At 45.5% G+C, this 72,089-nt stretch overlaps 1 protein-coding gene across 1 annotated transcript; it reads left to right on the top strand.

Annotated features, from left to right (window-relative positions):
* The first annotated feature begins 16,451 nt into the window (after positions 1–16,451).
* LOC137541210 (uncharacterized) lies at positions 16,452–70,593 on the top strand. Its single transcript, XM_068262390.1, has 4 exons — positions 16,452–16,554; positions 65,168–65,530; positions 67,720–68,082; positions 69,719–70,593. The coding sequence occupies exons 2-4, from the start codon at positions 65,206–65,208 to the stop codon at positions 70,528–70,530; spliced, it is 1,500 nt and encodes a 499-aa protein (XP_068118491.1). The 5' UTR covers positions 16,452–16,554; positions 65,168–65,205; the 3' UTR covers positions 70,531–70,593.
* The last annotated feature ends 1,496 nt before the right edge of the window (positions 70,594–72,089 follow it).

Raw genomic sequence — 72,089 nt, 5'->3', positions numbered from 1 at the left:
GATTTTTGTCAGAAACACCCGATATGCATGCTTGTTCAGGATCTATGGCTAAAAGTATTATAGGCAGAGGATCAGCAGGACAGCCAGGCAATGTGCATTTTTAAAAAAGAAATACATTTGTCAGCCTGCATATGTCTACCACTTCTGAATGTTTCCCTTTAAAAGAAACCTGTGAGGCCAAATTTAGAAACCTACGAAAGGAGTTCTGCCACCAGGCTGCTCGAATGCTGAGTTCCCCAAAGCACGGCCGCACTGAGCGGGCCCATGGTACTGCGCAGGCGTTCTGTGTATGTGTAGCTGGACCTAATGAGTACCGATTTGGGGCACTTTTTTTTCTCACAGGTACCCTTTAAAGCAGAGTCTGCTCAGGGGCGTATCTGTGTAATATAGAGCCTGTGGCAAACACTGAAATTGTGCCCACCCCCCTTACCAGTCAGAGCTCCCCTCTAAAAACAGCATCCTTTCTCATGTACATGTGTTATAGTTGTGTTTTTGGCCCAGGATATTGCTAAAGTTACTTTTTTTTGGAAATATCTCTTCTTATTTCCTCTCTGTCCTCTTTTCTAACATAAGTGTGCCCTGCATACATAAATTAAGTAGCTCATGTTCCTCAGATAACATAATTAATCAGAGAGGCATGGGGGCAGGGATGACAGCGAAGCACAGGGGCAGGCATGGGGAGCAGCACAGGTGCTGTGGCGCTCATGGCATGAGCCATGCCTGCACCCCTCCAGATACACCTCTGAGTCTGCCACACCTCCTCCTGTGCTCCTGACAGAATGATGCAGAGTTACTTCCACCGAAGGTTTTACATTACAGAGGCAGAGCTCAATTACTTCAGGAGAAATATGTTATGAGTAGGGATGAGCTTACCGCATGTAATACCCCACTTCGCCAAGTCACTCACCCCTGATGGCAGCGCTCCAGGCTGCGCTTCATCAGTCTAATACTTCCTCATTCACTTCCTACTTCATGAGGAAGTATCAGAGTGGCGGTGTGCGGTGTGGAGCACTATGGCCAAGGGGGAATTAACCTCTTCTGCTGCGGGATGCATCGGTTTCTGTTCTGACTTGGCGAAATGCTGCCTCTGCCAAACTTATCTAGCATGAGGTTCTCTGGAGTGTGTTAGACCAGGGGTCCCCAACCTTTTTGAGCCCGGGGCCCACTATCCCGACCAAAATTTTCTCCGGGGTCCCCTGGGGGCGGGGGGGGGGAGGGGTGAGTGGGCGTGGCTAGTGTCGGCGGCAGCAGCCCCCCCTTTTTTCCCAGATTCCACAGTATAGCAAGTACAGTTTCCACAGTATAGCGAGTACAGTTACCACAGTATAGCAAGTACAGTTACCACAGTATAGCAAGTACAGTTACCACAGTATAGCAAGTACAGTTACCACAGTATAGCGAGTACAGTTACCACAGTATAGCAAGTACAGTTACCACAGTATAGCAAGTACAGTTACCACAGTATAGCGAGTACAGTTACCACAGTATAGCAAGTACAGTTACCACAGTATAGCAAGTACAGTTACCACAGTATAGCAAGTACAGTTAGCCTAGTATAGCAAGTATAGTTACCCCAGTATAGCAAGTACAGTTACCACAGTATAGCCAGTATAGTTACCCCAGTATAGCAAGTACAGTTACCACAGTATAGCAAGTACAGTTAGCCTAGTATAGCAAGTACAGTTACCACAGTATAGCAAGTACAGTTACCACAGTATAGCAAGTACAGTTAGCCTAGTATAGCAAGTATAGTTACCCCAGTATAGCAAGTACAGTTACCACACTATAGCAAGTACAGTTAGCCTAGTATAGCAAGTATAGTTACCCCAGTATAGCTAGTACAGTTACCACAGTATAGCAAGTACAGTTAGCCTAGTATAGCAAGTACAGTTACCACAGTATAGCAAGTATAGTTAGCCCAGTATAGCAAGTATAGTTACCCCAGTATAGCAAGTATAGTTAGCCCAGTATAGCAAGTATAGTTATCCCAGAATAGCAAGTATAGTTACCACAGTATAGCAAGTATAGTTAGCCCAATATAGCCAGTAGTTATCCCAGTATAGCAAGTATAGTTACCACAGTATAGCAAGTATAGTTAGCCCAATATAGCAAGTATAGTTAGCCCAGTATCGCTGCCCCAGTGTCGCCAGTACAGTTAGCCCAGTGTAGCCTCTCCTCTCCTCCCCCCGCGCGGCCGCCGCTCCTGTTACCTTACGAGCGGGCGGTCGCTTCCTTGTATTCCCCATAGCTCCTCTCCTCTTGCAGCACCTCGTATTACAGCAGCGCTTCCCGCGCGGCTGCTGTAAGGAAGGGTAGGAAATTGGGCAGCGGCTTCCTGTAGCGGCGATCGCCGTTACCATGGGAACGCTGCCCCGCCCCCATTTCCTCCTTACAGCAGTCGCACAGCAAGCGCTGCTGTAATACGAGATGCGAGAGGGGCCATGGGGAATATAAGGAAGAAAGCGGCCGCCGCTCATAAGGTATCAGGAACGGCGGCCGCTGGGGGGAGAGGGAGAAAGGCCAGATCCGCCGCGGCCCCCCAGAAATCTGCCAACGGACCCCCAGGGGGCCGCGGCCCCCAGGTTGGGGACCTCTGTGTTAGACTGTCACCTTTCGCAGAAAGCATGCCGGGGTGGACACACCAACCAGAAACAGAAACAGGAATCTTCTATAAGCATTGAAAGTGGTTGCAGTTCCTAGCAACCAGCAAAACGTGAGTATAACACCTAGCCTTTACCTTATAAGGTGTTAGTCGCAGTTTGCACTATTGGCGTCTGGTTTCTTCACTTTGTCTTTTTTGGTTTCCTGGGAGTGGCTGGATAGTCTGCCTCTGACACAGGAGACCTGGGTTCCAACCTCGGCACCTCCTGTTCAGTAAGCCAGCACCTACTCAGCAAGGAATCCTCGGGCAAGACTCCCTAACACTGCTACTGCCTATAGATTGCGTCCTAGTGGCTGCAGCTCAAGTGCTTTGAGTCCGCCAGGAGAGAAGTTCGATATAAATGTTACTTGTCTTGTCTCCTGGTCAACCCACCAAGCCTTGTTAGAAGTTTGTCCTTCAAAACAAATGTAAAACAAGTTTTGCTTTTGCTACAGAAGCTCAGTAGGCAAGAAAACGTTGCACCGAAAATAGTGCATAAAACATACATCCACCCTACGGAGTGTTTATTATGACAGGCCGCTACATGGGCCTTGTAGCACGCATGAGCTGCTTGGGACGCAGTAACAGATGGCCTGTAAAATATATCGCTGTGGATACGGTCGTAACCTGCGTGAGGTTTGCACCGAGTGAAGCAATGTTTACCATAGGAATGATGATGTGGCCATTTTTCTGTGCTGCACACTTAGCAACTGACTGGACATAACAGTAACCCAGACCTCACCTTTCAACAAGCCCCCTATACATAGAACTACCAGATAAACTGCAAAGGAAACCCCATCACACTCAGTTTCCAGATGATGAAAGCATGACTGGTTTCTCGGACGTATGTTGTGCTGTCTGGCATTGTCGTTGGGTGTTGCTGGGCTGAGTAAGCGGCCTTAATGTATACATTGTGTCTGGTTTACATCAAATGTCTTTTAGCTGTACCTGCGACTTTAGGTTGGTTCACACTGTGCCAAGTGGAGCAATGTTGTTAACTCTTTAGCAGCCAATTTATTTGGAGGCTTAATAGTTCTCCAGGCCAATGTATTTTATTTCTTTATTTGTTACATTTCCTTGCTTCTAATTAGTACTGCTGTAATGTGTATTTATGGCTACTTATCACTAGGGGGCAGTAACAGAGGACTTCTGCTTTCAGTTTCTATATTTTCTGCTAGAGAGAGATCAAAGCATTCCAAGATATTTACAGCACGACGAGTTCTGTTGACCGAGGTCAAAAGCACTTATCTCAAATGTAATAACTCTATTGAAGCTTCTAATGGGTTAACATGACCATGATAAAATTGTACCCGAACTCATGCTAGTTATGTATCGCACATTACACAAATAGTGCAGCTAGTTAGCTAGTGTATGTTGTATTAAAGAGAACCAGAGATGAAGCACCCTCTTGTATTTTACCTTATAAATCAGTGGGAACATGACAGTAAACATCTAATCTGCTCTTTGTTTCATTGTTCTCTGTTTAATCTGCCTGTTATCACCTCTGATAAGAATCCCCGACTGAGCACTCAGTCTAGCTTTGCTACGGAAAGATTATAGCTGAGTCTGTCTTTTCTAGTGTCTTTTCAAGCCCAAGCCTGCCCCCTTGTGGCTCTGCTATAATGACTCAGCTATAATTATTCCCTGCAAAGCCAGACTGAATGCTCAGTCTGGGATTCTTATCACAGCTGATAACAGACACTTTTAGCAGTGAGGATGAAACAGAGAGCATGGTAAGTGTTTTCTCTAATGTTCTTACTGATATATATGGTAAAATACACAAGGGTGCTTCCTCTCTGGTTCCCTTTAAATGATTTTTTTTCACAATGTTAATTTACAATTTATTTAGTCAGTGTTTGCCTATTGTAAAATCTTTCCTCACCCTGACTGAAATTCTGAAATGTATCACAGGTGGTGGTGACAGCTTTAGTCCTGTCAGAGGCAGCTCTGCGGAATATCTGTATACTTAGTGTTACAAAGCCAGTGAAAATAACACCTGGTTTCCTAGAATGCCCATGGTAGGAGAATTCTACGTAGCTAAATAGCGTAGGTTGTGACATCACTGGGGGGGGGGGGGGGGGGCTACGTTATAACTCGAGTTGTTGTTAAGCAGGGTGCTGCCTGTGTTCTGTGTTTCGTGTTGGAGCAGGGACTGTAGGTTATCTTTACTTGTGGTCGTGCACACAGGAGCAGTTCTTCCACGCATATCACGGTCCCCGAGGCCTGGGTGTCAGGACTGGAATGGCTGTAGCACAGCTTGACTTGAGGGTTGTTTGCCCAGCGAGGGCAGGAGTTGACCTGGTCACAGCTGGATTTCAGGATGCAGCTCCCCCCTGCACAATATGCCTGTGCGCTTTGCTGCTAATTTATTTTAAGTCCCCTTTAATTATCCTTACTCAACATGCAACCGCGTTAATTAAAACCAAATCGGCAACCCTGACAATCTGTGACAAGCCGAACAGGCCGAAGGCTCCGTAACTCACCACGAGAAGACATCTTGCAAATCTCCTTCTCCCCTGGCGGCTGCGGAGTCTGCCCTGTGTTTCTTGGAAGGCCTGGTAGCTCGTGTTGAATATTTACCCGATTTGAAAGATATAGAGCAGCGGGGCTGCGGGCCGAGGCTGATGGAAATAGTCTGTCAACTTTGCACACATATTTGTGCCCTCGGCGCCCTGTTTGTGTTTAAATGTTGCTGGAACATTTGAGGTGAGAAATGGCAGAGCCGCAATGTTTTTCCAGTTGTATATTGTCCTTACGCAGCTCCTGCTGGGAACCGTTCCACCCTGCAGACAACCGGTAGGTGTCAACACCGAAGGCTGCCCAGCGTCAGTGCCATGAGTTGTCTATTTCCACATCTTTGTCGTGCGCGATCAGCGGAGCGCACAATGCATGACCGCCGTATCAGGTCCTCTGCAGGAACAACGCCGCTGAGTTCTGAAAACGCAACATCCAGATATATAAATTATATTTGATATAATTTGCTTTTCGCCAATCAAAATCGTTTATTTCTCTTATCTTAAATCTCAGGTGAATTTAGAAAAATAAAATGTATATTCAGTGACAAATTCAAATTGGAAAATGTTATATTCTTTTTGGACAGTAAAGACTACGAAGTTGCTGGACTCTGCGTACGCTGTGTGGTGCGTAGTGCCTGGTATGGGCGTGGCCATTTCTGCAATGCTATAGTCTGTGGCCGACGGCCGTGTACCGGTAATTTGGATGCTGGCAATAGCCCAAACCCCCCATTACATACCCCCCTGAGTTGCTATGGCTCAGAGAGGAAATAGTATTTAACACTGCTGGGAATATTGGTGGCAGCAGGGTGAGCCATCATTTGGCTCGCCCTGCGCCCAACTGCCCAGTGGCAATATAATTGTTAATATGTACTCGTGAAGATTAGATTATATTTCTAGATTTTTTTAAGCTGCTTTCACAGTGAGACGTTACAAGCGCAGGTTAGAGCAGCCTGTAACGCACCCCACCGCACAGCAATGAAAAATCAATGGGCTGTTTACAGTGCCCACGTTGCGTTACACGGTAACGCTGCATGTTCGTTTGAAGTGCAGCATACTGTGCGTTCTAGCAGCTTAAGCCACGTTAGACTGTTTGCACATGCTCAGTATGGGTGTTTTATTTTTATTTTGTGGGCGGAGAGGAGGCGGGGAGAGGCTGCTATGTAGCCAGGCACATGGCTACTTATTATTCACTGCACTTGCAGTGTTTACTTCTAGGAGCGGCCGCTGATTGGCTGGCGGGACCACGTGATGCGGAGAGCTCCGCTCACATGGTCTCCGCAGCGCATCTGACAGAGCAGGCGCACCAAGAGCTGCTTTTAACGCGGCTCTTGGTAGCGTCCTGCTCCAACACCACCAGGCGTAGCGTTAGGGGCGCGTTATGCAACCTTAACGTGTCATCATCTAACGCAACGTCTTAGTGGGAAAGAAGCCTTCATGTATTTTTTTATGTATTTTTTATTTTTTTTAGCAATTTTAAGACAGTCTGTGTCCCCATTGGAGAATTTTTTTTTCACCTACTTTGGTCATACATATGCTTTCAAACCAGAGGCATAATTAGTGGGGCATCACCTAATACAGAGAGAGCAGGGTAGGGGTTATAATGGACCCACTTTTTATGGGTGGGGACTCGGGAGTCATGGAGGTTGCACTATTATGGAGGAGTCATGGTGGCCACACTATTGCATGATCCCCTGGCAAATGGGAACTCATGGGGTCGCCATGGATGAAGGAGGTGTCACCATATGGGCATGTGCCACCAATGTTTTGCTAGAAAGCTCCATGATTTTTAGTTCTGCCCGTGGCTATGGCTAGTAATGAATAAAGTGTTACCATTTGTATTTTCTCTTGCCAGATTCAAAGTGTTTGAGAGCAGAAGCCACTACGGGCACTCAGTAGGCCACACTGGAGTATAAGAGAGTCTTGCCCAAGAACTCCCTACTGAATAGTTACTGGCTCCAGCCAGGATTCAAATCCTGGTCTCCTACATCAAAGGTGGTGCCCTCAGCCAGGGCAAAAGGGGTATAGGACTTGCCAACTTTCAGGTACACTGACCGATTTCCTAATTCAACGTCGGACAGAAAACAGGAATACCATGCTTAACTGCGCACATGTATGATAGGTCTTGAAACGCGTACATCAAAAAAGGGCGTTGGAAAAAAAGGGCGCGTGGTGTAAACGATAAGCAGTATTATCGTTTATAAAAATATTGTGTAGAATTTCATTTACAAATAGTGTTATAAGAATTTATAAATCATTAAATAATGTGTATGAAATCGGTAATTCTTAAAACGTTAATCTTCCCTGTTTCTAAACTGAAACTTATAATTACATTTGTTAAAAACCCTCCCTGTACCTATCCCTAACCCCTAGACCCCCTGCTGGTGCCTAAACCTAAGACCCCCCTGGTGGTGCCTAAACCTAAGACCCCCCTGGTGGTGCCTAAACCTAAGACCCCCCTGGTGGTGCCTAAAACTAACCACCCCAAAGCCCTCCCTGTACCTATCCCTAACCCCTAGACCCCCTGGGGGTGCCTAAACCTAAGACTCCCCTGGTGGTGCCTAAACCTAAGACCCCCCTGGTGGTGCCTAAACCTAAGACTCCCCTGGTGGTGCCTAAACCTAAGACCCCCCCTGTTGGTGCCTAAACCTAAGACCCCCCTGGAGGTGCCTAAACCTAAGACCCCCCTGGTGGTGCCTAAACCTAAGACCCCCTATGGATAATAATGTTTTACAAACATTGATAAATAAAACATTTAAATAAAAAAATGTAAATAATGTTTTGGGGTGGATAGTAATGTTTTAGAAATGTTTTATAAATAGTGATTTAGTATCTTTATAAACGTTATTCGTCACGGGCTCATTTTGTAAAGTTAAATCATCACAAGCACAGTTATAAAACCTTAAAAATCTCCGGGCGCCGTTTGTAAAACGTTAATAATCTCTGGTGCCTTTTTTTCCCTGTTCGGCGCCCATTAAACGATATTTATAATGGGAGTGAATGGGGCGCCCTTTTTGTCCACTTGTCTCATGCGCCCAAATCTCCTGCTTCCCTTGAAACATTGTAACTATTTGGGAAATTTTTGATTCAAACGTACACCTGGCATCTGTCCAGCCCACTCATGCTCCTTTCCTGCTCTATTCATGCTCCTCTCTGCCCCACTGAGCTCCACACCAAGAGTCCTGATCGAGCATCTTGACGCTGACAAATGCTGACAAAGGAGAAAGTTCCGGAGTTGGCCACATTTTCAATATGGAGGTACCGATGTTCAGAAAGGGCCGGCGGCCAAACAGGACAGCAGGGGGTGCATATTATGTGCATATGTTTATTTTATAGGGTGCTTTTAGATCAGTTGTCCATTATAGCCAATAGGGTATTGAAAAAAAATGTAAAAATTAATATGTTTGCAAAGAAAAAAAATTACGATAATCAGTCAATTGAAAAAGTGCATTCTGTGAAAAGCTCTCTATTGCTAAAAAACACCAGGGCCGGATTTACCACAAGGCACTGTAGGCACGTGCCTACAGTCGCCTGATGTTGGAAAAGCGGCTCACTCAGCTCCTCAAGGGCCTTCCTCCCTCCTTTCCTATGCAACATACAATAACAATGATAATAACATTTCTATAGCGCTTTTCTCCCATAGGACTCAAAGCACTTAGGCTCTCTCAGATTCAGTAATTGGTAGAAGGGTACCTCTGGCTACTTAAAGAGAACCAGAGACGAATAAATATCCTATTTATACATACCTGGGGCTTCCTCCAGCTCCATAAGCCTGGATCGCTCCCACGCCGCCATCCTCCGCTGCCTCTGTCCACCGGTACCGGGTCCCGTAATTTGCACCAGTCGAGCCAGTCGACGCAAGCGCAGTGCGCTCCCTCCGCACTGTGCAGGCGCAAGCGTACAAAGCCGGAGGAAGCCCCTACGCATGCGCACCACTGGTTGCGTCCGGCGGAAGTGACGGGACCCGGTACCGGCGATAGAGGCAGCGGAGGATGGCGGCGTGGGAGCGATCCAGGCTTATGGGGCTGGAGGAAGCCCCAGGTGTGTATAACATCTTTTTTCATTTTTTTACCCAGGCTTCGTCTCTGGTTCCCTTTAATACTAAGGGGCACCTGTAGCTACCTATGGTGGGCAAGGTACGTAAGGGAGAAGTGACAACTGGGACAGCCAGCAGACTTGTGGCGCAGTTCGGAGGGTGTTTGTAGGTTTATGGAGAGTGAAGTCAAGGGTGCCAGGACATCTGGGACGTAAATCCGGGCCTGGCAGTGATTAATGTAATCTGCTAATAAATATTTCATACATTTTTTTCTTAATTTGCAATTACTGTCATACCTAGTTACAGCTTGGACATTCAACTAATTTCAAGTAACCCATTTGTAATTTTGTGTAATTTTAGCATCACTTTTGCGTAATTTTGTGCTGACTTAAGAGGTTAATAGCAAAGACCCCATACATGCCATTGTCACCAAAATTGCTAAGTATTTTAAAGAAAACCTGTACTGAAAATAAAAGTCAAAATAAGCATACACAAGTCATACTTACCTTCCATGTAGTCTACTCCTCAGTGTCTTTCTCCTGTCCCGCGTCCTATTTGTTCACTATGATCAAGGGAATTTTCCGTCCTCCATTTTGAAAATAGCCATTACCCCATAACAGCTTTCTGGTCAGCACACAGTTAAACTGTAACATCGCCCACTTGAGCCATAGGGAGACATGGACATTACCTGGTACATCCGTTTTCCTCTCAGCTATAACTGACAGCAACTGATATTTTACTGACAGCAACTGATATATTTCAGATCTGACGAAATATTATCAGAATTGGAAGGGATTATTGTCAGAAGAAAATGGTGCGCTTCTGAGAGGAACTGATGGCAAGGTAACTCTGTAATGTTCACTTGAAGTTACCTCATGTGTTTATTTTAAATATTTTTACTCAGTACAGGTTCTCTTTAAGGAGAAGAGTGGGAACAAGTAAAAAAAAAGAATTCAAAGGTTAAAACACATTTTTATTTTGCATTTTTAAAATAGATTTTCTCAATAACTACAAAGTCTTTTTGAAAAAAAAGTGTAACAATTTTGGTGGCAATAGCATGTACTACCGTTTTAACCACTGCAGTTGGCACAAAATGATGCAAAAATTATGCAAAATTACCATTTCTGATTACATTGACAAACAAAATTACCCTATATTCCGGCGTATTAGACGACCCCCCAACTTTTCCAGTTAAAATATGGAGTTTGGGATATACTCGCCGTATAAGACTACCCCACTTCCAACGCACACCAAATAAAAATAAAAAAAAAACCCTTATACTGGTGTTATGTATGAACAGATACTGGTGCTGTGCTGTATGTGGTACGTAGTATATAACAGCATACTGGTGACTGACTGGTAGGATTGTTCAGCGGTAACAGGATATGACGTGTCACCCGGCATCAGAGACACCCGGCGTATAAGATGACCACTGACTTTTCAGATTTTCAGGGGTTAAAAAGTAGTCTTATACGCCAGAATATACAGTAATTATGATTTTTCTCGAAATTTCACATTAAGTTTTTGCATCGTAATTTGAAATGATGATTATGCAGAATGTGTGCTCATCAGTAGTAGGGAGATGGCTAGTGTGAGAATAGGTTAGGGTTACATGTAAATACTGGTGGATTTTACGGCAAGGGGGCTGATTAGGGTTAGGCCTACATAGAGGCTGGGCTCATGTGAGAAGAGAGTTGGTTTTTTACTAAAATATTGGTAAAATTTTACTATCGTATTAGGCAGGCACTATCAATAGTGGAACATCAGCAATTTCCTATGTTCCGCTAGTGGTGCCCCAAATATTGCGCCCCCCATTTTACACGTATGTGCAGTGGGTGCCAAACACGTCACAATGAAAATACTTGTTTTCCTGCCAAATTGATCACTGTATTAAATCGACCAGCAATCGGTAGTTTTGACATTTTTTGTCTGTATTTATACATTTAGGCCTCTTTCACACCAAGACGTTGCGTTTTAGGGGAACGCAGCGCATCCGATCGCACACCATCTGCGCCGCTGCCCGCTGCACTGCTGGCTGATCCTATCCATTGACAGTAATGGGGTCAGCTCTGCGCTTCCGGGCAAAATGCAGGCAGCAGTACGCAAGCGCTTCCCAGCGCAGCGCAGTAGATGTGAACGGTAGAAGGGCAGTCTACGCATGGTGTCAGCGTTGCGCAGCAGCACTTAAAAGCGCCCTAGATGTGAACGAGGCCTAAGGTCGCATAACGTGCCCCTAACGCAACGCATGGTGGTGTTGAAGTTGGACGTCAGATTGAGCCGCGTTATGAGGCTCTTGGTGGTATCCTGGGAAGTCCGTATCTTTTCAGTGAATCGGATGATTTGAATCGGATCATTGAAAAGAACCAGATCTTTGAACCGAATCTTTGAATCATTTTACTAGGGAAGCAGGAAGCAGGGGTGCAGCAGAGTGAGAGGTGCAGGAGAATGAGGGCACATTGAGGGTGCTAATGGGGAAGGGAGAGATGCAGCAGGAAGATTGTGCTTGTGCACAGAAGCTGCAGTTCCTGTTTCTTGCAGACATCCACTGTGAACCGAATCCTTCATTGTGATGATCCGGATGATGCGACTCACAAAAAAGATCCGAATCAAAGATCCGAATCGTTTATGATCTGGACAACACTACAGTGCAGTGAATATTAATTAGCCATGTGGCTAGAAACAATAGACTCTCCCCTTACTGAGCATGTGCAAACAGTCTAACACAGCTAAAACCGTGTATAACGCACAGCATGCTGCACTTTCTTTGAACGTCCAGCGTTACAATGTAACGCAACGTGGGCACTGTGAACAGCCCATTGATTTTCCATTACTGTGAGTTGGGCTGCGTTACAGGCTGCTGTAACCTGCGCCTGTAACGTCCCACTGTGAAAGCAGCCTTAGATAATTTCTTAAAAGAGAAATATCCAACAAGAAATATCCAAAACAATGGGAATTTTTGCTGCACTTTTGTTCAAACAGCAACATTTCAGAGGGGTTTTATTGGATGGCAATTCATTAACAGAGACCATCACATCGCATTGAATTGTATAAAAAGTTTGCTGTGTGGCCAGCATAGCAGATAATAAACATTCACTGCTGCAGAAAGCCAATGACTGGCCATAGAATAAATAACTCTGACTTGCCTTCAAATGAAAAACATATTGTATGCAGTTTGAGAATTGGGCCAATCAAAACTGCCAGGAAGCCCATATAATTTGTAGTGATGAGCGCAATTTTCGCATAAACGTAATTTTGCATCGTAATTCGCATATATGTTGCAAAGTCATAATGAGACATTTCTGCACAGTGGCATAGTGGTTAGCACTCTTGCCTTGCAGCGCTGGGTCCCCGGTTTCAATCCCAGCCAGGGCACTATCTGCACGGAGTTTGTATGCCCTCCCGCGTCATTGTAGGTTTCCTCCGGGCACTCCAGTTTCCTCCCACATCCCAAAAACATACAGATAAGTTAATTGGCTTTCCCCTAAATTGTCCCTAGACTACAATACACTACACGATACATACAGACATAGGACTATGGTAGGGATTACATTGTGAGCCCCTCTGAGGGACAGTTAGTGACAAGACAATATACTCTGTACAGCGCTGCAGAAGATGTCGGCACTATATACATATTTAAAAACAAAATCCTGGTAAAATCGTAATTCATTTCCATTGGAAACGTAATCAGGGACAGTGATTTCGTAATTCTGCGTAATTTCATGCAGACTTTAGCAGTTAATTGCAAAGTCACCATATATATCATCACCAAAATTGCTTGCTATGTCAATGAGTATCGTGGGAATATGTCAAAAAAAGAATTGTTCAAAAAGACCTTGTAGTTTTTGAGAAAAAAATGTTTTTAAAACTGTCATTCAAATATAAAAGTATAAAAAAAAAACATTTTTCCTTTGCATTTTTAAAATTGATTTTCTCAAAAACGACAAGGTCTTTTTGAAAAATTATTTTTTTTACCTTATTCCCACCCTTCTCTTCAACAGAAATAGTAATTCTGGCGATGATAGCATGTATGGTGCTTTGCTATTAACCACTAAATTCAGCACAAAATTACGCAAAAATTATGCAAAAGTTAAAGCGGATCCAAGATGAAAAACTAACTATAACAAGTAACTTGTCTATATATCTTATCTAAAGTTTAGATAGTTTACACAACATATCTAGCTGCAAACAGCTTTAATAGAATATGATTTTTTCTTTTCGTGATACAATGACAGCAGCCATGTTGTTTGTAAACATTACACAGAGGCAGGCTTATCTGCATCTTGAGCAAAAAAAACCTAATTCCCCCTCCTCCCCTCTGCCGTCTCTGGCTAGTAACTTCTCCACCTTCTCCTGCCCAGACTGAGCTCCCATGAGCCCTTGCTACTGTCTGAAAGTGCCTTGGCTCTCTGAAAACCTGTGGGCGTGGCTTGTTTAGGTTATAAGGAATTACAGTATTAAAACAAAAACAAAAAAGTATTTGGCTTGAGGAATGCCCTACAAACAATAGGAAAGGAGCACAATTATGCAATGAGTAAAAAGTTCATCTCGGATCCACTTTAAGTGAAATTTTGAATGGATTACTCAAAATCAAGTTGAATGCTCAAATCATAATTCAGAAAGGCAGTAATTGTGAAAATGTATGCAAAATTTCACGTAATCGATTAGTTGTTACGCTCATCACTAATAATTGGTAAAATTATTGATTTAAACCTTAAATTTGGAGATTTACAATTTGATGTAACTCTTCATGCGAACATTTAAAGGACCAACTCTACTCACTGCCAAATACAAGCCTGGAAAATGAATCTGCCTATAGCTCATAAAATTAGATGTAGTATTTATTGGCTTGGCTGTCCTCTTGGCCGTAGAGTAGCGGATGTTCGGTCCTCTCTGTTCTCCATCTTTGATGGATGTGAGTGCCAACAGCACTAATCAGTATCGTGTGCCTTCAAAGAAGCCCACGCTTGCTGCCCGCCACGCCAAGACTAGCCTGACCCAACCCGTATCACGACAAGGCTCATCCCCGTACTGCACTACCCACTCCTCTTCCCGCTACAAAGGCCACTCTGCCCCCAAGAGCTTTCACTCCGCAGCTTGGCGAGCGATAAAAGATAAAGGCCGGCTGGACGATGTGGCTAGACCGGGAGACTCAGTCATCTGTTATCTTCTGACCGAGGAAGGAAAAAGCTGAAGACCGTCTGTGCTGTGGCCTGATTGTAGCAGCGCGTCACTGATTCCCGCTTACTGACAGATAGTACAGACCACAGGAAGGAAAATTCGCCCAAACTGAAGACTGGGGGCCGTCTGCTATTATTACAAAAAGAAAACCTCTGCCGTTGAAAAATTTAAAATTTTGTAACTCACCCTTATAAATGAAAGACAAACACTTATATCGCGCTTTTTTCCTAAGAGAGACTTGCCTAAGGTCTCCTGCTGAATAGGTGCTGGCTTAAAGAACAGACAGAGCCGAGGTTCAAACCCTGGTCTCCCGTGTCAGAGACAGAGCCCTTAACCATTACACTTCCAGCAACTGTATTATAGGAAGCTATAGATTTTTAATCCTGCTGAAAAAGAAAAAAAAACATGTAATGTTTGATGGCAACAATATCAACATTACACTGTTCAGTAGGGAGAGGTGGCAGCGCTTTACAAAGCGATTGAGTGTTGATCTGAAATTTGCGTAATTTAGTTGTTTCCGTAATTATGGACACAAAGTTTGCCACTAGGTCTCGAAATTCGTAATTTCGTAATTGCCTTACAAACAGTAATTCTGAATTCCGTAAGCAAAATTTCCGTCATGTAATTGCGCATTTCCGTGCAAATTTGTGTTTAACGTGCACGTTTGTGTTTTCTACAGAAAGTTATTTTAATTACGAAAATGAACATAATTTCGTTTTCAATAGTAATTATGTAAATGTAATGAATTACGAAACTCAGAAAAGTCACTCATTATTGCAATTACTGATTCCAATGACTGCTAATGCAAAGGTCCCTGCACGTGTAAATGTATCAGGAGCTCTCCCTGCAGCCACTTGTAAGACAGGTGCTCTTTGCCAAGGTGCACTTAGCGGTCATGCATGCTGAGACATTTGGTTTTGGGCTTTGCAATATCTGATTATGCAAAGGTCCCTGCATATGTTGTCACTCGAGGCTCTGGACTGGAACACAATTTCGAGAACGGCCAAATGTCGCGTTAAACATACAATTCCGATTCGTTTGCGTTATAAAAAGGATCGTAATTACAAAAAATGATCCTAATTATGAAATTCCGCTTAAACACGAAATTTCGCGTACTTTTGTGAAATTACAAATTACTGCCATAATCGTAATTTTGCTAATTACGCAAAATATCGCGTAATTGTAAGTAGGTCATTACGCTCATTTAAAAAGAAGGCCTGAGCCTAAAAAAAAACAAAAAAACAAGATCTATTTGCCCAGGGCTTCCTCCAGCCCCTGGCAACCGATATGTCCCTCAATGCAGCTCCATTCCCTGCCGGTGACCCCGGGTCCCCTTTGTACCCTCGCCAGGTCGGCATCTTCTGCACCTGCACAAACCGCTACAATCTACGTGAGCGCGTTGGCACACTCGCGCAGGGCACAGAAGATGCCAGTCAGAATCTGCAATGGAGGGGACCCCTCTACGGCGAGGGACATATCAGCTGCCAGGGGCTGGAGGAAGCCCCAGGTAAGTAGATCTTGGTTTTTCTTTTCACCTCGGATGTGTCTTTTAATGTTTATATTAAAGCTAATGTCTAATCTATTACAATTTTGTGTACAATATGCCTACCTTAAGTGGTTCATTTTCACTCAACAATACGCATTTTCAAATGCCCCTTTGGAACCAGTGCATTTTCACCAAACTCATTCTTTTGTCAAAAATGTAATATATTATCGGAAAAAAAATCACAGGTTTACGATTACATGAACATATTTGTGAAAATTTAGGAGATGCAAAAATGGACATCACTTTCAAACTCTTCTGGTTCATGTTGTGAGCTATAGACCTGCGTTTCATCAGCTAGGATATGGTGCAAAAAACACAGTATTGTAAACAAAGGAACAAAAAATATGGCCTTTTTTTAGCTTCCTTTGCTATTTAAATCTGCAATTCCTAAACGCAACTAGCTGCTTTTAATCTTTGACCCTCCACCTCTGAGATTTCCCTGTGTAAACAAGAGGTCCAGAGAGGGAGGAATGCAGATGGCGTGGACCTCGGTTTGTTTACACTGAATTTTGTTTGCTGCTTGTCCAATAGGCCAGGCAGAGCCATATTGGAAATAAATGCTGGGATGATACTCAGTGTGGAGTGGAAAAAGTTGGGAATAAGTCGCAGAGGTCACTCACAGAGGTCAGATGTTAACAAGGTAAGGGTGGGTATCAAGGAATATCAGCACAGACACATCTGTCAAGATGCTCATATTTGGCTAACGCAGGGGTCTGAGGGGACACAGATGGGAAGGAAGTGGGGGGGGGGCAAAAACTGTCTTTACAGATGTGATGATGAAAATGGTCACAAATGGTCACAAATGGTGACAAATGGTGAATTAAACAAATGACCTAGAATATAAATACTAGAGAACCCATAGTTTGGTCTAATATTACTGCAGTAATCCAATGTTTGCAGAAAAAAGAATCTGCATTTTCTGATTGCTCCAATGCTTCCGAGATCTCTGATTGGGCTAAAATTAGAGACAGGCCGGGGCGTAACTAGAAATCACTGGGCCCCCCTGCAAACCTTTGGATGGGGCCCACGCCCTTGCTTTCTGCACAGGTAAACTGGGAACTAATGTTATTCCATTGGTTAGTGCACACTTGAGAATGTGTTTTCCCCATGCAGATAAAAACAGTGAAGCACTGGACGTATTTTCCCTGTCAATTACCTCAGCTTCTCGTTGATAAAACGTGCATGTTTTCCCACATACAGACACACATGGGGCCTGATTCACTAAACTGTGATAACTCAAATATCACACCTTATCAAAGATATCACACCTTATCAGAGTAGCATAGCGAGGGCTACAAACCTTATGCCTGCTAATTGGCAATGGCACTCATCCTGCCCTGAGCCCCTGCGGGTTCCTAGCGCTCGCTATGCTACTCTGATAAGGTGTGTAAACTTTGATAAGGTGTGATATCTTTTCATAAGGTGTGATATTTGAGTTATCACGGTTTTGTGAATCAAGCCCATGGTGTGCAGAAAAGAGCAATCTCGCCATGGTGCGCACCAGTCCAGCACGACCGTCAGTACACAAACAGCTATTTGCGGTGCGTTACACGGTGAGTTTGGTGTGTCAGTGTGAAGCAGTACTCTAATTACACTACCTGATTGATGTATACACATGCAAGATGTGTTAAAGCACTTTAGGCCTGCAATTTAGCATTCAATGTGATTTCTGCCCTTAGAACGCTGCTTTGCGTCAAATCCAGATTTTTCCCCGGGACTTTTGGCATGTATCCCACTCATCCATGCCCCCCTCCAGGTGTTAGACCCCTTGAAACATCTTTTCCATCACTTTTGTGGCCAGCATAATTTTTTCTATTTTTCAAAGTTCGCCTCCCCATTGAAGTCTATTGCGCTTTGCGAAAGTTTGCGCAAACTGACCTTTTGCGGAAGTTCACGTACGCGGGTCGTGAACCGAAAATCGGAGGTTCGGGCCATCTCTATTGCTTCTATATTGAGCCTGATATACTGATCTGTTATTTAATCAGCTATCACTGTTTGTGAGCGAACTTGCATATACTATATATTCGGCTGTGGGAAAGCATACCCAGAGTGGACTGAACTATATGAACTTTATATGAATTTTATACTTCATATTTTATGTTTTGTATATTTTTTCCATATAGTGATTTTTTCTGATCAGGTTCTAAATTGCTTACTTTTGAGCTTAGCGTGTTGATCTATGCAATCTTAAGGTGCGTACACACGCTCTATTTGCAGGAACAACGGGTCCATCAGACCCTCCTGCTGGGCGGGCGCTCCAGCAATAGTAGAGCGTGTGTACAGTTTGTCCGCAGACTGATAAGGCTGTTTCTGAGTGATCCGCTCTACTATCGCTGGAACACCCACCCAGCGGGAGGGTCCAACGCAACTGTTATAGTAGTGCGTGTGTACCCACCTTTAGGTGTTGGCGCTCTGCACAACCCTTTCATATGTTCATAGGGTATTGATACCCCCCATTGTGCATAGAGATCCACCCGATTGCTGAACAGGAGGCCTTTCCAGAGGAGCACACCGGCCACTTAAACTATAATGTTTTAGTTAAATACGATAAATATGTTTAGTATTTTTGTAAACGTTATTCATCACGGGCGCATTTTGTGAACTTAAATCATCACAAGCGCCGTTAGAAAATCTCTGGGCGCCATTTGAAAACGTTTATAATCTCCGGTGCCTTTTTTTCCCGTTCGGCGCCCATCAAACGATTTTTATTATGGGAGTGAATGGTGGCGCCCTTTTTGTCCACCTGCCTCATGCACCCAAATTTCCTGCTTCCGCCCCACCTTGCTTCTGCTGAAACTCAGGGCGGGGTTAAATACTATTGCCCTTCCAAGTTGTTGGGCAATATGTAATTCGTGCATCGGGTATTGCTGAATCACCCGTTTCTTTTTTCGAATTTGAGCTGTGTCAGTAATTCGTGCATCGGGTATTTCCGAATCACCTGTTTTTTTTCTAATTTAAGCTCTGTCAATTACTCTCATTATGGCCTAAAGCAGCACCCAAACTATCTTGCCAAAATTACCTGACCTGCTTCCTATACTTTAGTTGACGCTACCCCCCCATCACACATATACGATGCCGTACCCTTTCCAATCCCCAACCCTAACTGACTCTCCACCAATGTCTAACCCTAACCAATCCCCCTGCCAATGCCTTACCATAACCGACCCCCTACCGATGCCTAACCCTAACCAATTCCCCACCGCTGCCTCGCCCTAACTGACTCCCTACCGATGCCTTACCCTTACCAATCCCCCCACCAATGCCTAACCCTAACTGATCCCCCCTCCCCACCAATGCTTTATACTAACCGACCCCCTACCGATGTCTAACCCTAACCAACTCCCCACCGAGGCCTAACCCTAACTGATCCCCCCCCACCAATGCTTTATACTAACCGACCCCCTACCGATGTCTAACCCTAACCAACTCCCCACCGAGGCCTAACCCTAACTGATCCCCCCCCATCAATGCTTTATACTAACCGACCCCCTACCGATGACTAACCCTAACCAACTCCCCACCGATGTCTAACCCTAACTGATCCCCCCCCCCCACCAATGCTTTATACTAACCGACCCCCTACCGATGTCTAACCCTAACCAACTCCCCACCGATGCCTCGCCCTAACTGCCCTTCCCATTCTCCCAAAGTCAGCCCAAAAAAATCAATCTTTTCTTTTTTGGAAAAAAACAGTTATCTGTGATCATTTGTGTATTTTAATTCTTATCAATGTATATTTATTTATTACACATTCATGGGAAAAGGTATACAATTTTTTTTTTATACACACCCTTTAAATTTTAATTTTACTTCAGAAGAAAATGGCCGAGACAGGAAGGCAGGTCTCTTAGCAACGAGCTGTCATCACATCTGGCCTCCTCATCCAATATGGCTGTTTAGTCAGTGGGCAGTGGTATTTACTGCACCTGTCTGCCGGGATGATTTATGACCTGTCTGGCCAGTATTACTCTGCAGTTTCTGGTTTACAATGGGAGATAAGTGAAGCATTAGAAGCCTTCGCTTGGGACGGACCGGTGGGCCTTGTATATTTTTCTTGTGGTTAACAACATGCAGTATCACCTTCGCTGTGCTCACAATGGCGCACTCTCCTTTATCGGAAATCCCTGGCGGTGGAGGCCTGGGGCCCTAGAAAAATAATTAGACACGCCGAAACGTAGACAAACGCATGGGATGGAATGCTGGGACAGAACAGACAGGGGAACAAAATGGTGTCAATCACTGTCAGAAAGTTCACTCTCCACAGTACCTCCAGAAGCCAGAGGGTTTCAGGACTGCTGGGATTCTTGGATCAGAGCTAAACTCTAGAAGTAAAGTCGCATTTTTTTCCTGAATTCTGAATTATGTGTTAACACGGTGTTTTATATTTATCATCATGCATACAACATTTAAAAAAAATGTTTTTGTTTTTGTAATTACCGTAAAAAAATAAATAAATTTGTAAAGTACTTGTTGCAGCGTCGGATTGTTGCTGGTCTTTTCCCAGCAGATATCCAGCTTCTGCTAACGTCCTACTTCTCCGAGGAGAGGGGTTCTGGGGGCTGATCCACAAAGCTTTTCTGTTAAATTATTTCACCTTAATAACTCGCAATGGCCCATATGCAATTCACTTTTTCTTCTGATTTTTTTTCTAGGAGAGAATTTTTTTATCTTCTATTTAAAGAGAACCAGAGACGAAGCACCCTCTTGTATCTTACCTTATAAATCAGTGGGAACATGACAGTAAACACCTAATCTGCTCTTTGTTTCATTGTTCTCTGTTTAATCTGACTGTTATCACCTCTGATAAGAATCCCCGACTGAGCACTCAGTCTAGCTTTGCTACGGAAAGATTATAGCTGAGTCTGTCTTCTCTGGTGTCTTTTCAAGCCCAAGCCTGCCCCCTTGTGGCTCTGCTATAATGACTCAGCAATAATTATTCCCTGCAAAGCCAGACTGAATGCTCAGTCCGGGATTCTTCTCACAGCTGATAACAGACACTTTTAGCAGTGAGGATGAAACAGAGAGCATGGTAAGTGTTTTCTCTAATGTTCCCACTGATATATATGGTAAAATACACAAGGGTGCGTCGTCTCTGGTTCCCTTTAAATAACTTATTGGCACTTTGTAATTAAAAAAGTATGAAAAAGTATAGAGTGCTTTTGTATATTAATATTATTATTTATTTATAAAGCGCCAACATATTCCGTATATGTAGATATATATATGCTTAGGGAGGGAGATACTGGTTGCTTGGCAGTTGGAAACAGACGTTATTTCCCACAATGCAACAAGGTTTACAGATGTCAGGGAACTTTTTCCCCACCGCAGTCAGCGGGGACATCACACAGTGGGAGGGGTTTCACCCAGGGCCGGATTTCTGGCAAGGCCACGTAGGCCATGGCCTAGGGCACCAGAAATTTAGGGGCGGCTCAGTGAGGGGCTGTAAAGCTGTTCTATGCAGCCATCCCTATTTATAAGGACAGTTTTAACCTTTGAACTCTCTGTCCTGTACTTGTGTCGTCCCTGCAAGACCTATAAGCTTAATCCTGCAGGTAAACATCAGCCTAACTCTCATGGTGACACAATGGGTCCATCATTAACAAGACGGCAAACATAACATAAAAGTTCTTAAGGAAAACATAATTTATAATCTATATGCGTATTTCTGAAATAGTTATTGTCTGTGACATCCAATGATGTTCAATCATCCAATATAAGTAGAACTCTCATTGAGGCACACAGAGATAACAACCATACAGACGGTATAGTTGGCCTTGGGCGGTAAAAAGTACAAATCCGGCCCTGGTTTCACCACAATATCAGCCATACAGATGTCCCTGATGATCCGTTTGAGAAAAGGTAAGCAATTCTCATGGGAAAGGGAGTATCAGCTACTGATTTGGATGAAGTTTAATCTTTTGGTTACAGTTCCTCTTTAAGGTTAGGCATCGCCAGAGGGTCTTGGGGCTACACAGTGCCAGGGGGGTCCTGGAGGTTAGGCATTGCCAGGGGGAATAAGTTAAAATTAGGCGTCGAGAGAGAGAGCTCGTGTCTGGATAAGGTCAAAGTACAATATCGGTGAATATTACAGGTATTTTACTAATCAAACTAACTAGTAGAATATTGTTGGTTTTACCAATGTTTTACTAGTGGCTGTCTCCGGCGCGGCGGCGCCCTTCTGAACGTGGTGCCCTTTATACATGTCTGCCACAGGGTGGCCCGAATCCACTATTATGATGCTCTTGATCAGGGCTGGTTCTCTCATGAAGCAAGGTGAAACATTTGCATCAGGCGCAGAGATTTCAGGGGCAGCATGTTTGTACTGTGTGTACCTTCCTGAGGAGGAATGGAGTGGCTGAGGGTGAGCAGTTTGCTTGTCACAGACTCACAGCCAGCCAGTGTGTTAATGTGCTGAGCTGCAGCATGTCATGTGAGGACATGAAATGAAGCAGAGTAAATTGTCGGGTGCTGTACGATCATTCCAAATCAGGAAGTGGGGGGCATTCAATTTCTCACAAATTTGCCAAAAACTCTAAAACCGGCCCTACTCTCGATGTATGTGGGGTCGCCCTGCAAGGACAAGAAATGAGCATTTTGCAAACTAAATGAATCCCCACAAGATGGCAATGGTTCCAGAGAGACCGGAGTGGTGCCTTAATGTGCAGCCCACATAGCAGCAGAACAAGAAAGCGAGCGGTTCGGGCTCTCGAATATCTCTGAGCTCAATCAGAAGGGAATTCCAATCACCAACTGGGCTAAAATCTCACACTCCCAGCGACTTTGATGTGGTGCCAGTCTAAATAGTGGACGGGCGCTCTCTGCAGCTCTGTTAATATGTGGAGACGGCGAGGTCCTGGCTACCAGCGAGCCATATCTGTCCCTCCTAACAAAGGTCTCCATTCATGGGGGAGGCTCAGATGATTTGTCTGAGGACAATATGGGAGCTGAGCTGATTGTGGCGGCAAGCTTCTGTTTTTAGCGCATTAGTCAAGTCCTCTTATGTGCTGCGAGCCAGATCACTGCAAGGATCCTGTTCCGTGGCATGCGTTCCGATCTTCCGAGGCAGTGGCGCTTTGTTTACACGTAGAGTCATAACTATAAAGCATGGGCCCCCCAGAAAAACATTGATTGGGGCCCTCCAATGTTCAAACCCTTCCCCTTGCCTCCCCTTGGTGACCCTCCCAGCCTGGAGGCCCATCTCACAAGGGTCATAAAACAAGTGTGTTATATGACCCTTGTGAGTAGGACCCCAAGGCCAAGAAGGGCCCACAAGGCGAGGCAAGGGAAGGGGTGTGTGCATTGGTGGGGCCAGAGCTTTGGAGGCCCAACTACTACCCTTCCCTTCCTCCGATACGGGGACTATACATCAGATCAGGTGTTTTGTGGCTACACTAGTCTTATGACCCAAGATGGGCCCCAAGGCCAAGACGGGTACCAAGGGGAGATTAGAAAAGGTTTGTAAACATTGGGGGCTTCATCAAAGTTTCACTTGGGGCCCCCATGAATTGTAGTTACACCACTGGAAGGATGCATCCCTGTATCAGAGTGTGTGAAGTCACAGTTGAGGCCCCCCTTACAGCTCTGGGCCCCCTGTGGTCACTGATCTCCTGTAGTTACAGCCCTGCGAGAACTAGTGTGTGCCTATTCCTTGACTATCTGTACTTGTCCGTTCAGCCTTACAAAGGGTGCCTCCTAGCAGGGACGTTGCTAGCCCCAAAGATCAGTGGCACATGCCACGGATGTATTCTCGGGTGCCCCGGATGTCCCCCAGGCAGAGTCCAGCAGGGGGAGGCAGAACACACCTCTGGTTCACTTGGTCTCCAGATTCTGCAGACATATTCTCTCCCAGGCTTTCCCCCTAGTGTCTGAGAATGAATAGGATGCTAAAGCTCCTAGTGTCTGATGCTAGCGGGAGAGTCACCAGCCGCAGAGGATGTCTCCAACATTTTGCTGGACAGGCCTACTTAGACCGCTGTTAAATTCATGTAAATTTGGCTCCACCCACAACCACACCCACATTCTGATGTGTGGCCACACCCATTTTCTGGCTGGAGAGCCCAAAAGTGCCCCTGATCTCTTAGGATCCTAGCAACGCCCCTGCTTCCTGGTATGCTTTTATTGCTGAGCTTATAAACTGTCTCGGCCGAACCCTGAACAAAATATTTCTTTAAAGTGGAGCTGAACTCTTGCACAGGACAGAAGTAAAAAAGAGAGAAATGTACTCTGTATGCATTTAGAGAGTTTAGCCTGTCTAATTGCCCCTCATTTGTGTCTAATCACAAATTGTAATTTGATCCTTCCCCTTTGTCACATGACTGCCAATGGCAGAGATGGCAGATAAGCCCATTGGAAAGCACAGGCTGTAAACAATATGTCTGCTTCCATGAATCAGGAAGTAGAAACAGTGCAGATTTATTTTAGTATTTGTCTGAGCTGTTACAAATACATGTTTTTTTAGTTTGAAGGTTATTATTCTGTTGTGTATTTTTTAGAGCAGAGAGGACATTCTGAGTTCAGGTCCACTTTTTTAAAAAAAATTGTAATATAGATCCTAAAAAGTAATCTAAACCACACATTTGTCAACTTCAGGGAAATAAAAAAAAAAACAACAAAACAAGTAATAGAACGCTAATTTAATTTCCCTTTAAGTCAAAAATAAAATAACCGAATGGCAGCAGAACGTCCTCCCGCCTTTTCTCATCGCTGTTTCCCAGCAACAGAATCTTGCCAAGAGTATGACATCATCATCATCATCGCTGGAAGAACAGTCTTCAGATTAGACAAGAGTCTCATGACATCACCCAGAGTGGTGCAATCTCGCAGATGCTCTGGCTAATTTAAAACCCACATTTTTGATGTTACGTTCGATCCAGCACTAGCGGCAAAAGTGCTCCGCCAACTGTCCCTAGTTTCCAGGGACCTTCTGCGCGTTGAAGATCCGTCCCTAGCAGGGCCGGAGCTACCATAGGAAAAAATGGGCAATTGCCCCAGGGCCCCAGAGCCTGTAGGGGCCCCTAAGGTGTCCCTCCCCCATCTTAACTGTTGCTCCCCAGGGACTCTGCAGAGGGAGGTGATTGGGGGAGGGTCAGCAGCCAGCTCAGGGGCCCAGGAGGGAAATTTGGCTGCAACAAAGGGCCTCTAATGACGCTTTTTGGTCGGAGGGTGTCTGTTGGGGGGGCCCCAGGCTAATTTTGCCCTAGGGCCCAATTGTTACTTGAACCGGCTATGGTCCCTAGAAATATCTGATCTGCTTAATGCTACCGGTTTCCAAAAATGATTTAATCCAAAATCATTTCTTTCAGTTTTAGATAGTTTCATAGCAAACTTACTCTTAAAGTGGACCTGAACTTTTGCATAGGGCAGAAGGAAAACACAGAGAAATGCACCCTGTATGTATTTACAGAGTTTAGCCTAATTTCCCCTCATCTGTGACTAATCACAAGTTATAATTTGATCTCTTAACTGTGTCAGCTCAGGAATGTCCTTTGTATCGGCAGTGCAGCTAATTTGTAAACACAGGATGTTAACAAAATATGTCTGTCTCCATGAAAGCAGCAAGCAGACACTCTGCAGATATATGTTAAGCATAAATGAAGTAAAGGTTATCGTAAGAAAATTATACTCACAAACGTGGGTTACCACAAAGGCAACCACTGTATAGGCAGGTGAGGAGATTAGACCTGTCCTCACTCCGGGATAAGAAGTCACTCTCTGTAGATGCGAAAGGGGGTAGATCACCCCTCCACCTGGGGTGGACAAGGTATAGCAGTAGGAGAACAGAGGCGCCAGCAGGGTAAAAGCGGAAAAAAACTTTAAACTTTGCTGGGAGGAAGTGGTGGACTTACCTCCATAAAGCAGACACGAAAGACTGTCTGAATAGTAGCAATCACATTTATTATATAGTACCCCAAAAAAGTGCAATGCGTTTCGCAGGCCCAGCCCGCTTCATCAGGCAATAAACGTGGGGACAAAACAGAATTTTCGGCAATAGCAGGTGTAGCGCCTCAGAGGCGCTACACCTGCTATTGCTGAAATTCTGCCTGAGAAACGGCTACCACCACACATCCAAGGAAGGACATAATGTGCTGTATAAGTATTGTACCTGCCCTGACCGTGCTTTGCAGACCAGGCATCTGTGGTCAGATGGACCCTTGACCCAACGCTGTGTGCCAGAGATGACACCACTTGCCTTTCAACATCACGGTACAGTTTGGGTATCGCCTTTTTAGAAAAATAATTGCTGCCTGGTATCTTCCACTGCGGTGTCCCAATCGCCACAAAAGGCCTCAGAGTCCACCAGCTGGTATGGTAACAGCTGGCGAGCTAACAGTTCCGCTAAGCCAGTTGTCAGACGCCGGGCAAGGGGGTAACTGGTTTCTTCCGCTCAAAGATTTCCTTTATGGACACCTGGCTGCTGTGAGCAGAGGAGCAGGAACCGCTGGTATAATACAGTGTGCAGTCACACAGATGCAGTGAAAGGTATGCACATACTGGTTCGATTCCAGTCCGGAGTGGGAGCCTGAGAAACAGCTACCACCACACATCCGAAGAAGGCAGCATGCACAGCACACATATCCCGACACAGGGAGGTAATGACATAAAATAGCAATACAGGAGGACTCTTTTGAGGCCCTGCTGTATAATGATGAGACGAATACACTTCAAATCCTTTAACGAGAATCTGTTATGGAGGGCAAGTCTGCCATCCATTCAAGTGAAAGGTATGCACTGACTGCCAGGTATAATACAATGTGCAGTCACAGATGCAGTGAAAGGTATGCACTGACTGGACTAATACAGTGTACAGTCATACAGATGCAGTGAAAGGTATACACTGACTGCTGGTATAATACAATGTGCAGTCACACAGATGCAATGAGAGGTATACACTGACTGCTGGTATAAAACAATGTGTAGTCACACAGATGCAGTGAAAGGTACTGACTGCTGGTATAATACAATGTGCAGTCACACAGATGCAGTGAAAGGTATACACTGACTGCTGGTATAATGCAATGTGCAGTCACACAGATGCAGTGAAAGGTATACACTGACTGCTGGTATAATACAATGTGCAGTCACACAGATGCAGTGAAAGGTATACACTGACTGCTGGTATAATACAATGTGCAGTCACACAGATGTAGTGAAAGGTATGCACTGACTGCTGGTATAATACAATGTGCAGTCACACAGGTGCAGTGAAAAGGTATGCACTGACTGGTATATAAAACAGTGTGCTGTCACACAGATGTAGTGAAAGGTATGCAGTGACTGCTGGTATAATACAATGTGCAGTCACACAGGTGCAGTGAAAAGGTATGCACTGAATGTGCTGGGCCTGGCACAGTATAGCAATTAACAAGGGCCAGCTGCGACAAACAGGGCTGTATATGCAAGTGTCAGTGGCACACACACACAACAAAACATAAATAAACACATCACAAGAACATTAGCTCTCAAAAGAGCTGTTTTGTGGTGCTTTTCAGGAACAAATATCAGCAAAGAGCAAGCTAGCAAGACCTAACTAAGCTTTCCCTATTTCTCCAGCAATGTCTCTCCCCTCTCTCACTAATATCAGCAGCAGACAGAGTGAGAAAATGGACGACACTGTTGCCTTTTATAAGGGGGGGGGGGCTCCAGGAGGGAGTGCAGCCTGATTGGCTGCCATGTGTCTGCTGACTGTGATGTAGAGGGTCAAAGTTTAGCTGAATGATGTAGTATAGGGGGCCGGTCGAACTCGCTATATGTTACCGCTTCGACACGAACTCGCGTTGTTCGCGAGGACAAGTTCGTATGCGAACCGTTCAGGCCATCTCTACCCCACAATGCCCCCCCCATGTGGTTACAGGGACTTCTCCCCCTAGGTATGCCCCTGCTTTTAAACAATGCCAGTTACCAGGCTGTCCTGCTGATCTTTCATGCTGTAGTGTCTGTATTTGCCATTTCAGGTGTGTGATTCAGTCACACTTCAGTCAGAGCACCTGATCTGCATGCTTGTTCAGCGTCTATGGCTAAAAGTATTAGAGGCAGAGGATCAGCAGGACAGCCAGGCAATTTGCATTCTGGGGAATCCGATAGATGAATTTAAGGTTTGGAAACTCAGGTAACAGTAAGACAAAAAGCACCAGGGGTGCCAATAGTGTAGTATTCTGGGAAATAGGAAATGCAAAGAAATAGCCCACTACTCACACAAGTGGGTTACTATAGGCAACCACAATTTCAGGCATGTGTTAACTCGTGATAAGAGGTTAAGATTTGTATTGTTAGACACCAATAAAAAGACAACGCGTTTCAGGGGACCTGCCCACTTCCTCAGGTCAGTACGAGATGGTGTCTGGGCTGTGCATCTTCGTTTCAGAATGCCAAATGCCAAACGGGCTCTTTTGGCCCTAGGCAATTGCTCAGCTGCCCCCTATGGAGACATTGTTCCAGATTTTATTATAGTCAGTAGCTATGGAGTAATAATATCCCTTGCCAGCTCAGGTCTCACCTATGTTTCATGACAGGTCAAAGATATTACCAGCATGTAGATTAATACCAATAACTGATCTACAGTATACAGGGCTGCTCAAATCCGGCCCGGGAGACATCCGGATAGTTGCTATCCGGATATCTCCCAGGAAAGCTGTGCGAAGGGGGGGGGGGGGGGGAGTCAATCTCACCTCAATGACATCTTCTAGGAATGTCCCTTGGTGCCTCCCACGATGCGCTCCACACGCGTCACGTGATTACAAACACTTCCTCCTTCAACCCGGAAGGAGGAAGTGTTTGTAGTCATGTGACCGGCGCTTGGAGCGCATCGTGGGAGGCGCCGAGGGACGGACGAAGAAGACGTCAGACAGGTAAGATTGACACCCCCTGTCCACCCCGCACAGGTTTACTGGGAGATATCCGGATAGCAACTATCCGGATATCTCCTGGGCCGGATTTGTGCAGCCCTGACAGTATACTCAAATACAGAAACATTTCTCTCAGTGTGTTGTCAAAGCCCCATCTGCCAGGGCCATCCTATCTGCTCAGTGTCCTTACTTCCTCCACCATCACAATCTATCTCTGAAGTTTAGCCTCAGACTAAACGTGAGATTAGAGGAACCCCCTCAGAAGACTCTTATCAGGAGAACTGTGAGGAGCAACAACAGTCTGTAGACAGGGCCTCCTACAAGACCGGCTGTCTCCTTGTAGGTCAGGTCTTAAATCTAACACAACACCCCCCACTAATCCCCTGGACTGTGATAAGAGCTTGTTTACTGGAGAAAGGTAAATTAGCAGGGGGATTACAGTAATTTGTGGGCACTGTGGGGGTCAAAGGAACTTTCTGAGAAAGTGCAAAGAAGTTGGTGCTGCTGGCTTCAGGCTGGGAGCTCAGGGAAGTGATCAGAGTCAAGGTTAGGGCTAAATAGGCTAAGCTCCCTAAGCTCATTTACTGTAATTTCAAGATGCAGTTAGAGTCTGTTAATTGTTTGCAGGCTGGAAGATTGCACAAGTGGCCTGTTATTGTAACCACACGTTCGTCGTGTCATTTCTCTCCGGACCTCATACACAAGCATGCGTCTCTTCACAGCAAAACTATGGGGTTTGTTCATCTTTTAGGCATTTTGCATCTCTGTCACATTTACTTTAAATGGACCTGAACTTAGAACTTTCTCTCTGCTCTACAAGATAAGCAACAGCATAATCATTTCTTTGTTACAGCTGATACAAATCCTGCAATGAATCTGCAGTGTGTCTACTTGCTGCTTTCATGGAAGCAGACATATTGTTAACATCCGGTGTTTACGAATTAGCTGCTTTGCCGAGGCAGTCAGCCAACACGGGGGAGAAATGCACCCTCTATGTATTTAGAGAGTTTAGCCTGAAGGTCCAATTTAATTAGACCTTGCAGTTTCCTAATAAAGCAAAAAAAAAAAAAAAAAAAAAATCCTTTGCCCTCAGACACTAAATGACAGTCTGCATGGTGTTTGGAAGAGCAGGTAAGATAACTTCTCTCCTCCACCCAGATTTCTGGGAGGATTCTCAGACATGCAGATCAAATAAAAAAAATCAGTAGGGTTTAAACTGGACATCATTTTGTGCTTTAGAAGACAGAGATGCTAGGTACATAAGATGCAATTTCCCATCAGATTGATTGGTCGAATCGATCGTATCCGACATCTTCGATCTGCTTCTGATTGATAAATGATCGATTTTCAGATCAGTATTGCACAAAATCGATCCCGTTATTGATTGGAGTAGATCAGACATGTCGGAAATGATTGATTCGATAATTGTGTGCACCTAGCATAAGAGATGGCAATCCACTATGCCATATGGCAAGTACTATCCCTTAATACCCAGCATGACCTCTGATTTGAAGTCAGCTGACCAGTCAGCTGACCAAGGAAACACAGGTTTATGAGTGTGGTCGCCGTGGTCAATTTTATCCATATTGGTCAGCAGGCTTCAGGTCAGAGGTCATGCTAGGCTTATGGGATGGAAGTTGGTTGCTGGCAAACCGTGCCACAAGTGAGCTGCCAGCTCTAAAGACGGTATGTCACGCTTACTGAATAATTTCTTCAGGGCCTGATACGGTTCCAAAACCTCGCCAGCAATAAGCACTGGAGATGGTCTAAAATCAGCCAATGTTTCAGTCGCCTGATTCAATGATGGGTGCTCTTCCAAGAGAAAACTAGCTCAGTCATTAGGTAAGAACTCGCTTGGACTTTTTTACTTTGCCCCAAGGTCTTTCAATTTCTAGTTGTGGTTTGAGGCTGCTCATTGAAATGAAGAGGGGCTTCTACATAAGGGGGACTTCTACACACACAGAAAAGGAAGGGGGATCTGCTGTACATGGAGAGCCTACTGCACATGGAGGGGACACTCCTACACACGTCCATGGGGCCAGCGTTAAAAAACGCTTGGCCAATCTTTGGACTTCATTGTTGGACAACAGTTATTAGAGGATGGAGAAATGACGAGAGATTTTCTGAAATCTGGGCTATCGCAGAGTGCTTCTCATCCTCCGACTGTATCTTAACTTGAGCCCCCCTCCCGAAGGGAATCGGTGAAAAGTGGGTGTGGCCCCTGCCACCAAAGAAAGCGGCAAAAAGTGGACATGGCCATGACATGATGTGGGTGGACCAAATACTAGCGAAATGCAGGTAGTCCCCGATTAACAAATTGGATAGGGACTATGGGCTTGACTATGGTCAGACGAAGGTTTGCACACGTAAAGGCTTACACCACGTGCTAAACGAAGGTTTGTGCGCGATCACACGCGTGATCGCATGCAAACCTTCGTTAGCACGCGGGTGTAAGCCTTTACGCACGCAAACCTTTGCGAGCGTCACATCGGGTGGTAAGTGCATAGCACAGCCTTGCTATCAGTTATCACGCTTTTGTGACTTAAGCCCAATATGTCCATTCTTAACTCAAATCTGTTGTCTTTTGTCCCCCTCTGTTCTCCCCCGGGCCTCTTTTGTCCCCCTCTGAGTCACCTCTGTTCCCCCGTGCATCTTGTCCCCCTGTCCTAGCCATTTATAGGTGCCCCCCATATAGGTATCCAGGTATACCGTAGGTCCCCCAGTATAGGTAGCAAGGCATAGATACCCCCAGTATAGGTTAGCCAGGTACATGTGCCCCCAGTATAAGTAATGAGCTATAGGTGCCCCAGTATAGGTAGCCAGGTATAGGTGGTGCCCCAGTATAGATTAGCCAGGTACAGGTGGCACAGTATCAGTAACGAGCTATAGGTGCCCCAGTATAGATTAGCCAGGTACAGATGGCACAGTATCGGTAACGAGCTATACATGCCCCAGTATAGGTAGCCAGGTACAGGTGGTGCCCCGGTGTAGGTTAGCCAGGTACAGGTGCCACAGTATAGGTAGCGAGCTATAGGTGCCAGTCCAGTATAGGTTAGCAAGGTGCCACAGTATAGGTAGCCAGGTATAGGTGGTGCCCTCAGTATAGGCTAGCCATGTAAAGGTGCCACAATATAGGTTAGGCAGGTATCGGCTTACATAACCACATTCCAGCACCAACTCCTCTCGCCGCGCTCTCCTCCTCTGGACACACTCTCCTCCTCTTGTCGCCATTTATTTATTGCACTTATAAAGCGCCAACATATTACGCAGCGCTGGACATTAGTTTAGGTTGCAGACAATATTTAGGGGTGACATACAGCAAAATGACAATACATGAATACCGTGGTTACATTTGGCGTCACCTCTGACCTCACGAGAGGCACCGCTGGGGTAACCATGGAGACAGGACGCAACCAGGGGAGGCGGTGAGAGGAAGAGAGTGGCTGTGGTGAGAGGGGTCTGCATTGGAACAGGGTATCGTAAGTTACTAGGGGCCCTGGGGCAGCACAGGGCAGGCATGTCACCACCAGCAAGAAAGCAAGGCCCTCCCCCCTCAAGTGATGCCCCTAGCAGGGTGTGCCTCGCCTGTAGCTAGCAGCGGCCTTGGAGCCTGGACCCTGGTGTGTGCACTGCAATATGGATCTGCTTTTCCTCGGAAGTACTCGGTAACATAAGTACTACCAAACTCTACTCGAGGAGAGCCCAAGACTAGAGCTGGCCCGAACCTTCGATTTTCGGTTTGCGAACTGCGAAAGCGAACTTCCGCAAAAGTTCGGTTCACGCGAACTTCCCCAAACCGCAATACACTTCAATGGGGAGGCGAAATTTGAAAACTAGAAACACTTATGCTGGCCACAGAAGTGATGGAAAAGATGTTTCAAGGGATCTAACATCTGAGTTTTTGCATGGATGAGTGGGATAGACGCCAAAAGTCCCGGGGGAATAAAATCTGGATTTGACGCAAAGCAGCGTTTTAAGGGCAGAAATCACATTGAATGCTAAATTGCAGGCCTAAAGTGCTTTAAAACATCTTGCATGTGTATACATCAATCAGGGAGTGTAATTAGAGTTCTGCTTCCCACTGACACACCAAACTCACTGTGTAACGCACCGCAAACAGCTGTTTGTGTAGTGACGGCCGTGCTGGACTACTGCGCACCATGGCGAGATTGCTCTTCCTCAGTCAGGTAATGTCTGACTCAGGGCTGTTTCTTGGGCAGTGCGGGCAGGGCGACCGCCCTGGGTGCAAACCAGCAAACAGAAGAAGGGGGGCGCAGGCAGAAGGATATAACCGACAGGGAGCTGGTGACGTGCGGTGCAGCTAAATGTAAGAAGAAGATTACTAGCTGAATCACCTTCCTTGACTCCTCCTAGGCTGCCTGCATCAGACATCAAGTCATTATTACGTCATCACCGTGTGATGACACCTGATGTCCTGTAGTGGTACTGCAGGCTGTCAGTGTGCGGCGCCCATGGAGGAGTCGGCTTTCCGGGCTCTCTTTGCCGGTGTGCTTTCCTGGTTCTTGCTTTCTCCTGGATGAGCACCTGGCAACTAGTAAGTAGGCAGATCTACTTGTGACCTGTGGCTGTGAGACTGTCCCTAAAGAGTAAGGGTTCGCTAGTCCACGGGGGTGGGGGGGTAGGTGGCACAATTTTTACGCCCTCGCCCTGGGTGCAATTTAGCCTAGAAACTGCCCTGGTCTGACTGCCTTATCAACTTTCAGTGGTTCTTTCTCTACCATTGTTAAAGCTTACATCTATTTTTTTTAAATTACGTTTTCTGCTGGCTGTTCAGTACCTGTAACGAGTCTGTTACGGAGGGCAAGTCTGCCATTGTGAGTGACCACTGGTAATGGCCAGGGAATCAGGGTTCGATTCTGGTCTGGAGTGGGATCCTGAGAACGGGCTACCACCACCACACATCCAAGTAAGAACCCATTTGCTGTATAAGTAATGTACCTGCCCTGACCGAGCTTTGCAGACCCGGCATCTGTGGTCAGATGGACCCTTGACCCAGCGCAAGATGAACCAAATTTAAAGCATTTGCCAAGAATGTGTTATGGAGGGCAAGTCTGCCATTCATTCAACTGTGTGAACTTTCGATAGTACTTTCTCAGTAGCATGGTGACCACGGGTAATGGCCGGGGAACCCTGGTTCCATTCCGGTCCGGAGTGGGAGCCTAAGAAATGGCTACCACCACCACACATCCAAGGAGGGCAGCAGGCACGCTGTGGGCAAAGGAGCAGGAACGGCTACCACCACACATCCAAGGAAGGCAGCAGGCATGGCATGCAAGTCCCGAGGTAGTGACAAAAAATAACAATACAAGAGGACTTTCAAGGCCCTGCTGTATATGAGACTAATTGACTTTACTACCTTTAATGAGAATCTGTTATGGAGGGCAAGTCTTCCATCCATACAAGTGAAAGGTATGCACTGACGGTGACTGCCAGGTATAATGTGCAGTCACAGATGCAGTGAAAGGTATGCAGTGACTGCAAACAGCTGTTTGTGTAGTGACGGCCGTGCTGGACTGGTGCGCACCGTGGCCAGAGTGCAGGCCACTGGCCATGTCGATTTTCAAGCCCATATGGTCGCCGGGCTGTGGTAGCTCAATGATAGAACAACAGTGTGTGTGTGTGGGGAGTCTGGACGGACTTAGTCTTTGGGCAGGCAGTAGCCCTCCAGGATCCATGCCTCATTCATTTTAATAAAGGTGAGGTACTGAACACTTTTTTTGCCCTAGGCGACGTTTTCTTCTCACTGACAATGCCTCCAGCTGTGCTGAAGGTCCTTTTTAGGATGCCTGAGGCAGGGCAAGACAGAAGTTGGATGGCAAATTGGGACAGCTCTGGCCACAGGTCAAGCCTGCGCACCCAGTAGTTTATCGCTGCTCATGCTGTCGATAGTTCTTTCTCTACCATTGTTGTACGGCCGGGAGTCAGGGTTTGATTCCGGTCCCGAGTTGGAGCCTGAGAAACGGCTACCACCACACATCCAAGGAAGGCAGCAGGCATGGCATGCAAGTCCCGAGGTAGTGACAAAAAATAACAATAGAGGAGGACTTCCGAGGCCCTGCTGTATATGAGACAAATCAACTTTAAATCATTTAACGAGAATCTGTTATGGAGGGAAAGTCTGCCATCCATTCAAGTGAAAGGTATGCACTGACTTGACTAATACAATGTGCAGTCACACAGGTGCAGTTAACAGGTATGCATGGAGTGGTATATCACACTGCGTGCACTCACGTAGGTAGGTGGGTGCACTGAAGTGAACAACAGGTAGGTATATGCAGTGATGGGTATTACAATGTGCACCTGTCACATACAGACAGGTACCGGACAGGCACAGTGACACTGCGTACGCTCACGTAGGTAGGTGGGTGCACCGTGAACAACAGGTAGGTATATGCAGTCATGGGTATTATAATGTGCACCTGTAACACACACACAGGTACCGGACAGGCACAGTGACACTGCGTGCACTCACGTAGGTAGGTGGGTGCACTGTGAACAACAGGTAGGTAAATGCAGTGATAGGTATTACAATGTGCACCTGTCACACACAGACAGGTACCGGACAGGCACAGTGACACTGCGTGCGCTCACATAGGTAGGTGGGTGCACTGAAGTGGACAACAGGTAGTAGGTATATGCAGTGATGGGTATTAGATTTGTGCCCCTGGCACAGCAGTAATTATACCACCAAGGGGCCAAAGGCCAGCTGCGACTGACTGACAGGGCTGTATATAATGCAAGTGGGCCACACAAAAAAAAAATAGATCACAAGAACAAGATTAGCTTACAAAAGAGCTGTTGAGGGGTGCTTTTTTAGCAATAAGAATCAGCAAGGAGCAAGCTAACAAGCCTACAAGAGCCTAACTAAGCTTTCCCTATAGGTCTCTGCACAGCAGCTCTCCCTTCTCTAATTACTGCAGGCACATGAGTGAGTGAAAAGGCTGACGCTGCCTGCGTTTTATAAGGGGGGGGGGGGGCTCCAGGAGGGAGTGTAGCCTGATTGGCTACCCTGTGTCCCTGACTGTGATGTAGAGGGTCAAACTTGACCCTAATAATGCACTATGGGGGCGAACAGAACTTCCGCAAAAATTCCCGGTTCCCCGCGAACGCGAACCACCGAAGTTCGCCGGGAACCGTTCGCCGGCGAACCATTCTGGCCATCTCTACCCAAGATGCATTTGACATGCAAGTCAAGTAATTTCACTGGGTGGACAGGACTGGAACAAAGTGCCATTAAGAGAACCGGGAAGGCCCTTTGGGATCCAGAGTCTTTCCTCCTAATAGGTATGTAATTTTTTTTCTTTTGGTAAGCTCTAGGGTCACTTTAAATGGTTTGGGGGTAATACCAACAGTTCCTACAAAACCTACAAGGTGAGTTCATGGATTCTGATGTCTGTACAGAAGTGTGCATGAAATGAAAAAAATGCGCCACGAAAAAAGGACCCGGTTGGATAATGAAATGGCGCCGGTGGATAATGAAATCTCAATAACGATAAACATTGTTAACGATAAATATGGTCTTAAAATAGACGGGAGTTGATAACGAAAATATATTAACATCAACAATCGTAACGTAATTCAACAATACTTAACCCAACTCTACTCTCACACAGAGCCCTCCCCTGGTGGTGCCTATCCCTAACCCCCCCACCCCCCCAACCGTGGTGCCTAAACCTAACCACACCCCACCAGTGTTGCCTAACCACCACCCCCGATGGTGCCTAACCACTCCCTCTGCAGAAACACCCTTTAACACATAGAAACAATAATATCCATAATAATGTAAAATCTGTACATACAAACAAATAATATGACAAAAACTATAACGTTGCAAGTTTCTAAAACAATAACATACTTCAAAAACTTTAATGTTCTAATGTTGTTAACGATACTTATCAGGCGCCCTTTTTTCTTCTTCTTTCGCGGTATTTATGATAATTGCATTAGCGTCTATGGCAGCGCCCTATTTGCCCACCCTCAGCTGGCGCCCTTTTTTCCTGCTTCTGTAGAGAAAACTCAAGCGGTCACTAAATCAGAAACTTTTCAGAAAAAGGCCCAACACCTTCAGGACGAGGGGAGGATGTTATTTGTGATGGAAATTTCAGCTCACCTTTAAGCAATTTGCTGTCTATTGTGTCTCCCGTGAAATTTCCTGGACCTCGACGACTTAGCAGGAATAACATGGAATAATTGGGGATAATTTACCAGTAGTCAGGCTAACAAGGCTTATATTTTTCCAGGCTGTACAAATGGACGTATAATTGCAGCGATTCTTATAAAACTAGCCCAGAAGGAAAACGTGTCACGTATCACGTAAGTGGACGCGATCCCTTCTCCGCACACTTTAATTGGGCTATTGAAAGACCAAATTAATCACTGTCCGATAAACACATAAGGAGAGGAGGAAAAGCAGAAATTTTAGAAGTCTTTTAGAGTTTTCTAAGATGGAAAAGAATGGAATACACTTAGTTTATATGCTAATGAGTTTAGCGTAAGAGGTAGCTGATGGCATTAATATCGATAATTGTATAATGCCGATTCTACAATGCTTGCGTCAAACTCCTTTCCTAATCTCTCCTCTCCCACTAACCCACCTCGCTGTGAGGCCTAACACTAAGGTAACTAACTATTGCGCCTTACTGCCGCTAAACCTACAATAACTTATCTCCCGCCCCACCAAACACTAACCTCACTCACCTAACACTAATCTCACTGCTGCTACACCCAACACTAATCTCACTGCCGTTACACCTAACACTGACCTCACTACCCATACACCTAGGCACTAACCTCACTGCCCCTACACCTAACACTAATCTCACTGCCACTGCACCTAACACTAATCTCACTGCCGCTACACCTAATACTAACTTCACTGCCGCTACACCTAATACTAACCTCACTACCACTTCACCTAACAGTAATCTCACTGCCACTGCATCTAACACTAATCTCACTGCCACTACACCTAATACTAACCTCACTGCCGCTACACCTAATACTAACCTCACTACCCCTTCACCTAACAGTAATCTCACTGCTGCTAAACCTAACACTAATCTCAGTGCCACTACATCAAACACTAATCTCACTGTCGCTACACCTAACACTAACCTCACTGTTGCTACACCTAGCACTAACCTCACTACCACTTCACCTAACACTAATCTGACTGCTGCCACATCTAACACTAACCTCACTGCCGCTATACCTAACATTTACCTCACTGCTAATACACCTAACACTAACCTTTCTACCCCTTCACCTAACACTAACCTCACTGTCGCTACACCTAACACTAATCTGACTGCTGCCACATCTAACACTAACCTCACTGCCGCTATACCTAACATTTACCTCACTGCTGATACACCTAACACTAACCTCACTGTCACTACACCTAACACTAACCTCACTACCCCTTCACCTAACACTAACCTCACTACCCCTTCACCTAACACTAACCTCACTGTCACTACACCTAGCACTAACCTCACTACCACTTCACCTAACACTAATCTCACTGCTGCCACATCTAACAATAACCTCACTGCCGCTATACCTAACACTTACCTCACTGCTAATACACCTAACACTAACCTCACTGTCACTACACCTAACACTAACCTCACTGCTGATACACCTAACACTAACCTCACTGCTGATACACCTAACACTAACCTCACTGCTGATACACCTAACACTAACCTCACTGCTGCTACACCTAACACTAACCTCACTGCCGCTACACCTAACACTAACCTCACTGCTGATACATCTAACACTAACCTCACTGCTGATACACCTAACACTAACCTCACTGCTGATACACCTAACACTAACCTCACTGCTGCTACACCTAACACTAACCTCACTGCCGCTACACCTAACACTAACACTCACTGCTGATACACCTAACACTAACCTCACTGCTGATACACCTAACACTAACCTCAATACCCCTACACCAACATTAATATCGATTACAACAGATTCTGTAACGTTTTAACATTTTACACTATGATGTGTTTTAAGCATCATTTTTACAAGTGAGGAGACTGGAATATCAAAACTTTTATGCAGTATGGAACTACCGCTTGCCTGAAATTTGTACCAAAAATGCTAGACCCATCTGATATCTGAGGTGGATGTGACCTGCTCATATACTGGAGGGAGATTTTTTGTGGAATACACTGTGTGAGGCGCTCGGGGATCACTTTTGCACTGGTGGTGGTGTGCTGTTACCTTAAATGTATAACAGTAATGCATTATGTGGAGATATTTTTTCTTTTAGATAAATGGGTGGAATAGTGGAGCAACCTTATTGCTGTTTGACTTTTCACTGGACCCCAGTGATAGAGATCACACGCTGGACATTTACTGATACTCTTGGTCTAATTTAACTATTTAAAATTGGTCAACATTTGCAAGGAGTTTGTATGTTCTCCTTGTGTCTGTGTGGGTTTCCTCAGGGCACTCCAGTTTCCTCCCACATCCCAAAACCATACAGATACAGTGGCTTGCAAAAGTATTCAGCCCCCTTGAAGTTAAACTCATTTTGTCATATTACTGCCACAAACATGAATCAATTGTATTGGAATTCCACGTGAAAGACCAATACAAAGTGGTGTACATGTGAGAAGTGGAACAAAAATCATACATGATTCCAAACATTTTTTACAAATAAATAGCTGCAAAGTGGGGTGTGCGTAATTATTCAGCCCCCTTTGGTCTGAGTGCAGTCAGTTGCCCATAGACATTGCCTGATGAGTGCTAATGACTAAATAGAGTGCACCTGTGTGTAATCTAATGTCAGTACAAATACAGCTGCTCTGTGAGGGCCTCAGATGTTGTCTAAGAGAATATTGGGAGCAACAACACCGTGAAGTCCAAAGAACACACAAGACAGGTCAGGGATCAAGTTATTGAGAAATTTAAAGCAGGCTTAGGCTACAAAAAGATTTCCAAAGCCTAGAACATGCCACGGAGCACTGTTCAAGCGATCATTCAGAAATGGAAGGAGTATGGCACAACTGTAAACCTACCAAGATAAGGCCGTCCACCTAAACTCACAGGCCAAACAAGGAGAGCGCTGATCAGAAATGCAGTCAAGAGGCCCATGGTGACTCTGGACGAGCTGCAGAGATCTACAGCGCAGGTGGGGGAATCTGTCCATATGACAACTATCAGTCATGCACTGTACAAAGTTGGCCTTTATGGAAGAGTGGCAAGAAGAAAGCCATTGTTAACAGAAAGCATAAGAAGTCCTGTTTGCAGTTTGCCACAAGCCATGTGGGGGACACAGCAAACATGTGGAAGAAGGTGCTCTGGTCAGATGAGACCAAAATTGAACTTTTTGGCCAAAATGCAAAACGCTATCTGTGGCGGAAAACTAACACTGCACATCACTCTGAACACATCATCCCCACTGTCAAATATGGTGGTGGAAGTATCATGCTCGGGGGGTGCATCTCTTCAGCAGGGACAGGGAAGCTGGTCAGAGTTGATGGGAAGATGGATGGAGCCATATTCAGGGCAAACTTGGAAGAAAACCTCTTGGAGACTGCAAAAGACTTGAGACTGGGGTGGAGGTTCACCTTCCAGCAGGACAATGACCCTAAACATAAAGCCAGGGCAACAATGGAATGGTTTAAAACAAAACTTATCCATGTGTTAGAATGGCCCAGTCAAAGTCCAGATCTAAATCCAATCAAAAATCTGTGGCAAGATCTGAAAACTGCTGTTCAGAAACGCTGTACATCTAATCTGACTGAGCTGGAGCTGTTTTGCACAGAAGAATTTCAGTCTCTAGATGTGCAAAGCTGGTAGAGACATACCCTAAAAGACTGGCAGCTGTAATTGCAGTAAAAGGTAGTTCTACAAAGTATTGACTCAGGGGGCTGAATAATTATGCACACCCTGCTTTGCAGTCATTTATTTGTAAAACATGTTTGGAATCATATATGATTTTTGTTCCACTTCTCACGTGTACACCACTTTGTATTGGTCTTTCACGTGGTATTCCAATCAAATTGATTCATGTTTGTGGCAGTAATGTGACAAAATGTGGAAAACTTCAAGGGGGCCGAATACTTTTGCAACCCACTGTAAGTTAAAGGTTACCAAAGGTGACATGATGAGAAAGACATGTGTATGTACAGTGGCTAGCACACAAATGACTATGCTGTGTTCCTTTCTTTCTTTCTCTGCCTGAAAGAGTTAAATATCAAGTATGTAAGTGGCTGACTCAGTCCTGACTCGGACAAGAAGTGACTACAGTGTGACCCTCACTGATAAATAATTCCAAACTAGAAAACACTTTCCTAGCAGAAAATGGCTTCTGAGAGCAGGAAAGAGATAAAAAGAATCAATAGTTCATAGATTTTAACTGTGGTATACTTCATTAAAAGTAGTTTTAAACATAAAATAAAACCATGGAATATCTTAAAAAGTCATTTTTGGGAGAAGGAAGATAAATACAATCATTTATTTTATTTGTTTATTTTCGCCTCGGGTGTCCTTTAATTGGCTTACCCCTAAATTGGCCCTAGGGATTAGATTGTGAGCTCCTCTGAGGGACAGGTGACAATATATACTCTGTACAGCGCTGCGTAGGGCGTGTCTGCCTGCTGAGAGCACGCCTGAGCTCCTCTGAGGGACAGGTGACAATATATACTCTGTATAGTGCTGCGTAGTGTTGGGCGAACAGTGTTCGCCACTGTTCGGGTTCTGCAGAACATCACCCTGTTCGGGTGATGTTCGAGTTCGGCCGAACACCTGATGGTGTTCGGCCAAACTGTTCGGCCATATGGCCGAACTAAGAGCGCATGGCCGAACGTTCCCCGAACGTTCGGCTAGCGCTGTGATTGGCCGAACGGGTCACGTGGTTCGGACCCGAACGTGCTCTGATTGGCCGAACGGGTCACGTGGTTCGGGTAAATAAATACCTGATCCACGTAATTTCTCCGCCATTTGTCTGTGGGTTTAGCTTTGGGTAGGCAGGCAGGGTAGTTCTCTCTCCAGCCAGGCTAGCCAGGGTCCCCCCAGTCATTGTGTCGCTGCTGGGAACAGTAGTACACCGCTCACCCACACTATATAGCATTGTGTTTACTGCCACTCTGTGTCTCTGCTGGGAACAGTAGTACACCGCTCACCCTGTATAGCATTGTGCTCTGTGTCGCTGCTGGGAACAGTAGTACACCGCTCAGCCTCCACTGTATAGCATTGTGTTTACTGCCACTCTGTGTCTCTGCTGGGAACAGTAGTACACCGCTCACCCACCACTGTATAGCATTGTGCTCTGTGTCGCTGCTGGGAACAGTAGTACACCGCTCACCCACCACTGTATAGCATTGTGCTCTGTGTTGCTGCTGGGAATAGTAGTACACCGCTCAGCCTCCACTGTATAGCATTGTGTTTACTGCCACTCTGTGTCTCTGCTGGGAACAGTAGTACACCGCTCACCCACCACTGTATAGCATTGTGCTCTGTGTCGCTGCTGGGAATAGTAGTACACCGCTCACCCACCACTGTATAGCATTGTGCTCTGTGTCGCTGCTGGGAATAGTAGTACACCGCTCACCCACCACTGTATAGCATTGTGCTCTGTGTTGCTGCTGGGAATAGTAGTACACCGCTCACCCACCACTGTATAACATTGTGCTCTGTGTCGCTGCTGGGAACAGTAGTACACCGCTCAGCCTCCACTTTATAGCATTGTGTTTACTGCCACTCTGTGTCCCTGCTGGGAACAGTAGTACACCGCTCACCCACCACTGTATAGCATTGTGCTCTGTATCGCTGCTGGGAACAGTAGTACACCACTCACCCACCACTGTATACCATTGTGCTCTGTGTCGCTGCTGGGAACAGTAGTACACCGCTCACCCACCACTGTATAGCATTGTGCTCTGTGTCGCTGCTGGGAACAGTAGTACACCGCTCAGCCACCACTGCATAGCATTGTGTTTACTGCCACTCTGTGTCTCTGCTGGGAACAGTAGTACACCGCTCGCCCACCACTGTATAGCATTGTGCTCTGTGTCGCTGCTGGGAACAGTAGTACACCGCTCACCCACCCACCACTGTATAGCATTGTGCTCTGTGTCGCTGCTGGGAACAGTAGTACACCGCTTAGCCACCACTGTATAGCATTGTGTTTACTGCCACTCTGTGTCTCTGCTGGGAACAGTAGTACACCGCTAACCCACCACTGTATAGCATTGTGCTCTGTGTCGCTGCTGGGAACAGTAGTACACCGCTCACCCACCCACCACTGTATAGCATTGTGCTCTGTGTCGCTGCTGGGAACAGTAGTACACCGCTCAGCCACCACTGTATAGCATTGTGTTTACTGCCACTCTGTGTCTCTGCTGGGAACAGTAGTACACCGCTCACCCACCACTGTATAGCATTGTGCTCTGTGTCGCTGCTGGGAACAGTAGTACACCGCTCACCCACCCACCACTGTAAAGCATTGTGCTCTGTGTCGCTGCTGGGAACAGTAGTACACCGCTCAGCCACCACTGTATAGCATTGTGTTTACTGCCACTCTGTGTCTCTGCTGGGAACAGTAGTACACCGCTCACCCACCACTGTATAGCATTGTGCTCTGTGTTGCTGGGAACAGTAGTACACCGCTCAGCCACCACTGTATAGCATTGTGTTTACTGTCACTCTGTGTCTCTGCTGGGAACAGTAGTACACCACTCACCCACCCACCACTGTATAGCATTGTGCTCTGTGTCGCTGCTGGGAACAGTAGTACACCGCTCAGCCACCACTGTATAGCATTGTGTTTACTGCCACTCTGTGTCTCTGCTGGGAACAGTAGTACACCGCTCACCCACCACTGTATAGCATTGTGCTCTGTGCCGCTGCTGGGAACAGTAGTACACCGCTCAGCCACACTATATAGCATTGTGTTTACTGCCACTCTGTGTCTCTGCTGTGAACAGTAGTACACCGCTCACCCACCACTGTACAGCATTGTGCTCTGTATCGCTGCTGGGAACAGTAGTACACCACTCACCCACCACTGTATACCATTGTGCTCTGTGTTGCTGCTGGGAACAGTAGTACACCGCTCAGCCACCACTGTATAGCATTGTGTTTACTGCCACTCTGTGTCTCTGCTGGGAACAGTAGTAAACCGCTCACCCACCACTGTATAGCATTGTGCTCTGTGTCGCTGCTGGGAACAGTAGTACACCGCTCAGCCACCACTGTATAGCATTGTGTTTACTGCCACTCTGTGTCGCTGCTGGTAATAGTAGTACACCGTTCACCCACCACTGTATAGCATTTCTGTACTGCCACTGTACTGCTGCCAGTCAGCGTGTACTTTAAGGATAAGTGAAATGAAGAAGAAATCCTGTGAAAGAGGGAGGGGCAAGGGAAGAGGTGTTTCCCCTGACGGTTCACGTACAGGCCACAGTGGAGTACCGAAGAAAACCCACTCAATACCGCCCATGTTGTCCAGGAAATCAACCCTCACAAATCCAAAAGAACAGGACCAGATAATTACTTGGATGACCTCTCAAGCGTCCAGCAGTGGGTTAAGCAGCACCAGCACATCACGCACGAGGTCCGAGTCCTCAGCCAGTTACAAGGAGCCAGTGGGCACAAAGCTGACACAACCGGCAGCGACACCACGCACACAACTGCCAAATAACCAGTCCGAAGAATTTCCTCAGGACACAATGGGGTATTCGCAGGAGCTATTCCCAGCCCAACAAACTTCCACCTTTCAAAGGTCAATGGAACAGCCAGAAATGTTGTGCCCGGATTCACAACCATTTAGTGTGGGAAATGCACCGCGCACTGAAATGCAAGGCGAGTCCGAGGATTTTGAAACCCAAATCCCAGAGCAAGTTGGGCAGGAGGGGTTTCAATTGCAGGAGGTCGGCCGAGAAGATCTGGAAGACGATGTTGAAGTGAGCTGCGCAGAGGTTTTTCTGGGGAGCTCTACTCCACGGCGGCGGCCCACAATCACATATGACGAGTTTGAGGAGATGGAAGAGGAGGAGGGTATGGACTATTTTGACAGAGACCCAGATTTTGTATGTGAAGGAGAACATCGCCGTCGTAGCGCAGCACAGATGAGTCTGTTGAAGAACCCACTGCTGCACGAGTTCGCCTTGTGCCACAAGGTAGGCGGCGCGAAAATTCAGGCACCACAAGCGTGGAAGTTCAAGTGAGACGCAAAAGAGGCGCAAACAGAAATCGCCAGCAAGGCAGGTGCTCCGCCGTCCCTCCCACTGGATAACAACAGCAGCACCTACCTCTCTGACTCCTTCTCCTCCAACGCATCTCAAAGCTGTACCTCATCCGGAAATGCTAACCCAGCAGCAGTAGGATCGTGGAAGCAGTGCAGCACAGCTGTTGGCATGCGTCAGCAAGCGTTGCTGAAGCTGATCTGCCTTGGGGATAAGCAGCACACAGGGGGGGGAGGAAATTTGGAGGGGAATAAAGGAACAGACGGATTTGTGGCTGGCACCGCTGGACCTGAAACCGGGCATGGTTGTGTGTGATAATGGGAGTAATCTCATTCGCGCTTTAAGGTTGGCTAAGCTGACACACATCCCTTGCCTGGCGCACGTGATGAACCTAGTAGTTCAGCGGTTCCTGAGGACATAGCCAGGCGTGGACGATCTTCTGTTGAAGGTGCGACGAGTGGCCAAACATTGTAGAAATTCCAGTACTGCTTCGGGGGCACTCGCCAAGATGCAGGAGCGCTTCAATCTCCCCCACCATCGCTTGCTGTGTGATGTCCCTACGCGCTGGAATTCTACGCTGCACATGCTAGCCCGCTTTTGCGAGCAGAAGAGTGCAGTGGTCCAGTACATGACGGCGCAGTACCGAGGCGCATCCGGACAGCTGCCAAGCTTCTGTGGATCCGATTGGGCCAACATGTTGGACCTCTGCCAAGTCCTCCAAAATTTTGAGCAATCCACGTTGCTTGTGAGCAGTGACAACTCTTCAGTCAGCATTACCATACCACTGCTGTGTTTACTGAAGAAGTCAATGTTGAAAATCAAGGAAACAGCTGTCATGATGCAACTGGGGGGAATCTGAACGATCAGCGTGATGATACCAACATCAGGCCATCTGCTTTAGGAAACGCTGGCCCCAGCAGCTATGACGAAGAAGAGGAGGAGGAACAGCTGGAGTTGGAGCAGGAATTTCATGCCACCACTGACGAGGGCCAGAGCGGTGCACGTTGGACTTCCACAATTCAGCGCGAATGGTCAGCAGAAGCAGACCAGGAAGAAGGTGACGACTATGATGTATCACAACAACTATCACAACGCTCACAAGAGGATGATAAGGATTCTGGCAGGACTCTGGCACACATGGCTCAATTTATGCTAGACTGCATTGAACGTGACCCACGCATTGTGCGCATTCTGGACAACACCAATTACTGGGTTTATACCCTTCTGGATCCACGGTACAAACACAATGTTCCAAAACTGCTTGAAGAAAGAGTCAGACAGGTCAAAATGGAAGAATACCAGCAGGCCCTTGTGGAGACTTTAGAGAGGAGATTGACATCCCCCCCCCTCCTCTAGCCAGTTGTACGCCGACAGACTGACTTCCGCAAACCCAGGACGACCAGGAGGGCAGCAAACAACACAAGCCGCAGCTAGTGCCCAAAAGGGAATGGTATCGGCAGTGTCCTTGGAGTGGGAAAATTTTCTGACACCCATGCAGCAGCCCACAGAACAGCAAGCGTGCAGATCCACCTCCAACACCGATCGCCTGGAGAAGATGGTCAAGGACTACATGTCAGATGGCGTAGCTGTGTTGAACAATCCATCTGCACCCTTCAACTATTGGGTATCGAAGCTAGACACCTGGCACGAACTGGCAATGTACGCAATAGAGGTGCTGGCTTGCCCGGCAGCAAGCGTTATGTCGGAACGCTGTTTCAGTGCTGCCGGAGGCATCGTCACAGATCGGCGTATCCGCCTCTCCACAGAAAATGCAGACCGTCTGACTCAAATTAAAATGAATCAATCCTGGATTGGAAACAACTACGCAACACTCCTGGACCCCAACCAAGTAACATGAACAATGAACATCTGTGATGGGTTAGCGTTTCTGGTCCCTGTTTATTGAACCTCTCATCTGTATTACATTTATGACTGCATGGCGACAAAAAGCAAATTGCTATCCGCACGTTTCTTGTCCGCATGCAAGGCCTGGGTTGTTGTGTCTCAAAGCATGGCCTTCTCCTCCTGCGCCTCCTCCTGTTCCATCACGTGTGCTGCTGCTGGGTTAGCGTTACCATTCCCTTTTCCTGGAACCTCTCATCTGTGTTACATTTATGACTGCATGCCGACAAAAAGCAAATTGCTATCCGCACGCTTCTTGTCCGCATGCAAGGCCTGGGTTGTTGTGTCTCAAAGCGTGGCCTTCTCCTCCTGCGCCTCCTCCTGTTCCATCACGTGTGCTGCTGCTGGGTTAGCGTTACCGGTCCCTTTTCCTGGAACCTCTTATCTGTATTACATTTATGACTGCATGCCGACAAAAAGCAAATTGCTATCCGCACGCTTCTTATCCGCATGCAAGGCCTGGGTTGTTGTGTCTCAAAGCGTGGCCTTCTCCTCCTGCGCCTCCTCCTGTTCCATCACGTGTGCTGCTGCTGGGTTAGCGTTACCGGTCCCTTTTCCTGGAACCTCTCATCTGTATTACATTTATGACTGTATGCTGACAAAAAGCAAATTGCTATCCGCACGCTTCTTGTCCGCATGCAAGGCCTGGGTTGTTGTGTCTCAAAGCGTGGCCTTCTCCTCCTGCGCCTCCTCCTGTTCCATCACGTGTGCTGCTGCTGGGTTAGCGTTACCGGTCCCTTTTCCTGGAACCTCTCATCTGTATTACATTTATGACTGCATGCCGACAAAAGCATGTTACCTGTGCAAAGAAAACAGACATTTCCCGCATTTAAAAGACAGTTTTCCCTTTGAAACTTTAAAATCGATTTTCTCAAAAACTATAAGCTCTTTTTGCTAAATTTTCTCTCTTGTACCCACTCCCAAGGTGCACATACCCTGTAAATTTGGGGTATGTAGCATGTAAGGAGGCTTTAAAAAACACAAAAGTTCGGGTCCCCATTGACTTCCATTATGTTCGGAGTTCGGCGCGAACACCCGAACATCGCGGCCATGATCGGCGAACGTTCGCGAACCTGAACATCCAGGTGTTCGCCCAACACTAGTGCTGCGTAGGGCATGTCTGCCTGCTGAGAGCACTCCTGAGCTCCTCTGAGGGACAGGTAAGTGACAATATATACTCTGTACAGCGCTGCGTAGAGCATGTCTGCCTGCTGAGAGCACGCCTGGGTTCCTCTGAGGGACAGGTGACAATATATACTCTGTACAGCGCTGCGTAGGGCATGTCTGCCTGCTGAGAGCACGCCTGAGCTCCTCTGAGGGACAGGTAAGTGACAATATATACTCTGTACAGCGCTGCGTAGGGCGTGTCTGCCTGCTGAGAGCACGCCTGAGCTCCTCTGAGGGACAGGTAAGTGACAATATATACTCTGTACAGCGCTGCGTAGGGCATGTCTGCCTGCTGAGAGCGCACCTGAGCTCCTCTGAGGGACAGGTAAGTGACAATATATCATCTGTACAGCGCTGCATAGCACATGTCTACCTGCTGAGAGCGCGCCTGAGCTCCTCTGAGGGACAGGTAAGTGACAATATATACTCTGTACAGCGCTGCGTAGGGCATGTCTGCCTGCTGAGAGCACGCCTGGGTTCCTCTGAGGGACAGGTGACAATATATACTCTGTACAGCGCTGCGTAGAGCATGTCTGCCTGCTGAGAGCACGCCTGACCTCCTTTGAGGGACAGGTGACAATATATACTCTGTACAGCGCTGCGTAGAGCATGTCTGCCTGCTGAGAGCGCGCCTGATCTCACTTCTTGTGGTTTTTATGCTTTTTTTGCAGTGACTGCTGCACTGGGAGCTTTACCAATCCCATCTCAAGGCCTAATGTTACATAGTGAGCAGCGCTGCTCGCCAATTGGGAATTTTCGCATTGAAAATGCGGTTTTCAATTTTGAGAAATTTCCACACAAAATAGGCTTGTATTTTTGCATTTTACATGAAAACGTGAAAAATCGCTATTTTTACCACGAAAACACGGAAAACAATATTTATACCGGGAAAAATCGTAAAAAATGTGACAATGTAAAAAAAACTATATTTTTACTGAAACAAATTTTACATCGAAAACGTGAAAAAAAAAATTAAAGAAAAAAATATATATATATATTTATATACAGGATCTTCTCAAAAAATTAGCATATTGTGATAAAGTTCATTATTTTCTGTAATGTACTGATAAACATTAGACTTTCATATATTTTAGATTCAAATACACACAACTGAAGTAGTTCAAGCTTTTATTGTTTTAATATTGATGATTTTGGCATACAGCTCATGAAAACCCCAAATTCCTATCTCAAAAAATTAGCATATTTCATCCGACCAATAAAAGAAAAGTGTTTTTAAAACAAAAAAAGTCAACCTTCAAATAATTATGTTCAGTTGGTCGGGAATCCTTTTGCAGAAATGACTGCTTCAATGCGGCGTGGCATGGAGGCAATGTCAGTAATGTAAAAGTTACCTCTGCAGCGGAGAGCGGCGCGACCGCCGCTCCCGCATCTGACGTCACGGTGGATTCCGCCGCTGCCTCCTCGTCATCTTTTCCCAGCAGGTCAGGTCTCTCCAGGGTACATCAGGACAGAAGACCGCACGCGCGTATCCGGAGACAGGACCTTTATGCATTGAGGAGGCGAGTCAGCTGACCAGCCGGTCAGCTGACAACTCTGGTCTGATTCTCGCCTCTGATTGGCTGAGGCGAGTGGGCGGAGCCACGGGTATTACCTTTGGTATTTAAGACCCGGGCTGTCAGTGGATCATTGTCTGCTGTTGCTGAAACTTTGCGGTTAAGCTCTCAGACCTTAGTTCCCAGTGTGTTTGATCCGGCAGGACCCCGGGGATGCACACATAGCTAGAGATATTATTATTGATAGTTCGTAATAGTAATATTCATATCATTATCATTGTATACCTTATTGTGTATGTGTAACGATTGCGGGATTTATTTCCGTGGTCAGCGCACAGGACGCATGCCGACACTATGGAAATCCTCCACAAGCATGTAATATATATATATAACTTCTTAAAACTTAATATGAATAAAGCTGAGCTAATAGTCTTTCCACCATCCCTGTCCACCCCTTTGCCTGATATTACAATAAATGTTAAAGGGAAGGTTCAGGGAGGGGATTCAAAAAATAAATATAAATTTCCACTTACCTGGGGCTTCCTCCAGCCCGTGGCAGGCAGGAGGTGCCCTCGTCGCCGCTCCGCAGGCTCCCGGTGGTCTCCGGTGCCCGACCCGACCTGGCCAGGCCGGCTGCCAGGTCGGGCTCCTCTGTGCTCCATTTCCTGGGACTTCTGCGTCCCACGACGGCGCGCTGATGTCATCGGACGTCCGCCGGGCTGTACTGCGCATGCGCAGAACTACTGCGCATGCGCAGTACAGCCCGGCGGACGTCCGATGACGTCATCGCGCCGTCGTGGGACGCAGAAGTCCCAGGAAATGGAGCGCAGAGGAGCCCGACCTGGCAGCCGGCCTGGCCAGGTCGGGTCGGGCACCGGAGACCATCGGGAGCCTGCGGAGCGGCGACGAGGGCACCTCCTGCCTGCCACGGGCTGGAGGAAGCCCCAGGTAAGTGGAAATTTATATTTATTTTTTGAATCCCCTCCCTGAACCTTCCCTTTAACACCACGTCTATAACATCAGTTCCCAAAGCACGGTGCTTGTGGGTAATATTTGATTCTTCTCTCTCATTTACTCCAGTCCTCACATTAACTCCCTAACCAGCTCCTGCCATTTCTAACTGAAAATCATAGCAGGTATCCGACCTTTTCTCTCCCATGACACAACCAAAATGTTAGTACATGCTCTTATTATATCTCGATTGGACTATTGCAATATATTGCTTGGTGGACTTCCAACTAACCGACTAACACCGCTCAATTCTGTACTGAACTCTGCTGCTCGACTCATTCATCTCTCCTCTCGCTCTTCCTCTGCTGCTCCTCTCTGTCAAGCTCTTCACTGGCTACCAATTAATGAGAGGATTCAGTTCAAACTCTTAACCCTAACCTACAAAGCTCTCCACAATCTCTCTCCCCTGTACATCTCCTCACTAGTCTCCAGATACCAACCCAACTGCAATCTCAGATCTGCACACGAGCTTCTTCTATCCTCTTCTACAATTACCTCCTCACATTCACGTGTACAAGACTTCTCACGTGCCTCACCCCTCCTCTGGAATGCCCTTCCACAACACATCCGCCACTCTCCCACCTTTGAAATCTTTAAACGCTCCCTCAAAACCCACCTTTTCCGACAAGCATATTCTCTAGCTTAGGCCACGCATCCACTAAATAACCTAATTACGCACTGCCTGTACATATACTGTATACATCCCCACCTCTTGTTTCCACCCCATTCCTTTAGATTGTAAGCTCGCAAGGGCAGGGCTCTCACCCTTTTGTGTCATGGAATGTTATTAATTCAATTGCTTGCACACTGTTAGACATTTATACATTTTAGTCATCATGTTAAATCAAATTGTAATCAGCAGTTCTGTATTTTGTATCAGTGTGTTCATATTTGATGTACATCATTGTCTGTATCATTATGTATCCCTTGTTTGTTTTCTTACATTGTACAGTGCCACGGAATATGTTGGCGCTTTATAAATAAATAATAATAATATATAACCCAGCTATGGTGCTATGCACCTGTAGAGAGAGATTCCCACCGGCAGATGGAGCTGTGGAGTACAGACGGACTCAGCCTCTGTACTGCCACAGATGCCAGATGGGAATTGCACGAGTTGAAGCAATGTAGGGCTGGATAGCCCTAAAAGAGAGAGAGCACAGAGACAGAATAAATGTGTGTCCACCAATCTAGTCTCCACCCAGCGCAGCCGCTCACCGATGCACCGGCCCCATCTCTGGCTCACTTCTGGAATTTCCGACTTTAAAGTCAGAAAACCCCTGCGCCTGCGTTGCCGTGTCCTCGTTCCCGCTGATGTCACCAGGAGTGTATAGCACAAGCCCAGTATGGTCTGGGCCTGTGCAGTACGCTCCTGGTGACATCAGGGGAAGCGAGGACACGGCAACGCAGGCGCAGGGGTTTTCTGACTTTAAAGTCAGAAAATTACAGAAGTGAACCGGAGGCGGGGCTGGAGCATCAGTGAGCGGCTGCGCAGGCACAGGATGTCTGCGGGGGACCATTAGAAGCCCCGGGTAAGTTCAACTCATTTTCCCCCGACCCCCCTACAGTATCCCTTTAACTACTACTCATTTTGTATCATAGACAGTCCTGATTGAACTTACTCTGGTCAGCAGAGATACCACGGTTCATTACAGGCAAACAGCCTGTGGCACTGCTCAGGTGTTATGGAGGCCCAGGATGCTTCGATAGCGGCCTTAAGCTCATCCAGAGTGTTTGGTCTTGCGTCTCTCAACTTTCTCTTCACAATATGCCACAAAAGCTTTATAGAGATGAAGATTTCATTTTTCAGCATGACCTGGCACCTGCTCACAGTGCAAAAACCACTAGTAACTGGTTTACTGACCATGGTATTACTGTGCTCAATTGGCCTGCCAACTCTCCTGACCTGAACCCCATAGAGAATCTGTGGGATATTGTGAAGAGAAAGTTGAGAGACGCAAGACCCAACACTCTGGATGAGCTTAAGGCCACTATCGAAGCATCCTGGGCCTCCATAACACCTGAGCAGTGCCACAGGCTGATTGCCTCCATGCCACGCCGCATTAAAGCACTAATTTCTGCAAAAGGATTCCCGACCAAGTATTGAGTGCATAACTGAACATAATTATTTGAAGGTTGACTTTTTTGTTTTAAAAACACTTTTCTTTTATTGGTCGGATGAAATATGCTAATTTTTTGAGATAGGACATTTGGGTTTTCATGAGCTGTATGCCAAAATCATCAATATTAAAACAATAAAAGGCTTGAACTACTTCAGTTGTGTGTATTTGAATCTAAAATATATGAAAGTCTAATGTTTATCAGTACATTACAGAAAATAATGAACTTTATCACAATATGCTATTTTTTTGAGAAGGAACTGTATGTTTATATATATATATATATATATATATATATATATATATATATATATATATCCTACTAATATAATAAATGGGAAAGTTCGGATGTTTGGATGTTTGGTTGATTGTTACTCGATCACGCAAAAATGGCTGAACGGATTTGAATGAAATTTGGCACACACATAGTACATTACTGTAACGAGCCAGCAGCCAGAACAGATTTTCTGATTATTGGTGATCTGCAGTATCACCAATAATACATATGTTATGCCTGATTATGCGGTGATCTGCAGAATCACCAATAATACAAGTATAGCAAGACACACAGGATACAAAGATGTAAGACAGTGTTTGGTGCAACAGTAATTTAGATGGAGATACCCACTGTCCAGAGGAGCTGGTGAAGGGGGTATCTCTAAACAACACAGTAATCAGTATTCCAGCAAGCTGGAGACTCAGAGGAGTAATGATAGGTTCACCCGAGGAGCGGGTGATGCACAGCAAGACAATGTAGCGAGATCACTCGAGGAGCGAGTGATTCAGACTGTACTGCAACAGGTGATCCCCTGAGAGGCAGGAGACGCAGACAGCATATAATGACAGCTAGTCACCTGAGGAGCAGGTGATTAAGACTGTACTGCAGCTATCAACCTGAGGAGCAGGTGATTCAGACTATACTGCAGCTATCAACCTGAGGAGCAGGTGATTCAGACTATACTGCAGCTATCAACCTGAGAAGCAGGTGATTACTAAACTGAGAACCCCTCACCAGGACTAGCTCCCTGGTGAGGGCAGAAGAGTCAGACAAGCAGGTTTGGCAACACACGGACAGATACGGTACAAAGGCGGAAGACAGAATCAAAGTGAGGGATAGCCAAGTCGGCAACTGGATCAGATAGGCAAAGGCACAGAATCTCAAGACAGAAGATTAGTCAAGGCTAGCAGAGGGTCATAACAAATAATACAATTCAATTAGTACTTTATGTTATCAACAGAATCTGTCTAAGTGTGGATCCCCAGCTCCTGCTGGTTCTAGGCACACTTTCGGATCTGACTATGGGTCTGAGTGCTAACACGTAGCATATGCAACAGCAGACGAGGAACAACTGACAGGCCTGTTCTATATATACTGGGAGCGCTCCTAAGCACCGCCCCAGTCACTCAGCCAATCAGGATCAGTGCTGAAGTCAGCTGACCGGCTGATCAGCTGACTCCCCTTCTGTTTGCATAAAGATCCTGTCTGTGCGCGCGCGCGTAGACCTCAGTCTATGTGCGACTGAAGGAGCAGGCAAAGTTCCACCATGCGACCAGGGATGGTCATAGTCAGCCAACTTTGCTACGCTGGAACTACGCTTCGGCAAACTATGGCTTTGAAATCAAATAATCGCTTCGTATGCATTTCGTAGACTACGCGTTAAAATACGCAATTACACGTAGTGCAAAATACAATCGTACGCGGAAAAATAGACGCGAATAACGCATTCGTAGTTTACTTCGCAATACACTTGTGAACTACACATAGGGGGCGTAAACTACGCGTAACGGTACTTCGCTACGTGTAAAATTGTAAGCGTAGTTTTGAAACTTCGCCTACGAACTACGATGCGTAGATGCGAACTACGATGCGTAAATTCGCACTAGCGTAGTTTCTGCTCATCCCTGCATGCGACCATGCAGCAAAAGCCGCTGGCTGAGTCGCGGAGACAGCCGCCATGCCACTCGGCGCTGCAACGGCTTCCTCCTTATTCCCCACAATCCCAGGGATATTTCCATCATGTATCCGCGCGGCGGAAACTGCCGGGTGAGACGTGGAGATAGCCGCCATGCCACTCTCTGATGCGGCAGCATCTCCGCAATCCCTTACAATTACCTGGAATAAAGTATAGGATACTTTTTATTCCCATAACAAAAAAGGGGGCGGAGACAAATACAAATTTCACTGGAAAATGTAAACTGCAGCTATTCTTACACTGTTAATGGTAGGGTGACTGGGATTAATATTCAGAAAGGTGGGTGGGGCCTATACAAGCCAATCAAAATTAACCTATTGATTTTCAAGGGGAATATTTACATTGCTGCCATTCTTGCACTGTTAATGGCACAAGCCTCAAACCTAGTATAGTTGATCATTGGGTGACTAGGGTTCAATTTCAGAAAGGGGGTGGAGCCACAAACAGCCAATTAGATTTGTTTCATTTCATTTCAATGCAAATTATTGATGCCAAAGGGCTTGATTCACAAAGCGGTGCTAACCTACTTAGCACGTCTAAAGTCTTTAGACGTGCTAACCAGGGTGCTAAGTAGGTTAGCACTAGATTTCTCAATGGATTAATCTACTTAGCACCCTGGTTAGCACGTCTAAAGACTTTAGACATGCTAAGTAGGTTAGCACCGCTTTGTGAATCAAGCCCAAAGACTGCAAAGCTCACAAACTTGGTCATTGAGTAATTGATTAATTGTGTGTTAGGGTTAGGAAAAGTGGGCGCAGCCACCAGCACCTGCAAAATACATAATCAGGAAATGCCAGGTCATCAGTAGGCGGAGACAAATACAAATTTAATTGCGCAAATGTAAACTGCAGCCATTCTTACACTGTTAATGGTAGGGTTCTCAAACTTTGCACAGTTGGTCACTGGGTGACTGGGATTAATATTCAGAAAAGTGGGTGGAGCCTATAAAAGCCAATCAAAATCCACCTATTGATTTTTAAGGGGAATATTTAATTGCTGCCATTCTTGCACTGTTATTTCCTTGCAAATTATTGATGCCAAAGACTGCAAAGCTCACATACTTGGTCATTAAGTAATTGTGTGTTAGGGTTAGGAAAAGTGGGCAGAGCCAACACTAGCCAAATACATACCCGGGCGACGCCGGGCATCCAGCTAGTGAATATATATATATATATATATATATATATATATATATATATATATATATATATATATATAACATTTCCTGCACTTCTTGTAGTGCTGCTGCAGGAGGATGAGGGTTGTGTTGTGGCTGGTTGCTATGGTAACATGGGTGACCAGGAAACACAAGAGGGTGTGGCCCATTATGACATCACAGCAGCAGCTCCATATAAGGGCAGCACAGCCCAGCAGACTGGCAGTCTTGTGTTGGCGTGAGCAGCGTGAGCAGCTAACGTTGAGCAGGATATCTTTGTTTTGTCCTCCTGTGACAAAATGCTTTGTGGATTGTTCCATGCTGTGGGACTTCTAGTCCTTCTTCAGCCCTCTTCAGGTAAGGCGGTTTATGAACATATGGCGGATGGCGAGGGCGGAGTTTAGTGGACATTTCCCAGGGTTAGTAGCAGGGGAGGGAGAGCGGTGGATATGAAAAAAGGACGCCTGGAAATTTTGGCACCCAGAAATCGCCAATAGCAGAATATAATATAGTTGCCCTAGTATAGGTAGCTAGTATAGCTGCCCCAGTATAGTTGCCCCAGTATTGGTAGCTAGAAAAGTTGCCCCAGTATAGGTAGCTAGTATAGTTGCCCCAGTGTAGGTAGCTAGTATAGTTGCCCCAGTATTGGTAGCTATTATAGTAGCCCCAGTATAGGTAGCTAGTATAGTAGCCCCAGTATAGGTAGCTAGTATAGTTGCCCCAGTATAGGTAGTATAGTTGCCTCAGTATAGGTAGCTAGTATAGTTGCCCCAGTATTGGTAGCTAGTATAGTTGCCCCCAGTATTGGTAGCTAGTATAGTTGCCCCAGTATAGGTAGCTAGTATAGTTGCCCAAGTATAGGTAGCTAGTATAGTTGCCCCAGTATAGGTAGCTAGTATAGTTGCCCCAGTATTGGCAGCTAGTATAGTTGCACAAGTATAGGTAGCTAGTATAGTTGCCCCAGTATAGGTAGCTAGTATAGCTGCCCCAGTATAGGTAGTATAGTTGCCTCAGTATAGGTAGCTAGTATAGTTGCCCCAGTATAGATAGTATAGTTGCCTCAGTATAGGTAGCTAGTATAGTTGCCCTCAGTATAGGTAGCTAGTATAGTTGCACCCAGTATAGGTAGCTAGTATAGTTGCCCCAATATAGGCAGCTAGTATTATTGCCCCAGTGTAGGTAGCTAGTATAGTTGCCCCAGTATTGGTAGGCAGATTGTATTATTTGCCCCAGTGTAGGTAGCTAGTATAGTTGCCCCCAGTATAGCTAGTATAGTTGCCCCAATATACAGTAGGTAGTTGGTATAGGTAGCTAGCATAGTTGCCCCTTATATAGATTAGCCAGGTAGGTGCTGCTGTGATGTCATAATGGGCCACACCCTCTTGTGTTTCATGGTCACCTGTGTTACCATAGCAACCAGCCACAATACAACCCTCACCCTCCTGCAGCAGCACTACATCTTATTAATTGTTATCAGCGATGTACAAAGTTTCAGTTTCCAGCTCATGTGGAAAATTTCATATATATATATATATATATATATATATATATATGTATGTGTGTATATATATATATATATATATATGTATATATATATATATATATATATATATATATATATATATATACTTCTTGTAGTGCTGCTGCAGGAGGATGAGGGTTGTGTTGTGGCTGGTTGCTATGGTAACACAGGTGACCAGGAAACACAAGAGGGTGTGGCCCATTATGACATCACAGCAGCAGCTCCATATAAGGGCAGCACAGCCCAGCAGACTGGCAGTCTTGTGTTGGCGTGAGCAGCGTGAGCAGCTAACGTTGAGCAGGATATCTTTGTTTTGTCCTCGTGTGACAAAATGCTTTGTGGATTGTTCCATGTTGTGGGACTTCTAGTCCTTCTTCAGCCCTCTTCAGGTAAGGCGGTTTATGAACATATGGCGGATGGGGAGGGCGGAGTTTGGTGGACATTTCCCAGGGTTAGTAGCAGGGGAGGGAAAGGAAAGCGGATATGAAAAAAGGACGCCTGGAAATTTTGGCACCCAGAAATTGCCAATAGCAGAATATCTGTAAATGTACCTTTCTTCTACTCTTGCAATGCTAATAATGATAGGAAGTATTGGTAATACATACTGATATTTTACTAAAGCCCCCAGTATAGGAATTATAGTTGCCCCAGTATAGTCATTATAGTTGCCTCACTATAGGTAGCTATTATAGTTGCCCCAGAATAGGTAGTATAGTAGCCCTAGTATAGGTAGCTAGTATACTTGCCGCAGTATAGGTAGTATAGTTGCCCCAGTATAGGTAGCTAGTATAGTTGCCGCAGTATAGGTAGCTAGTATACTTGCCCCAGTATAGGTAGCTAGTATACTTGCCCCAGTATAGGTAGTATAGTTGCCCCAGTATAGGTAGCTAGTATACTTGCCCCAGTATAGGTAGCTAGTATACTTGCCCCAGTATAGGTAGCATAGTTGCCCCAGTATAGGTAGCTAGTATAGTTGCCCCAGTATAGTTAGTATAGTTGCCCCAGTATTGGTAGCTAGTATAGTTGCCCCAGTATAGGTAGCTAGTATAGTTGCCCCAGTATAGGTAGTATAGTTGCCCCAGTATAGGTAGCTAGTATAGTTGCCCCCAGTATAGGTGTCTAGTATAGCTGCCCCAGTATAGGTAGTATAGTTGCCCCAGTATAGGTAGCTAGTATAGTTGCACCCAGTATAGGTAGCTAGTATAGTTGCCCCAGTATAGATAGCTAGTATAGTTGCCCCAGTATAGGCAGCTAGTATTATTGCCCCAGTGTAGGTAGCTAGTATAGTTGCCCCAGTATTGGTAGGCAGCTAGTATTATTTGCCCCAGTGTAGGTAGCTAGTATAGTTGCCCCCAGTATAGCTAGTATAGTTGCCCCAATATACAGTAGGTAGTTGGTATAGGTAGCTAGCATAGTTGTCCCTTATATAGATTAGCCAGGTAGGTGCTGCTGTGATGTCATTATGGGCCACACCCTCTTGTGTTTCATGGTCACCTGTGTTACCATAGCAACCAGCCACAACACAACCCTCATCCTCCTGCAGCAGCACTACATCTTATTAATTGTTATCAGCGATGTACAAAGTTTCATTTTCCAGCTCATGTGAAAAAAAAATGATTATATATCCTACTAATATAATAAATGGGAAAGTTCGGATGCTTGGATGTTTGGATGTTTGTTACTCGATCACGCAAAAACGGCTGAACGGATTTGAATGAAATTTGGCACACACATAGTACATTAGCTGGAATAAAGTATAGGATACTTTTTATTCCCATAACCAAAAAGAGACAAATACAAATTTCACTGGAAAATGTAAACTGCAGCCATTCTTACACTGTTACACTGGAGGTGTGTTTAGCTTCTAAGGGTAGAAGGGTTAATTTGCATATATTCAGCAGTGTTGCTCTGGGAGACATCTCAAGCTCACTCCAACCTGAATTATCGCAAATTATTTCTGTTTTAGGAAAGCAAACTTTTGTTTTTCTTAACATCTTAGTAAGGGGGCTTTTGGGACCATTGTAGTCCCGTACACACTCCAATGAGTTCTGGGTCACCATGAGCTTGCTGGTTGGTCTGTACTCTGTACCTCTCGGTGTTACAAGCCCTACTGCATAGAGCCAAATTAATCCATGCCATGCACTGATGAGGATCAAACAATCCAAAACAGTCTGTATGTATGTTGGATTATTATGACTCTGTACAAATTAACAAGCTGACACATCATTGCATTCCAGCAGTTCTGGAGGTGTGTTTAGCTTCTAAGGGTAACAATGGTTAATTTGCATATATTCAGCAGTGATGCATTGGGAGACATCTCAAGGTCACTCCAACCTGAATTATTGCAAATGTTACACTGTTAATGGTAGGGTTCTCAAACTTTGCACAGTTGGTCGTTGGGTGACTAGGATTATTATTCAGAAAAGTGGTTGGAGCCTATAAAAGCCAATCAAAATTCACCTATTGATTTTCAAGGGGAATATTTACATTTCTGCCATTCTTGCACTGTTAATGGCACAAGCCTCAAACCTGGTATAGTTGATCATTGGGTGACTGGGGTTCAATTTCAGAAAAGGGGGTGGAGCCACAAATAGCCAATCAGATTTGTTTCATTCCAATGCAAATTATTGTTGCCAAACACCGCAAAGCTGACAAACTTGGTAATTGAGTAATTGATTAATTGTGTGTTAGGGTTAGTAAAGTGGGCACAACCAACACCAGCCAAATACATAAGCGGGCAACGCAGGGTCATAAGTGGGCGGAGACAAATACAAATTTTACTGGGAAAATGTAAACAGCAGCCATTCTTACACTGTTAATGGTAGGGTTCTCAAACTTTGCACAGTTGATTACTGGGTGACTGGGGTTAACATTCAGAAAAGTGGGTGGAGCCTACAAAAAACAATCAAAAATTACCTATTATTTTTCAGGGGAATATTTCATTGCTGCCATCCTTGCACTGTTAATGGCACAAGCCTCAAAACTGGTACAGTTGATGATTGCGTGACTGGGGTTTAAATTTATATAAGGGGGTGGAACCCCACCCCCAAACAGCCAATCTGATTTGTTTCATTTTAATGCAAGTTATTGATGCTAAAGACCGCAAAGCTCACAAACTTGGTCATTGAGTAATTGAGTAATTGTGTGTTAGGGTTAGAAAAAGTGAGTGCAGCCAACACCAGCCAAATACATAATCGGGCAATGCTGGGTCATCAGTAGGTGGAGACAAATACAAATTTGACTGAGAAAATGTAAACTGCAGCAATTCTTACACTATTAATGGCAGGGTTCTCAAACTTTGCACAGTTGGTCAATGAGTGACTGAGATTAATATTCAGAAAAGTGGGTGGATCCTACAAAAGCCAATCAAAATCCACCTATTAATCTTTAAGGGGAATATTTAATTGATGCCATTCTTGCACTGTTCATCACCTGTACCTGGTACAGTTGGCCATCGGGTGATTGGTGTTCAAATTCGGAAAAGGGGTGGAGCCACAGCCAATCAGATTTATTTTATTTCAATGCAAATTATTGATGCCAAAGACCGCAAAGCTCACACACTTGGTCATTAAGTAATTTTGTGTTAGGGTTAGAAAAAGTGGGCGGAGCCAGAACCGGCCAAATACATACCTGGGCAATGCCAAGTCTTCAGTGGGCGGAGACAAACACAAATTTCACTGGTAAAATGTAAACTGCAGCCATTCTTACACTACTAATTGTAGGGTTCTAAAACTTTGCACAGTTGGTCACTGGGTGACTGGGATTAATATTCAGAAAAGTGGGTGGAGCCTACAAAAACCAATCACAATTCACCTATTGATTTTCAAGGCAAATATTTAATTGCTGCCATTTTTGCACTGTTAATGGCACAAGCCTGAAACCTGGTACAGTTGATCATTGGGTGACTGGGGTTAAATATTTAAAAAAGGGGTCTGGCCACAAACAGCGAATCATATGTGTTTCATTTCAATGACAAATATTCATGCTAAAGACCACAAATCTCACAAACTTTGTCATTGACTATTGACAATTGTTTTTTAGGGTTAGAAAAAGTGGCCAAAGCCAACAGCAGCCAAATACATACCCGGGAAACATTAGGACATCAGTGGGTGGAGAAAAATACAAATTTAACTGCCATAATGTAAACTGCAGCCATTCCTACACTGTTAATGGTAGGGCTCTCAAACTTTGCACAGTTGGTCGCTGGGTGACTGGGATTGATATTCAGAAAGGTGGGTGGAGTCTATAAAATCCAATCAAAATTAACCTATTGATTTTCAAGGGGAATATTTACATTGCTGCCATTCTTGCACTGTTAATGGCACAAGCCTCAAACCTAGTACAGTTGATCATTGGGTGACTAGGGTTCAATTTCAGAAAGGGGGTGGAGCCACAAACAGCCAATTAGATTTGTTTCATTTCAATGCAAATTATTGATGCCAAAGACTGCAATGCTCACAAACTTGGTCATTGAGTAATTGATTAATTGTGTGTTAGGGTTAGGAAAAGTGGGCACAGCCACCAGCACCTGCAAAATACATAATCAGGAAATGCCGGGTCATCAGTAGGCAGAGACAAATGCAAATTTCACTGAGAAAATGTAAACTGCAGCAATTCTTACACTTTTAATGGTAGGGTTCTCAAACTTTGCACAATTGGTCACTGGCTGACTGGGATTAATATTCAGAGAAGTGGGTGGAGCCTACAAAAGCCAATCAATATTCACCTATTGATTTTCAAGGGGAATATGTAATTGCTACCATTCTTGCACTGTTAATGGCACAAGCCTTAAACCTGGTACAGTTGGTCATTGGGTGACTGGGGTTCAAATTCAGACAAAGGGGTGGAGCCACAAACAGCCAATCAGATTTGTTTAATCTCAATGCAAATTATTGATGCCAAAGACCGCAAAGCTCACAAACTTGGTTATTGAGTAATTGTGTGTTAGGGTTAGAAGTAATAGGAGGAGCCAACACCAGCCAAATACATACCTGAACAATGTTAGGAAATAAGTGGGTGGAGAAAAATACAAATTTCATTGCGCAAATGTAAACTGCAACCATTCTTACACTGTTAATGGTAGGATTCTCAAACTTTGCACAGTTGGTCACAGGGTGACTGGGATTAATATTCAGAAAAGTGGGTGGAGCCTATAAAAGCCAATCAAAATCCACCTATTGATTTTTAAGGGGAATATTTAATTGCTGCCATTTTTGCACTGTTAATCACCTGTACCTGGTACAGTTGGCCATTGGGTGATTGGGGTTCAAATTCAGAAAAGGGGTGGAGCCACATCCAATCAGATTAATTTTATTTCCATGCAAATTATTGATGCCAAAGACCGCAAAGCTCACATACTTGGTCATTAAGTAATATATATATATATATGTACATACATACATTTCCTGCACTTCTTGTAGTGCTGCTGCAGGAGGATGAGGGTTGTGTTGTGGCTGGTTGCTATGGTAACACAGGTGACCAGGAAACACAAGAGGGTGTGGCCCATTATGACATCACAGCAGCAGCTCCATATAAGGGCAGCACAGCCCAGCAGACTGGCAGTCTTGTGTTGGCGTGAGCAGCGTGAGCAGCTAACGTTGAGCAGGATATCTTTGTTTTGTCCTCGTGTGACAAAATGCTTTGTGGATTGTTCCATGTTGTGGGACTTCTAGTCCTTCTTCAGCCCTCTTCAGGTAAGGTGGTTTATGAACATATGGCGGATGGCGAGGGCGGAGTTTAGTGGACATTTCCCAGGGTTAGTAGCAGGGGAGGAAGGGAAGTATATATGAAAAAAGGGCGCCTGGAAATCACCAATAGTAGATTATCAGTAAATTTACTGATTTTCTACTCTTGCAGTCAGGGCCGGGCCGAGGCATAGGCTGGAGAGGCTCCAGCCTCAGGGCGCAATGTAGGAGGGGGCGCACAATTCATTCAGTTGTCATTCCTAATTGTGTATGAAGCAGAAAGAAATAAGAAAAGGGGATACATGACAGTGACTGCAAGCCAGATAACTAGAGATTAAGGTGTTGGGAAGGTTGTGGGCCCTGTGGCCCTCTTAGTCTAATAGCAATCAGTGTGTGACAGCTGGGGTGGGAGGGATGGAGGGGCACACTTTGGTGTCTCAGCCTTGGGTGCTGGAGGACCTTGTCATGGCTCTGCTTGCAGTGCTAATAGTGACAGTAAAATGTTAGTAATACATACTGATATTTTATGAAAGCTAAACCAAATCCTACTCTCACTCTGAACCCTCCCTTCGCTGGTACCTAACCTGAAGACCTGAGCCCACTGACGCAGCTGTGCTCAGTAGTATCCGCTTCTGTCCACTTTTCAGCATCTGTAACATTGATGTGTTGCTGAAAAGCGGACACAACTGCGCACAACTGCGTTAGTGGGATCAGGCCATAACCACTCCCCCCGGATGCCTAACCTTAACCACTCTCCACCCATGCCTAGTCTTAAACACCCCCCATCCATGCCTAACCTTAAACACCCCCCACCCATGCCTTACCTTAACCACTCTCCACCAAAGCCTAAACACCCCCCACCCATGCATAACCTTAACCACCCCCCACCCATGCCTAAACACCCCTTACCCATGTCTAACCTTAAACACCCCCACCCATGCCTAATCTTAACCACGACCCATGCGTAACCTTAACCACTCTCCACCCATGCCTAATCTTAACCACCCCCACCCATGCCTAACCTTAACCACTCTCCACCCATGCCTAATCTTATCCACCTCCCACCCATGTCTAACCTTAACCACTCTCCACCCATGCCTAATCTTAACCACCCCCCACCCATGTCTAACCTTAACCCCCCACCCATGCATAACCTTAACCACTCTCCACCCATGCCTAATCTTAAACACCACCACCCATGCCTAACCTTAACCACTCTCCACCCATGCCTAACCTTAACCACTATCCACCCATGACTAATCTTAACCACCCCCACCCATGCTTAACCTTAACCACTCTCCACCCATGCCTAAACACCCCCCACCCATGCCTAACCTTAACCATTCTCCACCCATGCCTAATCTTAAACACCACCACCCATGCCTAACCTTAACCACTCTCCACCCATGCCTAACCTTAACCACTCTCCACCCATGCCTAAACATGCTCTAACCTTAACTAAGCTTCTCTCCACAGCTAACCTTAACCTTCCCATTAACATGTAGGCTTTACCACCCCCCCCCCCACTCCAAATCTTAACCACCCCCTTATCATCAACCCATTGAAGGGGTTCTGCTGGTAAGGGGGGGGGGGGGGTTATAGCGGTGACATCCTGCCAACACTGGTAGCCTCTACCACTTCCACCCATGCCTAAATTGAACCACTTCCACCCACAGCTACATTGACCACCAACCCCACATCTAACCTCAACCGAGCCCCCAGACGGCTGACCTTAACCTCCCCATGCAAATCTAGTCTTAACCATCAACCCCCACATGCCTAACCTTAACCACATCACTAAACATAATCCTGCTAATGTACGGGCACCCATCACCAGCAATGTGGGGAAACTTGAGCATCTGTTATTTGTAGCCATATTTTGCTTTGCAGACGGCCCGATGCCTGATATTTAGCGGACGTTTGCATTTCCCCACATTGCTGGTATTTCAATGGGCTCCTACGGCAGTGCCCACATTTCTGCTGATTAGCGGGCGGCCATGTTTTCTGTTTCCTGAGGGGAGGGTGGGACTTTCTACTAGTAATGACAGTTTATTGTGTATTAGTTTTCTAGAATGATTTCCTACAAGCATTCCACTGACCATTGTCTCTCTTTCCTTCCTACAGGTGTGGATGTCACCTCCATTAGTTTGGTCCCTGAGGAGATGGCTGTGAGCGCGGGGTCACGCCTTGTGATCCCATGTCGCTTTAACACCAGACCGAACAAGAATAACGTGGAGATGGAGTGGGGGATGGTGCCTGACAATGGGGGAGAGTACAGAGCTCTTCTTAACCTTAATGACGGCGCAGTGATCCATCGTGACCCGCGTACCGCGGTCATCAGACGCCTGGTGAGATCCGGGAGCTGCTCCCTGACAGTCAGTCCCATCACGACTGAGGACAGCGGCTTCTATGAGATCAATCTCCGCGTCGATGGTCACGTTTATGAACCCGCTCCGATCGTACACGTCAGCGTCTCTGAGACTTCAGGTAAGCGATATACAGCATGAAATGCTGACACTGCAGCACTGTTTATTATGATGGGGGAGAGAAAGTTGGGGATAATGTGGGGGAGTAGTGCAAAGCAACCAGTCACAATATTTGTGTGAAAAATAAGGGTAACTTCTGATTGGTTGTTCCTTTTTTGTTTGTTTGCTTTTTACGCCCAACAATGAGTCTTCTAGTACATTGTATTTACATGTTGTATGTGGAGGTGGAGCTGGGTTGAGGGATGTCAAGCTGCTTATGTCCACTTTCCCATAATCCTCTGCAACCCTACATCTTCCATAGGAGGACCTTCCACCTCTACTTTACTGCCCAGCATTCTCTGTCTGCTTTGTGTGTAACACTAACTCCTCTCCCAGTGCAGTGAGGCCCCTTTCACACTGAATAGAATTCGCCTCAGTCCTGCGGGATTGGGACTTCACATTGGTTGCACATCTAATGCCTTGTTCTCTGCAACATGCTATATCTATCATATTCTTACACTCTTAATGGCAGAGGCCTCAAACTTGGTACAGTCGGTCAGTGAGTGACTGGGATTCACATTCTGAAAAGGGGGTGGAGCCACAAACAGCCAATCAGATTTGTTTCATTTCAGTGGGAACATTTAAATTGTTGATGCCAAGGACCACAAAGCTCATAAACTTGGTTATACAGTGACTGTGTGTCAAGGTTTGAAAAAGAGGGCAGAGCCAACAACTACATTTTTTACATGGGAAAATGTATACTGCAGCCATTCTTACACTGTTAATGGTAGGGTTCTCAAACTTGACACAGTTGGTCACTGGGTGACTGGGATTAATATTCAGAAAAGTGGGTGGAGCTTAAAAAAAGACAATCAAAATTCATCTGTTGATTTTCAAGGGGAATATTAATATTGCTGCCATTCTTCCACTGTTAATGGCAAAAGCCTCAAACCTGGTACAGTTGGTCATTGGCTCACTGGGGTTCAAATTCAGAAAAGGGGGCAGAGACACAAACAGCCAATCAGATTTGTTTCATCTCACTGGGAAAATACACATTTTTGATGCCAAGGACCCATAAGATGACAAACTTGGTCACTGAGTTTCCAGGTTACAAAAAGTGGGTGGATCCAAAAACAAATTTCACTGGGAAAATATAAACTACAGCCATTCCTACACTGTCAGGGTTCTCAAACTTTGCCCAAGTGGTCATTGGGTGACTGAGATTAATATTCAGGGAAGTGGGTGGAGCCTTTACTAGACAATCAAAATTCACCTGTTGATTTTCAAGGAGAATATTTAAATTGCTGCAATTTTTACACTGTTATTAGCAGATGCCTCAAACCTTTTACAGTTGGTCATTGGGTGACTGAGGTTCAAATACTGGAGAGGGGAGGAGCCACAAACGGCCAATCAGATTTGTTTCATTTCTATGGGAATATACAATTTATTGATGCCAAAGACCCCAACGTTCCAAAACTTGGACATTGAGTGTTTGTGTGTTAGGGTTAGAAAAAGTTGGCATAGCCAACAGCAGCCAAATACATACCCGGGCAATGTTGGGTCATCAGATAGTATATATATATATATATATATATATATATATATATATATATATATATATATATATATATATATATATAAAATCGGACGTGTGTGTGCCTCGACCGGTTTCAATGAAACTTGGTATACAGATCCCTTGTTACTTGGGATGATATGAACCACTTCCACCCATAGCTACATTGACCACCAACCCCACAACTAACCTCAACCGAGCCCCCCCCACACACACACACACACAGCTGACCTTAACCTTTGCATCCAAATCTAGTCGTAACCAACAACTCCCACATGCCTAAGCTTAACCCCCTCCCAGGTAAAAATAATCCTGCTAATTTACATGCACCACCGCAGGCGCCCATCACCAGCAATGTAGGGAAACGTGAGCATCTGTTATTTGTAGCCATATTTTGCTTTGCAGACGGCCCGTTGCCTGTTATTTAGCAGGCGTCTGCATTTCCCCACATTGCTGGTAGTTCAATGGACTCCTACGGCAGTGCCCACATTTCTGCTGATTAGCGGGCGGCCATGTTTCCTGTTTCCTGAGGGGAGGGTGGGACTTCTACTAGTAATGACAGTTTATTGTGTATTAGTCTTCTAGAATGATTTCCTACAAGCATTCCACTGACCATTGTCTCTCTTTCCTTCCTCCAGGTGTGGATGTCACCTCCATTAGTTTGGTCCCTGCGGAGATAGCTGTGAGCGCGGGGTCACGCCTTGTGATCCCATGTCGCTTTCCTGTTAGACCGAACCAAAATAACGTGGAGATGGAGTGGGGGATGGTGCCTGAGAATGGGGGAGAGTACAGGGCTCTCCTTAACCTGAATGACGGCGCAGTGACCCATCATGACCCGCGTACCGCGGTGATGAGACGCCTGGTGAGATCCGGGAGCTGCTCCTTGGCAGTCAGTCCCATCACGACTGAGGACAGCGGCTTCTACAAGATCCACCTCCGCGTCGATGGTCACAATTATGAACCCGCTCCATCCGTATATGTCCGGGTCTCTGAGACTACAGGTAAGAGATATACAGCATGAACTGCTGACACTGCAGCACTGTTTATCATGATGGGGGAGAGAAAGCTGGGGATAATGTGGGGGAGTAGTGCAGAGCAACCAATCACAATATTTGTGTCAAAAATAAGGGTAACGTCTGATTGGTTGTTGCTTTTTGGTTTGTTTGTTTTTACGCTCAACAATGAGTCTTATAGTACATTGTATTTACATGTTGTATGTGGAGGTGGAGCTGGGTTGAGGGATGTCAAGCTGCTTATGTCCACTTTCCCATAATCCTCTGCAACCCTACATCTTCCACAGGTAGCCCTTCCACCTCTACTTTACTGCCCAGCTTTCTCTGTCTGCTTTGTGTGTAACACTAACTCCTCTCCCAGTGCAGTGAGGCCCCTTTCACACTGAATAGAATTCGCCTCTGTCCTGCGGGATTGAGACTTCACATTGGTCGGTTGCACATCTAATGCCTTGTTCTCTGCAACATGCTATATCTATCTTTCTTCTGTATATTTGTGTGTGTGTGCGTGCGTGTGTGTGTGTGTGTGCATGTGTGTTTGCGTATGTGTGTGTGTGTGTGTGTGCGCGTATGTGTGCATGTGTGTGTGCGTATGTGTGTGTGTGTGTGTGTGTGTGTGTGTACGTGAGTGTGCGTGTGTACGTGTGTGTGTGTACGTGTGTGTGTGTGTACGTGTGTGTGCGTGTGCGTGTGTGCGTGCATTCATGTGTGTGTGTGTGTGTACGTGTGTGTGTGTGTGTGTACAGTGTGTGTGTGTGTGTACGTGTGCGTGGGTGTGTGCGTGTGTGTGCGTGCATGCATGTGCAAGTGTGTGTGTGTGCGTGCATGCATGTGCGTGTGTGGGTGTGCGTGCATGCATGTGCGTGTGTGTGTGTGCGTGTGTGTGCATGTGCGTATGTGCGTCATTGAGTGACTGTGTGTCAAGGTTAAAAAAAAAGTGGGCGGAGCTAGTTGTTTATATATTTTCAGGGTGTAAGGATTCAGAAAAATTATAGCTCACTAAATGAAAAAAAATAGTTTTGGAGACACAATAATAGCTGCTAACATTGACTAAAAAGAAAAGTTGCTGATAAAATATGATTTTCTAACTTTGTTTTCCTTTGATGGAACTGGTATCATAACTCCTGTTTTTAAATTGTTTATTGCTGTCGTTGTTTCCATGGATTTTCTGCATCACCCACAACATGAAATGCAGATAAAAAAAGGCAGCTCTCTTAGCAGTGTGAAGAACCTCTGTGTGGCCTATACTCCTGCCTGAGCTCTTGTCATAGAGATCCAATCACTTCCTGGGATGCCACAGGTGACAGGAAGTGAGGGATATCTCCAGGGATGACACAGACAGCAATAAACAGCGTCACAGAGGTTCTAACTCTCCCCTATACTCTATAAAACTTAGAAAAAAAATCTATCTTTAGCTGCACTTCAAGTAAGCCAGGCAGAGGGCGCTGTAGGGAGATAGAGACATACGCTCTGCATTCAGGGGGCAGCTTCAGTGCTTTGTGTGCTGGGTTTGTGGTGTCCATAATGACCAATTTTCTATACAATGGAACGCTCTTAGAACTTGGTATTTATTCTGTTTTAGCGTTACACTGATCTAACCACACATATGTTGTTTTTTGTCTTGCAGAGGCCTCCCCTGTAACAGCTGGACCTGAAGAAGTAAAACAGAAAAGAAAATTGAGCAAGGTGACTACACCAGGTAGCAGGGCAACAACGCCAGTCAAAAGGAAGTCAACAATAGAAAACTTCCTCCAGGAGCTCTTCAAACTGCCTACTGATAAATGGAAGGCGGCACAGAAGATCTACCGGATCACGGCATTTTTCCTTTCACTCGTGTTACTGATAATTAACATAGGAGTGGGAATCTACCTATACAAAACTGCAAAGTACTACAAAAAGGATAACTTTGTGTTACTAGAGGAAGGACTTTCGAGAAAAAGCTCCTCTACATCATCATCAGAGGGTGACATCAGCCCTCTGCCACCTGCCTTTCCGGAGTATACTGCCATCAGGCACTCTCCTGTACCAAGAGCCACCCCAAAACCTGCAACTGCCAGCGTGATCCCCAAACAAAGTGACACGACTGTGCCATCAGGTGGCTCATCAGCTTCTTCATCAGAAGCATCAGATGACACTGCGACATCTACACCCAGTGTCACCTCTGCCACTAGTGTGCTATCAGTGAGCAGAGAAGAAGACCACCTGGCAAGCACCACATCTATGCCATCAGAAGGTCCAGCAGCTCCTCCGGCAGCCGTCACGCCTGTAAGGGTCCCTACAGGGTGCTCTGCAGCCATCATACCTGCAGGGCTGTCCGGCAGGAGCTATCCCGTCGTCGTCTTCTTGCATAAGCTGCCATGCAGGGAGGGACGACGCGACAGGTGTACATGTACACCAATCCAGGTGGTCTACCCTGCTACCAGCTCTTCACCGTCCTAGAGACTGACTAGAGACTATCACTAAAGCTCCGGGTGCTACAAAGGCAGAATAAACAATAAAAAAAACTAAAAATGTGCAAATGTCTCTTCCACTTTTTATCATATAGAGTAGGAGTAAGGTGTAATTAGATCTTGTGAAGCATCTATCATTTTCTAAAAGCGTAAATACAAGCGTTCTCCATACAGGAAAAGAAGGGGGAGATCCTCGGATGGTTTTATCACATCGGTGCCCCTGCTGAAGCCCCCCCCCCCCCTCCTTCCTAGGTTATTTCCGGCAATAGTGAGGAGACTCTGTCCAGCAGGTAGTGTTGCACGGTCTACCCCCGATCACAAATTTGAGTAAATCCGGCCACGGCAGTATCGAAATCCGGATACAACGTGATCGTGATCCGGATTTGAAACGGTATTCTGAATTCGATTTAGCCGTGATTGCCTGTAGAATCTGTGATCACGGCCGTGATCATGGATTTGACTTTAACGTTAATAGCAACGCCCCCGTACATGCTACAATCACCGAAATTGCATGGATTGTAAAGGTGAGAAGTGGCTACAATGTAAAAAAAAACAAAAATCAAAAAGAACTTTTAATTTTTGAGATAATCAATTTTTAAGTTTCAAATGAAACAAGTATTCGTGATTAAAACCTGCCAAAACCCGCCGACTTTAAAAGCAAAGCCTCCTTACATGCGAGAAACACCAAATTTGCCAGATATGTTAAGTAGGAGAGTGGGGACAAGGGTAACATTTTTTTTTCAAAAAGACCTTATAGTTTTTGAGAAAATTGATTTTAAAGTTTCAAAGGAAGTTTCATAGGATTTCATAGTAAACATTTAAATGCGGTAAACCCATTAACTGTCATTTACTGCATTTAAATGTAGCGAGCTTTTACAGACTCAGAATACATGGGAAGAGACACATCAAGACTATCTCAGTTCTGCACTAATGGTATCGCCAACATCAATGTTTCGGTTCACGAACGCAAACCTTCTGCAAACGTTTGCGAACAGGCGAACCGTGATAAGTTTCTTAAAATGTTCTAACACCTGGACAGTGGCGTGCCAGAGGGGGTTCCATGGCAAAAGTTACATCAAAAATTAGTTTATGCAAAGTCGTGTTTTAATCTCTAAAGGGCAGAAATCACATGACACTGCTACATTTGTGGGATAAAGTGCTAAAGAGTAGGCCTGGTTCACACTGACAGACAAAAGGCAGCAGAGGCCAGAACGTTGTTGGTATGGCATATACATTACATACAAAAATGGAAGTTTTTGTTTTTTTTTAAATGTTTGTTGCAGCCGCTGTAGCAGAGGCCAGAAGGATGTTGTCACGGTATATACATTACATACACAATTTTGGTATTTTTGAAGAAAAAAAAAACAACCAAAAAAAACGGTTGATGCAGCCGCTGTAGCAGAGGCCAGAACAATGTTGTTATGGCCTATACACTACATACAAAATGTATTTATTTGTTTGTTTGTTGCAGCTGCTGTCGCAGAGGCCAGAATGATGTTGTCATGGTATATACATTACATACAAAAATTCAGTGTTTTAAAAAGAAAA

The sequence above is a fragment of the Hyperolius riggenbachi genome, chromosome 12 (genome assembly GCF_040937935.1).
Source record: "Hyperolius riggenbachi isolate aHypRig1 chromosome 12, aHypRig1.pri, whole genome shotgun sequence".
NCBI lineage: Eukaryota > Metazoa > Chordata > Amphibia > Anura > Hyperoliidae > Hyperolius > Hyperolius riggenbachi.
The sequence above is the reverse complement of the archived record's forward strand: the minus strand, read 5'-3'. Positions and strand labels throughout refer to the sequence as shown.

What these genes read in the sequence shown, in the direction of transcription:
- LOC137541210 (XM_068262390.1), top strand. Translation starts at nt 65,206, where the DNA reads ATGGCTGTGAGCGCGGGGTCACGCCTTGTGATCCCATGTCGCTTTAAC. An exon ending in CAGCGTCTCTGAGACTTCAG is followed by an intron (nt 65,531 to 67,719) that starts GTAAGCGATATA and finishes TCCTTCCTCCAG; the next exon opens with GTGTGGATGTCACCTCCATT. An exon ending in CCGGGTCTCTGAGACTACAG is followed by an intron (nt 68,083 to 69,718) that starts GTAAGAGATATA and finishes TTTGTCTTGCAG; the next exon opens with AGGCCTCCCCTGTAACAGCT.